General features: G+C 38.4%; 1 protein-coding gene and 1 non-coding gene across 2 annotated transcripts; both read left to right on the top strand.

Moving 5' to 3' along the window:
- Positions 1 to 19,073: 19,073 nt before the first annotated feature.
- Positions 19,074 to 41,891, top strand: LOC140240823 (U3 small nucleolar RNA-associated protein 6 homolog). The gene is made up of 20 exons (XM_072320593.1): positions 19,074 to 19,334; positions 21,426 to 21,510; positions 23,814 to 23,855; positions 24,583 to 24,654; positions 25,503 to 25,571; positions 26,451 to 26,514; positions 27,116 to 27,234; positions 28,000 to 28,032; positions 29,083 to 29,209; positions 29,559 to 29,643; positions 30,615 to 30,685; positions 31,661 to 31,815; positions 33,947 to 34,024; positions 35,010 to 35,142; positions 35,848 to 35,918; positions 37,225 to 37,302; positions 38,128 to 38,234; positions 38,580 to 38,646; positions 39,860 to 39,932; positions 41,330 to 41,891. The coding sequence occupies exons 1-20, from the start codon at positions 19,243 to 19,245 to the stop codon at positions 41,491 to 41,493; spliced, it is 1,785 nt and encodes a 594-aa protein (XP_072176694.1). The 5' UTR covers positions 19,074 to 19,242; the 3' UTR covers positions 41,494 to 41,891.
- LOC140241303 (small nucleolar SNORD12/SNORD106) lies at positions 34,653 to 34,750 on the top strand. Its single transcript, XR_011902078.1, has one exon. It is a non-coding gene; the product is annotated as a small nucleolar SNORD12/SNORD106 (small nucleolar RNA).
- Positions 41,892 to 72,089: the final 30,198 nt, after the last annotated feature.

Here is a 72,089-nt window from a genome sequence, read left to right as displayed (position 1 = left end):
TCACGTTTTGTTCTTATCTTCTTCTTTTCTTTTCTTTTTTTTTTCGATAAATTTTGGCGAGCGAGCGCAGCGAGCGAGCCGAACATTTTTGTATTTCAGCTTACAAAACATTGAATTCTTGTCATTTTTTTGCTTATTTAATCTTACAATCCTAATCAAGATAATAGTGACGGCCTTATAGATAACGATTTATACCAACAAACTGTGGACTTGAAAAAAATACTCTAAATTGTACGAGTGAGTGAGCCGAAACTTGCATATTTCCTCGTCATCATTACGTTTTGTTCTTATCTTGCTTGATTTTTTTTTGCGCCACTCCCCCCCCCCCGTATGTTCGAAACCGTTGGCGCATTCTTTTGATCCAATTGGCGATCGCTTCAGAATGAAAGAAATTGCAGCCGCTGCTCCGTGAAACATTTTGCTTGCTAAATATGAAATGACATATGTGAACACAATAGACATTGTCATTTTGTCCGCGTCATCATCACGTTTTGTTCTTACCTTCTTTAAATTTTGGCGAGCGAACGCAGCGAGCGAGCCGAAAATTTTTGTATTTCAGCTGACAGAACATGGAATTCTTGTGTGAACACAATAAACATTGTCATTTTGTCCGCGTCATCATCATGTTTTGTTTTTATCTTGTTTGATTTGGTTTTCTGTCCCCCCCCCCCTTTTCCGGGCGATTTTTTTTTTCTTCTTCTTCTTCTTCTTCTTCTTCTTCTTTTTTTCTTTTTTCTTCTTCTTCGTTTTTTTTTTCTTCTTTTTTTCGTTTTTTTCGTTTTTTGCGCCCCCAAGGAGTGGCGCCCGGGGCACGTGCCCCCCTTGCCCCCCTAGATACGCCGAGTTCAACCAGTCTTCAGGTTACTAGATTTTACAGAGGGAATGACGACCCGCCGATTAACATGTTGAAGAAAGCTTCAATGCCGAAATGAGCTTTTAACCCTCATGATAATATTATTCACATGGGATTGTGTAAAGTGCAAAAGGGCGTTTTTGCTTTGCGTGTAACAATTCTTTTGGCGGGGATAATGGACAGGAGAAAATTATCATTAATATCTGTTGTTGCCATGGTAACATGTTTGTATGCAACGGTAAGAGCGGTTAGAAGAATCTGTTCTCAACAGCTTCAGGCTGAGCGCGAGGCAGATGGCTGCGGGAAGGAGGGCACTGAAAATTAAATCTCTGAAGACCTAGAGCTCAGATAGACACTGACCAATGCCAGATAACAGATTATTATAACAATTAAGTTATAAGGCCCGGTGAATTCTGCAGAGAATACGTCGAATTGCGTCATTTATTCCTTGGGAAGGTTCGCGTTGTTATCGCTGTTGCCTTTAACAAGAAACGGTGGTATAATTTTGATTGATGATGTTGACTGTTTTATATTTATTTTCACATTTCTTGTCCAGCTGCTTTTTTTTTCTTAATTCTTACATAATATCAGGTGTCTTGGGAGAAAACAATAATTGTCGTATCTCGATTACTCACCATGCCGTGTGGTCATGAAAATAATGTCCATAATAGATGATTATGATAATGGTGCAAAATTATAATTCACCTTCAGGTTTCAGGGACCGATCCAGGAATTCCGTAAACAGGTGGTAAAGGGGAGGCGCCTTTATAAAATTAAGGGGGGCGCACGCCCTCCCCCTTTTCTTTTTATTTCTTTTGTTTTAACAAAAAATAAAGAGGGGGCGCGCGCCAGGTACGCCCCCCTCTGGATCCGCCAATGGGTTTGCGGCTGGTTTGTTGTACTTAAAGGGGAATTAACTCCAAATATACATGTGGATTGAGTGAATGCAGTAATATTAGTAGAACACATCAGTGAAAGTTTGAGGGAAATCGGACAATCCGTTCAAAGGTTATGAATTTTTGAAATTTGGTGACGAGACCGCTGGATCAGAAAACTACTACAGATCATGACATCACATAAAATGGACTACGATATCAAGAAATATAAAGACAATTCTACAAAATAACATTTCATATGAAAAAGTACACATTCCCTGGACTTGATACTGACATATTATGTCAAGGGTAATAATATTCCCCCTGCTTTCTGAAAGAGGTAAGTCTATAGTGCTCTTTCACTATGCTAGAAAAGTGAAAAAGCAATGTTGAATTTTCTTTATAGTTTCTTTATATCGTAGTTCATATCAGTTATGTGATGTCATGATCTGTAGCAGTCTCATCACCAAAACGTCAAAAATTCATAACTTTTGAACGGTTTGTCCGATTTCCCTCAAACTTTCACTGATGCATTCTAATTCACTCAATCAACCAACATGTATTTTTGGGTATCATTCTCCTTTAATTCTCATGAGTGTGGTCCTTGGATAGGAACTCAATCAGACATTCAGGCTAATTTAAGAATGAAATATTTATGAAATGACAGTGAAAGGATAGTGAAATTTTCATTAAAAATCCGATGATAAGTAGCGAAATCTCCGAAACTCTGCTTCGCTGTAATTAAGTATAAACAAAGACAATTCATGGCATTGTCACTTAATGCTAAACATTAAAATGGGTGTTCTTTATCGTTGTTTGTGAGTGTTTGTTTGGGGATACAAATGTATGTAATTTGTGTAGGGGTTATATGTGCATGTGTTTGCAGAATGCCTGTTTAAAGGACCATAACCATGATTAAGAAAAGGTTTACAGTTCTTGACGCAAACCATCCGAGCAAGTAAACCTTTCATGGCACGTACAATAGCAAATAGAACTACTAGTACTTTGTATTATAGTATCAAGCAATACATACAGCTTATTGACAAAGGGCGTTGTTTGTATTCTGTGTGAATTTTAATTCGTATAACTTTATGCTGTTAAACAATACTTTTCAAATTGACACCGTCTCTCTTTGGAGGTGTGCAATGATGCTGCGCTCAGTCTTTTCTGATATACATGATTTTCATGATTTAACTTAAATAAAATTGTACCAAAGATGAAATGGTAAGCCGCGATTCTCTTAGAAAAGAAAAGATAATCCCCTTGTATAATGCAACACTCGCGAAGCCATTGGCTGCTCGAAGAAACCGTATTTTGTATCATACCATGCACAGACAGCAAAATAAAGAGATTTCATAGTCGCGTGACAAGGACGATCATCAGGAGGCTTTTATCATGTGGGTGTCACGATAGCCTTCTCAGTGGGGGGTTTTACTCTTAGTGTTATGTGAATTCAGTGAATATAGATATACATAGGAGAACAAATCACTGAAGGCAATTAAATTCAGTTCAATTCAGTTCTGTTTACTGTTAAATAATATTTTCATCAATTCACGAAATTTAATACACACCAAAAAGTATACACATTATTTTGACAAATTATATCTATATCGCATAACAATTTGAAGTAGTAGTATTAATGCTGGTGATGATGATGATAATGTTGATACTAATGCTACTACTAATGCTTATGCTACTACTACTACTACTACTACTACTAAATAATAATAATAATAATAAGGTCTTATTTACCCAGGGTAGCCTCTTCAGTGTTACCACTGCTCTACCAGAGGGCCCTGCTATTATTATTACCCTAGCGTTGCCAGGTACCCATTTATACACCTGGGTCGAGAGGGACACAGTGGGTAAAAACATCTTGTCCAAGGACGTAAGCACTGGGCGGGATTCGAACTCGGGTCCTCCGATCGGGAGTCGGGAGTCTTATCCACTATGCCACAGCGCCCCCACTACAACTACTACTACTACTACTACTGCTACTGCTACTACTACTACTACTAATAATAATAATACTAGTAATGCTAGTATGGGACTTATATTGCTCCAAATCCACACAGTGGAGTGCTCAGGGCGTAAACATACTATCACCCCGGTCACCAAATAGGCCTTAACCAACCAACACTATTAGTGCTCACTCTCCGTAATTCACTCCCTTGGGAGCATTATAATGATATTTGTTGGATCCCTGTTTATATTTTCATAACATCGTTTCACTATCGAGACATCGCAGATTGTGGTAAGCTTTCTTATCGAGCAATGACGGCACTAAATTTTACCAAAAACCTAAAAAAATTCATTCATTCATTCATCCATCCATCCATCCATTCATCTTTATTGGTCTATGTCAGACATAGAAATTTTGTTTCCATTGACATTACATTGTACCAAAATAATCATGACGATACAAACACAATTCAGTCTATATAACAGATAAATGTATATTCATGTATATATATCAGCGGTGGACATCAGTTCCTTTTCATGTTCCGATGCTTATTAATAATGGAGAAATATATCCATTTTGTGAGCAGACGACCTGTTTGCTTTCAGCACTATATATGCCATTAATTCATTTTTATTTCATTTATTTCATTTCCAACAAACAAAAATACAAATACAGTAAGACATTTTGTAACACATGAATATACCAAATCAATACCACGTTGTAATAAGGGAAAATACAATGAAAAGGGAGGGATTGAATGTTGTTTACTTTGATACCAATACCATGAACACGAATTAAAATTATTGAAAATGGGGGAAACTGCTAAATAGGTAGAGCTCGTATTTTGCAGACTGCTCATGAAAATGACTATACTCTCTGAATCGACCAAATTTTCTTCTCATTTGAAAACACACGAAAGAATGCTTACACACATACACACGCATATATGACATTTGATATGTCTTAATTTAATATCTAAATGTCTTTAAATGACTCATACGGTATTTTTTTTTCGCGGTAACTACTTTGAATTATGAGATTAAGAAATATTCGGGTCAAGTATCCCAACTGTGAAAAATTGACATTTTGTCTAACTTTATTCTGACTTTTCTTCTATTGCTGTATGTACTCTTATCATACAGGAGGTCTCTCTTATATTTTCCTGCTCTTATATAGCATTTAATTAGTTCATGGCATGTACACTTTCTTCCATTTCTATACATTCTGCAAAAATAGTGATATTTAATTCTTCCCCTCTCAGTCATTCTCTACATGCCCGTCTTGCACGGGTGCACGTCACGAGATCGACACTCACGAGTCATACAGCCCACGAGTTATACAGCTCACGAGTTATACAGCTCACAAGTCATACAGAACATGAGTTACTAGTATGCAACTCACGAGTCGTACAGCCTATTAGTTTGACACTAAGCTAACGAGGCCCACGAAGCCGACACATTAAGCCCCGTGTTGTATCTGTCGAACTCGTGGGTTGTTTTTACCTTGTGTCGAACTCATGGGCTGTATGACTCATGGGTGTCGGTCTAGTGAGATGACCCCTCTTGCACTGCCAATGTAATTTCTCTCTGTCTCTCTCTTTCCTTAAAATGCATGTCGAATCTATACTTTTGTACATTCTGATGAAAGAAGTGAAAATAAAACCTTTGAATTTGTGTGTATATCATGTGAATTTATTATTATACTATTCCACCTATCTCTCTCTCTCTTCCTATATGATTTGTATATCTACTCCACCTCTCTACCTTCCTCTCCCTCTCTATCTCTCACTCTTCATCTCTTTCTCTTTCTTACTCCTGTACATAATATTTATCTGGAAGACTCTCGGGACATCATTAGCCAGTACGGAGAGAATATTATGCCGCCTTCTAAGAGTACAGATGCGAGTTCGGGGCATTAAGTCCCGTCTTACACGCTGAGTGACCATCGTTTGTGATGGCCAAATCCGCGCCGGGGTGACTTCCATGCAGGCTTAAAATTAGAAATCACTCCGCTTTAAAGCAGCCGTTTACACACCGAGAAAATGGGTGTTTCATCAAAAAGAAAAAAAAGATCTTAGACAGTGAACTTTCAAAAGAAACTTGAGTTGAAAAAAAAAAAGTTCTATTTCTTTTTCTAATCCTTGTAGAGTCACATGATCTATATCAACGATGACTTCGAGAAGTTTCAGCTGAAGCCCCATCTCAAACAAAGCTAAACACCATCCCTTTAATTCTCCTTGTAGATGAAAGGACATCCCTTTAATTCTCCTTGAAGATGAAAGGTAAAACGTAAAAAAAGGGGGGAAGGACGTCCCTCTATGAGCATTCAATAATTTACATCTTGAATGTCAGCTTTTGCGTCAGTTTTGCGCACAACGTACGAAAGCACATCCCGTGCTTCAGGTTAAACTCGTCGAGTCGCATGATCTACCAATAATGACTTGAGAACCTGAAGCCCCATCTCAACCATGTGAACCAAAACTATCATCCTCTTAGTTCTCTTGGTAGATGAAAGGTAAAATCCGTATGATTTAAAGGACTTCAGTCTAAGAGTCCTTGATTTACATCTTGAATGTCACCTTTTGCGTCAGTTTTGCGCACAACGAATGAAAACACACCCCGTGCTCGCACGCGATGAGGGAATTTTGAACTGATTTAGTAAATTGACTCTAGATCATTATCGTGTACCGAGTATATGATATCGGTGCACAACGTAGCAACGACAAAATTTTGAAGGTAATGTCAATCTTGAACGTGTTGAGGAAAGGTTGCCACCCATGAAAGAGTTGAGGAAAAACAATAACAAATAAATCAATAAAAATAACACTCGTTGATCATGTCGACCAGCATAAGGTAATGGTGAAAACTTTTATTATGGCTTTAGAGACTTATACTATTATGATTGTATGACTTCTAAAAAGTTTGAAGTGTTTTGCAACTTCGTTCAGTTCTTACGGAGGACTCATATATATTCCCTAAGAGAAAAATGGTTTTCTTTCTATACTTGCCATCAGAAAAAAAATACCATTAAGGGACATTGTATTACCAGAAGCTAACTAAGCGTCTGCTTTATTTGTAGAAAATTAACATTACTCTACGACGCTGTTTCATGTGGAAAGAAATACAAAAGATGTCAAGCTCCCACTAATATCAAAATCATTTGCATGTTTATGAAGCGCTCTGAAGTACAATTTAAAGTCATGTATTTTCCGATTGTGGAGTCGACGTTGCAGATGAGCTTTGATGCGCATATTCGCTGATTGGTGGTATTCATTGTTTTCAAATATACCAAGGTGGGCAGCAAATGAATCTGGTCAACTATAGTGCACCCCGCGAAACTGGATCTTTCCAAACTTTATCTTGGGAAACCTGTTATGAAATTAAAGAAAGCATATGCATCTAAGAGGAAATCAAAATTTATTAGATGAAAATCGGCTTTGAAATGACCGAGTTATCCATAATCAAAGAGGTCCTAATAAAAGGTTAGACCCATCTTTTATTATAGGACTACAGGGACTTTGTTTGATTACTATACTCAGCCATTTCAAAACCGACTTGAATACGTACCGTTCGTTTATCCAAAAATGAAAAAAAAAATCGTTAAATCAAAAAAAGAAAAGAAAAGAAAAAGAGTATAGACACCAACGAAAAGTCTCATAAGTTGTTATATCCTGTGGGCACGATACACTCCCATTTCGGCCTCCGTTCAATAACATAGAATCCATGACAACAACAACAACAACAACAGCAACAACAACAACAACGACTTGTTTGAATGAACCTACTGTTGTGGTGGGAACACTTTAAGGACTCAAGTATCATCCATGTGAGAGATTACCCCCCAAAAAACAAAAAACAAAAACCAAAAAAAAAAAACCCAACAACAACAACAACAAAAACAAATAAACAAACAAAAAACACAAAACCAAACACATAAAGTGATCAGATGAAACACCAAAAAAAAAAAAAAAAAAGGAAGGAGGAGCCTTTATATACAACCATGGGCTTCATGACTTTAAAGGGACTGTACAGTACTGGTTGAGGTGGGGATTCATGTTTTGAACATTCCTAAGTGAGGCAATGAGAAACCTCTTATGAAATATGAAACAGCATGTAATTTTAAGAAGGATTCAACGTTTATTTGATGAAAATCGGTTTTCAAATGGCTGAGATATCCAAAAAAGTGATAATAATAAAAGACTACAGGCCACGCCTTTTATTAGGATCTCTTTGTTTCACCTTGGTTTTGGATATCTCAGCCATTTCAAAACCGATTTTCATCAAATAAACTTTTGATACCCCTTAGAATTGCATGCTCTCTGACATCTCATAGAGTGGTTTCTGAATATCTCGCAAAACGTTAAAAGCTAATTCCTCACCTCGACCAGAACTGTACACACCCTTTAACACAATAGGATTAGTAAAGGATCGTGCTTTCCGGTACAGTAAACTCAAAACAAATACCACGACATCATTCTGCCCACCCCTCCATCACTGTAGTTATTAGCACAATGTCATATTTGTAATATCACATGTTTCTCTCACTAATTATCAGAATAATGCCACAATATATGCAAGGTCACACATCTCTACGTTGCAATAGAGTTGATTTTAAGAGCAACACCAATTCTGGAACATCAATCTTAAAACTACTATTTTACTGTGTACTGATCAAAGAAAAAAAAAACACAATAACATTTACCCATGCTACTTATACGGCATCTTATTCCTGTTTACGAAAAACAAAGTCAAAAAGCGTTTATATAGGAAACTAATGAATGGAAAATAACAATGAGCTAGCACGTGCTGCATGGCTCTCTGTATAGCATTCATTAATGACCATGCCATTGTTATGAACTTCACGTGAAGGGGAAAGAGACAGAACAAAAGTTTTTTCCGTTTATCTTAGGACCTCCTGAATCCTATTCCCATGACATTCAGGCAGGCTCTCGACTGACATGGATATAAAATTATAATCCCTTCATTAATCTGTCAGGCACCCAATAATACATCCTAATACAAGTGTTTAATAGTTGAAAATAGTGATTCGCGGATTACCACGGCGTTGTATTAATATACCGTGTCCATCATTTGATGGTCGGTGAGCCGAAAATCCCCACGGTGATGAGCGGCGGTTCTCTCCCCAGCACTCCGTGGACCGCAGCATGTCAACCATTCGATGTTGATTCGCGGCGTGGGGTTGGATGATGATACGGGACTATTAATTTACACGATGTTGTTGCCTGTTTGGAGTTTGGAGTTTGGAGCAAACGGGGGGGGGGGGGGGGGAGGGGGGCTGGACCTGAGAAGAAAGGGTGACATTTAAAGAAGGAAATTAAGATGATGATGATGATGGCGATGACAGAAGATTGTGACGCAGAAGACTGTTTATTTTTTTTTTAATTCTGTAATATCATCGTACATAATATAGACATACATACATACATCTTCTGAAGCAGAAGACTGTTTTTTTTTTAATTCTGTAATATCATCGTACATAATGTAGACATACATACATACATACATCTTCTGAAGCAGAAGACTGTTTTTTTTAATTCTATATTATCATCATATATAATACATACATACATTCATACATAAACTACTAAAGAATCATCAGGAATGCAGTTCAGTTATGAAAACAAAAAATGGTATGAAGTAATGATTAAAAAAAAAACACCCACATAATATACTCTCTATAGTGCATTTCAAAGTTACAGGGTATGTAACATAAATCAGATCATATGTCGTATTATGCGAAGATAAGTTTTTGACTGTAAAGATGAAGGAATTAATCGAAGTAAACAGAATGGGGTATGGCTCATTAAGATATTCATTTAAATCGTTCGAAACGATCATAAACATTATGAAACGGAAAAAAAGGACAAATTGAAGAAATGATGACAAAATTGGCACTGGTAACTATCATAATCGTTAGATATAGCAACATTTATAATGATGATAACAGTATAAAAAGTGTAATGTCATTTTTACGAAATTTATGGCGACTAGAGTATGATGACTGAGCAGATGAGTTGAAATTAAGCATTATGCAGTGGTTCCAAGATGGCGTATCGTTTGGAAACAAGCAAGTGGTTCAGCGAAAACCATTGAACATCTTCACGTATACCCGTAAACGTAAATCTTCTTTAAATTGTCAATATTTTCATTGGTCAGATAGCTCTCAACTATCTCTCTCTCTCTCGCTTTTCCCTAGAGTTATCTGCTGTTCCTCTTCCTCCTCCTCCTCCTCCTCGTCCTCTTCACCCCCTTCTTTATCCTCCTCCCCATCTTCCTCATCTCTTGTTGTTATCATGTGACCACATGGTCATTAGTGTCATGCTCCATTACTCACGAAAGTAAACATCTTGTAAGATCCCCGTTGATTCGTGTCTGTCTCATTGGACCCAGGGTTTGACTGGCAGAATGCACGCCCGTCGTCTTCGTCGGACTAAACATTGAAATGCCGTCGACTCGAAGTCGCCGCACGCATGAGGCGGGGCCAGCGCTCTCACGACGTAATTGGCGCTAAGCCCTGCAGGCAGACGGCTTGGACTCGCATGTGTGTGTTGTACTCACCTTCAGTAAGCGTTCGCCCGCTCGCCTTTCTCTCTGCTCCCTCCCCCCCCCCCTCTCTCTCAAGCAACATATCAGACACTTTAACATAAGAAGAAAACAACCAACAACAACCACAAAAACAGCAACAACAAATCAACTCACACACAACAGTGCAGGATGGAACAAGACAATGCAACTCATGTTTATTATACACAAAAAAAAGGAAAAACATAATAGAGATAAGAAGAACTCCAGTCACATCAGCAACAACTAGTCTACAGCGAAGAGAACGTCGAAGACGTTTATATCAACAACAACAACAACAACACAAATCCAACCCAACTTGATAACACGAAGGAGGTGTTAGATGTCGATTAAATACAAAGTCAACTTCTATATATGAACAGTTCCCTATCTACCTGAGATGTGAAATGACCAGATAAGGGACAAAAGCCTCGCCAATGAGTAGGACCTATTATTTTAAGCATTATTATAGACGAGGGTTTTTTAATCTGTATAATTACGTCATACTTTTACTGAGTCTTTTTAAAGCTGTATAATTAAATGATACTGTGAGTGAGTGTGGGGCCTACATTGGAGAATTTTGTCCAAGCATGACATTGAAATCCAACTACATGAATTTACCCACTGGTATAGACGATCATGATATAAATGAATAAATGAATAATCATTAATAAATTAATCAAATATATAAAGACTATTATACAAATATATATATATATATATATATATATATATATATATATATATATATATAGTATTTATTTCTCCTACTTCTCCACACCCTGGTGCGCTTTTAAGGTAACATTATGTTTCAATTTATATCAAAACTATGTTATCAATTGACAGTACTCAACACTATATCACTTATTTTTCAGATGAGTTATAGTCTATGGTGAGGTATACATCTACAATTACTATTCACACAAAAAAAAATATTGCTGGAATGTATTAATCATAATTATGATATGTATTGTTTTAAAACTAGAAACCAGAATTTTGATCGAGGCATAGTCGTAATGGTATAGTGGTTGTGTTTGACCAAAAAAAAAAAAAAAAATGCTCTGGTGGAAGGCTGAATATTGTCATAGGTGTAAAATCTTAAGCAATCTTATATAGTAGTATTGTGGTGAAAAATAGTTATGCTGAATTATGCGGGTTTGGTAGGCATGAGTAAACGAAGGGTCTATCATTGAGTAACTGCGTATATTACTGAAGCGAATCCGTATCGTGTTATTTCTCAGAATTGGGATGTATAAAACTAATACACTCCACATCCTTGGGCAAGATATCAAAGACAAAAAAAAAAGTACATCCGCCGAAGGAGCAATAGATTATGTTTGATATTCACTTTCGCCACATGCATTCGACGTATACGACACAGATTAAGATTAGGCGAGTTGTTGTGATTTGGGAGCGAGTCGGTCGGCCGGTGATGATGTCAACTCGGCTTCCGTACACCCGGCCCTATGGCTTCATTAGCGGTCTTTCTGCTCTCCAACGCACCTGGGATTTCCAGAAAGAGCAAAGCGAGGCGAAACCAAGCGTCTGAAACAATGGAGCCCAGCCGATAATTGGGTCCCTTGGTATATGTTTGTCCGCCTTACCATCCACGCGGGCCGCTACTACCATGACTACAGCTTGGTCCCGTCTGTATTTTCTGACTCCTTGAGATCAAGGAAATGGAAGACGCCGAAATAAGCAGAAACGCGCTGGTAAAAGAAGAGATTATGAGGATGGAGGAAGTATGTTTTGAAGAAAATATGGATTGTTATGTCTTATCATTAAGATGTACAGAAATGTGGCATGGCATATTCACACTGCCCAAGCAATACCTGTGGTGTTTTTTTGTCTTTGTTTTTGTTGTTTTCTTCAACATCTGTTCTTCCTGCTCTTTGTGTCATAAATCATTTTGATGTACATGCTATAGAATACAATGTACAGGAAGTTAGTGTACATTGAAACGTGACTCTCTCACTGAGAATGAATTAAGCCAGCTAGAAAGTAAAATGAATAAATGTCTATCGAGTGCGTTATGCCTGCAAGGCGCTTTACGACGAAGTGATTTTTTTTTTTAATCTCATTTAGATAGAATCTACAAAATACGAGAAAGAGTGTGAGAGAAACCATACGCAACTACGAGATATTGTTTTATTTGTTATGCAAGATGTAACATCGAATCTATGCTCTGTTACGCAAGATCCATTCGATGGAGGTACAGATGCGCTAATAGTATTTCATTCATTCATTTTTCCATTCCCAACAGAAACATACTTATTATTTCGCAAAAGTGTATGAATTATGTACAATAAGTTTGCAAAATATTTGCGTATATATCAATATTATGAACATAATTATCTATAAATCAGATACACATTCAGTTTGAAACTCTTCACGACATGTATTTTATTCAAAAAGCATATAGCAAGGAGGTTTCCGAAGCTTGCTATATACCCGTCAATGCCTGTAGTGACTATTAGAGAGAATAACTGCATCTTACAAAGTTGCATAGAAAGCAAAGCATCGTAGAAAATGACCATTTTCCCCTTTTTTCACCAAAATGATTATCAAAATCTTACCAAACTGTTGTTCCTGACAAACAGAACCTTGCCCGAGGCTTGCCTGACAAAGCAACAACCAATACGAACCAAATTCTAATCATCTTACTGAAGTGGATTCTCAATGGGGTAGCGTCCGAGAGGCGGGCTATACCATGACAGTTTCTTTCTTTTCTTTTTATTCTCCGTTGCTGCTCTCAAAATGTAAACTTTCTCAGAGCTTTTCATTAAAGGACAAATCTACCTTATGTGGATTGAGAGAATACAGCAAAATTAGTAGAACACTCAGTGAGAGTGTGAGGAAAATAGGACAATCCGTTCAAAAGTTATGATTTTTTTGTTTTTTGTTTAAGATTCTGCTTACTCACTGCCGGATGAGAAGACTGCTACAGCTTGAGATGTCACAAGGTTAGTGTACAATGATTATAAAGAAAATTATAAAGAAAATTCGCCATGTTTTCACTTTTCTCACATAATAAAAGAACAGTTAACTTGACTCTTCCAGAAGGTAGGGAAAATAATATTACCCTTAACATACGTCAGTGACAAGTCGAGGAAATGTGCATTTTTTTTTCAAAAAAAAAAAAAACCTGTGAGATTCTCTTTATATTTTCCTTATCATTCTACGCATGTGGCATCATACACTACAGTAGTCTTCTCATCCAGCAGTCACTGCGCAGATACTTTAAAAGTTCATAACTGTTGAACGGATTGTCTGATTTTCCTCAAATTCTCACTGATGTGTTCTACTAACATTTCTGCATTCATTCAATCCACATGTCTGTAAAGGTGGACTTGTCCTTTAATAACGAAGGAAGGCATCGGATGCGATGCAGCTTTGATGCTAATTTTCTATTCGTAAAGCATGACTGATAATATGTCTACCAACTGTCGAAACAGCGAACATAACTTCATTTTCGGTTCAGTGAACCTTTTGAAAAACGAACCATATTTCATTTTCGTATTGACAAACCTTCGGAAAAATGAACCTTATTTCATTTTCGGACTAACGGACCTTCGAAATAACGAACTTTCGGAATAACGCTACACTGCAAGAACATCGGTGTTAGATTTAACACTATAACACCGATCAAGTGTCAATAGAGGACCACACCCACAGGTGTAGAAAGTATGTTGTGATGGTGTTGAAAAGTGTTCACCTGGGACTTCGTGGTGTTATTTGACACTGCACCTGGTGATATTTTTGACACTGCGCTGGTGTTAATTCAACAATGACACCGCATGGTGTTGATTTGAGATTGCTGGTGTTAATTTCAATGGCATAACACCCGTCCAGCTTCAATAGGAGACCACACCAACTGGTGTTACTGTGGTGTTTACACCTTTTTTTTTTCAAAAATCAAGTACTTTATCGGAAAATTTTTGATCGTCTTGTTAAAGTTCAAAATGAACAAGAAAAACTGTAGCTAAGAAACTATTAAAAAAAATGATTAGAATCTGACCTACATCATTGCATGGAGAAGTTATTTTGAAGTGACACCCGGAGGTGTTGATCTAACACCACAATGAGCACCGAGAATTTAACACCAGCTCGGTGTTTCCTAATATCATTTAACACCGAACTTTTTGTAGTGTACAAATATTCGGATTAAGCAACATTATAGTTGTACGGATTGCGTGGGTGTGTTTTGTAACACTGAACATCACCCACGTACCAGCCCTTGCTGCTCATAAGGATATTTTAAGGTAAATGGGGGGGGGGGAGGAAGGGAGGGAGGTAATATGAAAATATGAAAGGAAATACAAGACTTTACAGAAGTTGACAAAACAGAAACAAGGGGTATCTTCATCGAATGGAAAATGCTTGGGGCCCGTCAGGAAGAGGCAATTTGTGTATGAGTGGGGCAAAGTCTATAGAATACACGAACTGCTTTTAACTGATGATGAGTCTCGGATGAGATTTGTTAATGGCTTTAAAGAGAATTCTTTAACTTCAGTTTGAACTTATGAAACTATAGCCTATTTTTATTTTAGTATCCAGAGAATTCCGGAATAAAGGGCCTCTGGAGACTGTGTGTGTGTGTGTGTGTGTGTGTGTGTGTGTATGTGTGTGTGTGTGTGTGTGTGTGTGTGTGTGTGTGTGTGTGTGTGTGTGTGTGTGTGTGTGTGTGTGTGTGTGTGTGTGTGTGTGTGTGTGTTTTGTAAAAATCATTTGTGTCAAAGGAAAATGATATTCTAACTATTGACGTGTTGGGTTTTTATGGATGGATTTGTTTTGTTGTTCATGTTTTTTTAATAAAGTATCAAAAAGATGTGGTAAAGCATTTGTGTTCATTTCATACATAATTTGACACTATCGAAATAAGTATAAATCATCAAAAGATGTAAACAATGAATAAAATGACTGCATTGTGCCAGATCATCTCTTAGTGAAAACAGCATAAAGTTATCAATTCGGTCCGACAATACCAAGGTCATTATGTATTTGGGCGTAATAATAATAATAATAATAATAATAATAACGTCTTATTTACCCAGGGTAACCTCTTCAGTGTTGCCACTGCTCTACCAGAGGGCCCTGCTATTATTATTACCCTAGCGTTGCCAGGTACCCATTTATACACCTGGGTCGAGAGGGACACAGTGGGTAAAATCATCTTGTCCAAGGACGTAAGCACTGGGCGGGATTCGAACTCGGGTCCTCCGATCGGGAGTTGGGAGTCTTATCCACTATGCCACAGCGCCCCCATAATGAGGGTGAATTCCTCTTGAACGTTCACCCCATAGGCCTATTCACACTTTTAAATGTTGTCACTGCTCTAACCTTTTTTCTTTTAATGATAAAGTTAACACTTATAGATGTTTGATTTACCATTTCCTTTATGGAAATTTAACATTTTGAGTGGTAAAATTCAACATTTTGAGTATCAATTTGAACATTTTACAAAAAAAGTTGGAGGGGTGGCATCAATTACAATGTTGATATACCACTTTATTTCTTTTTTTTTTTTTTTTGGTTTGTTGTTTTTTTTTTTTGGCTAGAGTGGATACCGTATTCTGCAATATTCTGGAGGTTCGAAGTATCGTCTTCCCAAAACTAGAAGTGGCATCTGTTGCGAAATATCCTTATGTAAAGCTGTGTGGGTGAAACATTTTAAAGTTTTCGGAAACCATTGCAGAGTGAAGCACATCGATCTACGTAAACCTATATAAATGGTGAATGCTGAGTCTTCCAAGTAGTTGCGGCAGACCTCTTCCAAATGTCAAAGTTTGTCCAAGGTTTACAACATCAGACAAAATGTAACTTACTCAGGTAAAGTGCATAGTGCTGGGTAGCAATCACTCCAATGGTATTTAAGGAGATGTTAATGGTTATTGATAACACCGAGGAAATTAGAATTTATCTTTTTTCCTGTCGCAGTTAGCCCGTACATAGCTTTGATGTTCAGTGCATATCGAATTGGAATTTGAATTAGATGTGTCAGTGAAAGTATTCGCGTTTTTTCCCCTTGAAAACCAATAGTGTGTGATAGATCCAGGGCCGGCGGAGCTTTTTCAAAAGTTGGGGGGGGGGGGCACTTCCGGGTTTCATGAGCTTCAGCGCAAAAACATAACCTTACCGAGCTCACATCTTCACACCTCCGCAAGCGACTCTTTTTAGTGCCACTTACTTCCGGGTAAAAAAAAAAAAAGTGGGGGCCAAAGTTCCGCCGGCCATGATATGAGATCAATGCGATCAGGAGACCAGCTGAGATGTCGCTGCGGAACAGTCCAAGAAATCACTCGCTACATCTCGCCGGGAGGTGGCGCAATTCTTACATTCATGCAGACCGACTTATCCAACGATATTTATGACGACCATTCCGTTTAATTTACTACAAAAATAATTGATAAATCTATACGTATTCCAGTGATATTTAGCATCGTTGCAATAACGGAACTAAAAAGGAACTAAAGACAATCATTTCTTCTTGTGATGACAATCCTTGTCGGATAAAACCAACTCAAAAATACGCAGGACAAGACTAATCACAGAGTGAGTTGCTGTACCAAGTGGTTCAGTCTCAGAGGCCGAGGAACGAGTGTGTGTGTGTGTGTGTGTGTGTGTGTGTGTGTAGGGGGGGGGGGGGGGGCTAAGGACCGGTTCCGTGTAGATGGTACCTCCCCCCCCCCCCCCCCCCCCGGTCTCGGATTTACACTTTTTGACATCCTAGACAGGGGTTACTTGCTTTTTTTGTATGCCTTTATACCATCAGCTGAAATTTAATATCTTTAAATGCAAAAACAAACAAAATTAATGTAGCCGATTTTATGTTAGCGTTTCAAATGATTCATCTCTTTGCTCGGAAAGACGGCTGCATCGAACCCGAACATCAAAGTCACAAATACACCTGTGGAATTCTTTTGTACGTCAAAAGAAAACTGACAGCTGTTTGAATGTTTACAGCCAGTTGGAACTCATTTCTCAAACCTCCTTGTATTAACCTGCTGAAAGAGGTCCAGTGTGGTCATCCCTATACCAGATGACAGCACAATCAACCAGAGGTGTCAATTTTAGCTGCATTATTTTCCCTTGTACTTAACAGATCATCAAACAATATCCGAAACGTCAAGCACGAGTTAGGAGACACTCGCACTGCTTTGGGTTTGACTAGTGTTCTCTCAATTGCCTATGCCACCCCATTGGTATTCTCTGGAACCCTCCTGGTCTGGAATATCTAAAGAATGTATAATATATAGATTATCGGTAAATAGAGATCCAGTAGATTTTCAATACCGTCATTCCTTCAGTTGGCACTACATGTATATATAAGGAGCTTTAAGCTGGTGCTTGAAATAAGCGAGTTATCCTATAGGGCCTACGGATTCAAAACTAGAAATTTTGGACCTATACACTCCTTACACTATCGGAGAAGAAGTGGTGAAGTCATCACAGTCTTTACTTATCCTAAAAGAAATAATGAAACTCAAACCCCTCCACCCCCTATCATAACTGGTCAACAATATAGTAACTGTTTCAGCGCTTGGTCGATGTACGAATATGAATACTTTACCAGTAGGTGAATGAATTCAGAGATCAATGCTTAGTACGCAAAACACAAATGCAAAAGTACATCAATGAGTAATCAAACGAACAAACCAATACCTAAAGAATAAAAAAGAGAATGAGTGGGTAACTTAATCAATGAACATGACAATAACATAATGATGAGAAAGGGTCGGTTCACTCGATGGAGTATTGGTTGAGATGGCGATTCACATTTTAACTTTTTGCGAATTAGAAACCACTTACATGAAATACTAAAGAGCATACACTTCTAAGAGGAATCAACCATTTATTTGATGAAAATACGTTTTGAAATGGCTGAGATAACCAAAAACGAAGTGATCTTAATAAAAGGCGGGACCCACCTTTTATTCACACCACTTTGTTTTACTTTGTTCTTGGATATCTCAGCCATTCCATAACCGATTTTCATCAACCAAACTGTTGCTTTCTCGAAGAATTGTATGCTCCTTTAATATTTCATATAAGTGGTTACTAATTATCTCGAAAAAATTCAAAACCTGAATCCCCATCTCAACCAAAACTATACATCCCTTTAAAAGAGAGAGGTTACTGTCCTGTCCACTTAGAGCTGCCGCGGCTAGCGTGACTCGTCTCAGAGCCTTGTAATAGAAGGCTCTGGCTCTGACAAGAGTTCTGTGGCTCTGACTCAAAGAGCTGTATTTACATATCGCAGAAAATAGAGCTCTTAGTCTATGCTCTGACCACCGAACTAAAACATAGTGGAATGCGTGTCCCTATTCCCAACATACACGAGACCGTGCAGCCAAATTACCGTGTTGCGTCGCCATCTTGTTCGGGCAATTTTTCCTTATATGGAGTGCACGCTTTGGCGCGGTCAGACTGGGCCACTGGTACGCGCGCAAGCAAGAGTACGCCGTCCAGTGGCTAGTGATTATGACGTAACAATGCACGTTTGTACATGACAATGGTCAATTGCGCTTCGGAGACACAGCCCGCACTCCATATAAGGAAAAATTGCCCGAACAAAATGGCGGTGGTAGCAAGTTTTGGTGGCTGCGTATTTCCTGGGTGAACACGCATTCCACTATGTTTTAGTTCGGTGGCTCTGACTCGTCTACAGATGAAGCGCCCTCTATTGACAAAATCAGCACACTGAAACAGATCGATGACATGCGCATGCACGTCTGGCTACTCACCTTACACGTGGTGTACACGTTGCCCATGTTCTTTCTTTTAGCACGCGTCGTGTCCACCCGGAGGTGCAGGGTGCGAGGTTTCTGTTGAATTTGGAACTGTATTTGCCGCATTTAGCAATTAAATTCCATTACCGCTCATGTAAAACCTTGTTCTATACTCTAGAACTTATTTTACCATGAATTTCCTCAGATAACTGTAGATTTGAACGTTAGAATCGCGTGAAATATGGCCGAGGTTGTCCACCAGAACATCGAGGAAACGCTACCCGAGCTCGAACAGTTGCAACGGGTGGGACTGTTCTCTTCGTCCGAAATAAAGTGAGTGTACGCATGGTGCGTGCACGTTGAATTGCACTAGGCCTACTTATAGTTATACTCTAGCTAGGTGGGGTAGGAATTTCCAGGCACTTGCATAAATAGGAATTCATTAGGATTTCAAGTGGGGAAGCTTAGACTTGAATTCAACGTCCTGGATTTTTTTTTCTCTGTAGAAATCTATAGCATGTAGGTATTCTAGGCCCTAACGTTAGAAGTCTACCTCATCATGCTCATGTGAGTCTAACTATACACAGCCCTGTCGCTGTACACAAGTGTTAAGTCGCGACAGGGCTGTACGGTGTGGACACTCCGTAATCTCTGTATTCCGGGGCGCCGACGCGATTTTGAATTTACTGCACCATATTTGTTACTAAGACTGCACAAGGTCAAAACTTATCTATTTAGCTACCGTTTTCAGCTATTGATATTGATATTGATATACTCATTTTATAACTTACCTAAAATTGCACCTTTTTTAATCCTGTATGCCGCAGAAATCGTAGAAATTGCAGAAATGATTCGAAATGTCGGCGCAGCACTGGGCAAAGAGGGCGCTGTCGACTTCGCGGGCGTACAAACTCTAGCACTACTAGCAGCGCAATTTGCATCGTTCAAAGCTGGGAAAGGTTTATTTTGAATGACCCGCGATGATCACAGCATTCCGGGTTGAGATTGGACTTTTTGCTCAGTGTATGTTACGTGAGGGCTCACTATGAGTATGGACTGAAATACCATGCTCATAATCCAAGTATCTCAATTCACGTGAGTGATTCGTAAAATTTGTGAAAAGAATGTAGAAATTTTCAATAGTTGTTGTGTGGCCGTGTTTGAGGGGTTTAGTAGATAGGTGTATGGGGTTCCGTAGATACACGTATGTGTATCACACACTGTCAGACCCCGTGCTAACTTAGCGCACGGGGTCTGGTCGGGCTAATGTGAGTCATGAGCCTAACAGTACTACACATAAGGGTCAAGACTAAAGTTTAACTTCAAGTTTCAAATTGTGTAACGTTAAAGGTAGGGGATACCTTTTACAGAACTCCCAAAATGCAGCAAAACATTAAACATGAACCTCAGGGGACATGTTTAGGCCACTGCTTAGAAATTTGGAAGTCAACAGTTATCTACAATTTGAATAATGCACAAAACTCAACTACTCAGTAGTTCTGTGTGTCAGCCACAGTAATTTAAAGCCTTTTTGTTGCAATCTTCTGTATTTTTTATCTATAAACACAAATCTAAAAGTATGAGCTAATGTAATAACATACAGAGTGTGTGGCAAGAATGTATATAGAAATGTTTGTAAGTTTTGATGAACTTTATTCACAAAATATACATGATGGACACACATGCAGTGCATGGGTGTGCAAAGGTAGCCTAGTAATGTACTGGAATTTACGGTGAGCCCCGAAAAAAATTCAATTCAAAATCTAACGGTCAATAAAAATGTACTAAATGTTACCTTCCACTTTCAATACTTTATGGGAGTTTCTAAAATGATACTCTCTTTAACACACCACTGTGTTTACACAACTCTTCATTTAAGGCATGCAAATGGGATTCCCTACCTTTAAGGTTTGACCATGTGCTAATAAAGCATATAGGTTTCTACATGTAGCAGGCGGTCAAATTATGGGTGACTTGCATTATAATCTACTTATGTCATCATGTGAGTTAATGGAAAGAGGTTAAGTATATACGAATTTGTAAATAATTCCTTTGTTTTATGTGTAATTTGGTAAATGGATTGAGGCATCTACTACATTGATAAAAAAAGACAACGAAAGTGCATTAAGCCTACATTGTACAGACAGTGTACATGTAGTGCCATAAAGCAGGGCTCCACACTAACTTTTATTTTTGGTGGCCCAAAGGCAAACATCTGACCTTTTTTGTTGGCCCGATCAGGCCACCAAATTCTTCATTTCTGAAATTTTGGTGGCCCGACATGCGTTTTTGGTGGCCCCGGGCCACCGGGCCACTGTTAGTGTCGAGCCCTGCATAAAGCATTGTCATGTGTTCTTCCCATGGTCCCAAGCTTGTCTTCTGACCATGTGGTTTTGTTTCTTTTTGTTTTTTTTTTTTTAACAGAGCCATAGTGAAGAAAAGAACAGGACATGAGTACAGACTGGTCAGAATAAAGAAGAAAAAGGAGGATTTTCTTAGATATATCCAGGTGTGTATATTAACTGATTCAAGTACAATATTTGAAGGAACATGGTACCAGAACATTTGTACAATGTACTTTGCATTTCCTGCATCTAACAGTGAAGAATTTGTTCGTACAACTGATGTAATGAAATAGGCACATCAGCAAGGTGATTACAGTACTCAATATATTGTACAATGCTCATAACCAACATGTCATATCTTTATTTGTCTTCATGAATACCCAAGTTGCTATTAATCTCATTGCGTTATGTGTCTACAGGTGTCTCTGTAGAGGTCTAGTAAATCTTTGCTATGATTATTATATCGGCGTTGCAGGGAGGTACAATAGAAGGTCCCATCCAATTCCCTGATTTGATACAAATTGGCCCGATTCACGAAGGTGGTACAAATGAAACCATGGTTTAAACCATGGACAAAAGCCATGTAGCGCCAAGTGTCGCACGGAATATTTCGTTACGAAATTGGTCATTTCGTCGGCAAAATGACCGTTTTGTTAACGAAATTATCATTTCGTGGACGAAATGTTCATTTAGGTACAAAATGTTGTCATTTCGTTGCAAAATAATCATTTCATCGACAAAATGACTGATTTTGTAACAAAATATTCCATGCCACACTTGGTGCTCCATGGTTTTTGTCCATGGTTTAAAGATAATAAAAAGTTTTGGTACCTCAAAAGTTTCCCAGAATTTCCGTGTTTCAGGTTAAAGTACCTTTCATATAACTAACACTGTGAGACTTACTCGCCCCAAAATGCTCTCATTTCTTAGTAATCATGCAATTAACTGCGACCAGCAGCCCCATACGCATAGCGTAATGGGGCTTCGCATTGTAGCATTCAGGATCATGACAGATTTAGTATCGCGGGTAAATATCAACTTAAAATCCAAAAAATTCTTCAATTTGAAGACTTACCAATTAAGTTGAAGTCTTGAAAACAGGCTTCGGGCAACGTTTGGTTCTGCCAATAGTCCCTTTCTGTTCGAATTGATGACTGAATGTGACTCTCTTGAGAGGACCTTGGGAGAGCTACATACACTGATTACTCCGGCCAGCGCATACGCACACATCACATGCGAACAAATTTCAAATCCACGAACGGATAAGATGTTTGTGTGCGCATGCGCTGGCCGTCAATTCAGTGTAGCTCTCCCAAGGTCCTCTCGACCGAGTCACATTCAGTCATCAATTCGAACAGAAAGGGACTATTGCCAAAACCAAACGTTGCCCGAAGCCTGTTTTCAATACTTCAACTTAACTGGTAAGTCTTCAAATTGAAGAAATTTTCGGATTTTAAGTTGATATTTACCCGCGATACTAAATCTGTCATGATCCTGTAAGCTACAATGCGAAGCCCCATTTAGCTATGCGTATGGGGCTGCTGGTCGCAGTTAGCTACTCAGTATGCGTATGGGGCTGCACACTGCTGGTCGCAGTTATCATGCAATAATGGTTTCGTACAATACGTGTACTACCTCGCCGCCGTATGGCTCTGGTACGAAACCATTATTGCATGATTACTAAGTCATGAGAGCACTTTGGGGCGAGTAAGTCTCATAGTGTTAGTTACCAGGTATATGAAAGGTACTTTAACCTGAAACACAAACTAAGACAAGGAAATTCAGGGGAACTTTTGAGGTAATACCAAAACTTTATATTATCTTTAAATCATGGTTTCATTTGTACCACCTTCATGAATTTGGGCCATTGTGTAGAGAGCACATGACAGCCAACATTTGTTTGCGACTACATTTCATGTTTCACTGAACCTACATGTGTATGTAGGAAGAATCTACCAAAGGGAAAAAGGTTGACTTTGTGTCTTATAGAATTACAATTTACAGTTTGTACAGAGAAGCAGAGCAGTGCAATGCCATTGTCCAAATGAATAATTATGCATTTAGAGCTACAATGTACAATGTTTGAAGAAAGCTTTTAATACAGCATGTATATTTGTAATCTTACAGTGTAGATACCATCCTTTTTGAGATTGTAGTTGATAGTTTAACATGTGTTATCATGATATTTATGTTTCAATTTTATTTTTTCTCAATGAGCAAAAATAAATGATTTTTTTTTTTTAGTAGTAGTAAGATCAAACTGATAATCACACTACAAAGCTAGCTTGAGTGAAACCTACATTTGAGAAGACATGAGCACAGCTAAAAGATATACATTGTATCATGAGCACTTTGACTCCTTCAGTTTGCTTTACAGTATCAAGTGCAGCACATTAACATTCTTGTTACGAATCTATTTTCAAAGAGATTCAACCATTTTTATTCTGATGCTCTTTGCCTTTGCTAGTATGAGATCAACCTCCTGGCATTGATCAAGAAGAGGAGAGAGGTAAGAAACATACAACTCAAATCTCAGCAACAGTTGAACCAGGCCCTTTATACGGAATGAGAATATCTCAAGGAAAGAATATTCAGTCTCAGGAGATGAGAGTGGAGAGTGGAGAATTTTTGAAAGTGACAGATGTCACTCTACCATGGGACCTTGTCAGATAGCACTAGCTGCAAATAATGTTAGAAAACCTACAAGATTGCAGTTTGCTTTGTAACTACTAACAACTGAAAGCGAAGCATTTAGTCAGGCCACCACCATCCAAAAATGAATAACAAGAAATGCATGATTTTGTTGCTTACTTCAGTTGTGTTTGTGGGACCATAATTTGACACATTGGAATAGGAAGAAAGAACATACTTCTGGGCCAAACTACCAGTTTGTGTATGTGTATGATAGTGTTGATTTCTGGTCATAGAGCGCTGTTGTGATGATTTGACCTTTTTTCCCCAGCTTATCGACAGATGCTGAGAAATTGTGACTTTTCTAAGCCAGTACAAATCTGAACAGATGCTCTGAAAAGCAGATTAGATTTGATATTAAATTCCCCAGGTATTCAGAAACAAGTGCAATATGCATAGACAGACATTGTACATTGTGTATGGTCATGAAGGGTATACAATGTAGTTTGACCTTGTCATGTGGCGAGATTTCCTTGTGACTTCCAATATACAATATATATATATATATATATTTATTTATTTTTTATTTTTTATTTTTTTTACAGCGGAACAACTATTTCCACAAAAGAGACGAGATTGAAAATGCCATCATCATGCGCATACACCGCTTGTTCAAAGTAAGTTAGAATTTACTTTGAATTACTTAAATTCTTTTACCATACCTGTTTAGAAGGAGCAAGATATGGATATTACAAGTTGTAGTGAAAGTGATTTCCTGTGTCCTTATTCCAGTTGTTTGATTAGGATTACAGTGCAACTCGGTTTGGCATAAACATTCTGTTGCCTATGTTTCATGTAATGGATGGTCATGGTTGGTAAATTTGTTTACATCTAGTGGGACCCCCACCCCCTACTATTTTGTAGGGGAGTTTTCGTAAAATATACTGGACCACAAGTTTTCTTGTAGAGCTGATATGGTAGTCTGAATGAAGATGTACATCCATGCAATGTTAGTAGGAATTGTGAAGTGGTGAATCATTAGGGAGATTGATGTACTGAAAGTAATTTTAACATATTGCAGGAAATAATTCTGTAACTGATGCTCGCTGTAGAGCGTTTGTTTCTTTTTCTCATTCTTCCAGCTGTTTTGTTAGGTGAAAAGAGGGATTTTGTGTTCATTTAAATGGCCTGTGGATCGTGACGGCAATTACAATCATGTAGCTGTGCATTTTACTCAACATAAACTACATTGCAGCCACTCGGTAACTTGAAATGGGTTCATCTACAATAGAGGACAGGATGTTCTATGTAAGGAAAAAATTGGAAATTGGAAAACATAATTTACATATTGCATTGCCCCCCCCCCCCCATATGTATTTGCTGTAAGACTGTTATTAGATAAGATGTCTTTGACATGTGCCAGAGAGAAAATATGGTTTATATGTAAGTGTGCTAGAGTGTGTGTGTGTGTTTGCCAGTTGACATTTGAATAAAACTGCTTTCATTCTCTCTGTTTTTCCAAAAGCGGGCACGTTTAAAGTTTCAGATGGACGTGAAGGTGTGGCTCACTCACCTACAGTTCTGCAAGAAATGGGTGAGTGTCTCAAGCTGAGTGTCCAGAAGATAATTGCCTGGCTTGTATTCAATCCATTTACCATTTGTAGCCCTGATGGTAGTCTACATGAGCATCACACAATAAGATTTTCAACTTATCTGACATGGAAAGTGTCAGTGTTTGTAGAATCTTCCAGTGGCCTGTAAGATCAAGCATGAAATTTAGGTATGAATGTATTGCCAATTTATGACAGTAGATTCAGTGTGTTGTTGTTGGTGTTGGTTTGTGCGTGTGTGTGTGTGTGTGTGTGTGTGTGTGTGCTGTATGCAATTATGAGGCTGCACATCATTAATGCATGAGACATCAATTCGTTAGCTTGAAACAGTGCAGAGTCCTTTTTGCCATAACATGTTTTTCAATATCAACATTTCCCAAGAACACCAAAACAATATTGTATGGTACTTTTAAGTCCTCTTTAGAGAGCAGCTATTGAAACTTGCGGTGATGATTTCTAACTTTTTTCCCCAGCTTATCGACAGATGCTGAGATTCTGTGCGAAAATCTAAGCCAAAACAAATCTGAGCAAGTTTCTTTGTAACACCATCATATCAGAGATGAATTTAATAACCCTATGGAACATGAACTACATACTGTGAAATAGATTTAAAAGGTTTGAAATGAATTGATAGAGGTATAACAGATTGTAATTTTAGTATCCAAATGAATTGAAACATCAATTTACATTTCAACTCTTACCAACTTTAGATTGACAAATAGATAATGGCAGACAAATGCACACAAATAGCCTGCCAACTTGGAGGGTTGTGAGGTCAAAAGTAACTTCTGCCATCTTTTGTGTTCTCCATGTTCTATCATCCCATATACCGGCTCCGACTGGGCTTGCGTGTTAAACTGTAGGGACAGCGAATGGAGACGAGTCGACTTTACACCAGGCTGCTGAAGATACATGGGAACAATCCAGGTGAGAAGCATGTGATGTCATGGGGATAATGATGTGTGTATTCACACTGATGAGTGAAGAGTATTTTTACCAATGCAAACATGCCCGTCAGTTTCAAATATTATTTCATAAATTTATTTATGTTTTTTTCTTCTTTTTTTTTGGGGGGGGGGTATTTTTCACTTTGACAACTGTGAGGATAATGATGCATGAATTCTGCTATAAGAAAATGTTACAGATAAAATTAGAGATCAAGAGAATATTATAATCTTATATGATATTCTCTTGCTTTCATTAATGCCATGTCTGCCTTGGACTTCTTAACATAACAATGTCGGAATTTCGGAGCAAGGGTATTTGTTTCAAGTTCATTGTGTTACTGCCGGCAACCAGGGATAGCCTTGTGGTAGTATCGCTGCCAGGAAAGCAGTAGATGACAGTCCTGTGGTTTCTTCATTCCTACATGTCTATTAAATTATAAATCAGCAGTTGCGATCTTGCAAATTTCATTTGTAGAGGGAGACAAATTGAAGAAAATTCACACCTCAAAAGTAGAGATCTTGTATTATTGAGCCACTCTGCCACTTACCACACTCTATCAATAATCTATATCTGTCCTCAGCCCTGTGGATCATGGCTGCCAAGTTTCAGCTGGAGGACAATAAGTCAGCTGAAAATGCCCGTGCCCTCTTCCTTCGAGCCTTACGTCATCATCCAACTGACCAGAAACTCTGGGTGGAGGTCAGTACAACTGGACATGTGAAACTTTTTTTTTTTTTTCTTGTTTGTTTATTTTTTTGCAAGGCTGTCGGTTCTTCATCTCATTATTTTCTGTCTTGATTTTAATTTCTAATGGATCATTTTCTGAATTATCACAATTTATGGATGTTTATTCTCCCAACGGCCTAGTAACGAAGCATTTCATTCACCTGATCCCTCCCATTAAGTTCCATAGGCAGGAATTTGCTTGGTTGTTGTTAGGTCTGGCACGTCGCCGGCTAGCTTTGTGGTTGTTAAGAGCAACATTTGTGATCAAAGCATGCATAAAATCTGAATACATTACAGAACTGGTCTATTGTCTCTGGATCTGATTCTTCACAGAAAAAAACAAAATAGAAAAAAAACAAAAAAAAACCAACTCACTTTCATGTGTAATTCTAGTGAAACTTCTATCATGCTCTTAATGTGATTTCCAACGTATTGTGGAATTGCACCTCACTTCTGGAATAAGGAACTAGGTAAGGCTATTATCTAAACATGATGCTGAAGGAATACCAAATGCTCAGGCTGTCGTAACATTACATGATACAAACCTTGAAAGTCATATTGAAAATTATTTCATGTTAGACCTCAAGTGACGTAGTACTTATCCCAGCATCCTGCAAACTCCTCTGACAGGATATAATGTACCATAAATTTGTTCATGATGCACCGGTAGACACAATGATGATATGTAAATACATGTATGTTTTCGTGTTTTTCTCATGTTTTCTTCCAAATTTGCAGTATTTTCGAATGGAGTTACTTCATGCTGACAAGGTATGTATGTTTTCTGACTGATACCATTAAAAAAAATAGATCAAGTATCATGTCCAGCTCCACTTTAGTGATGGGGAAATGAGTGGATTTAAGATTGTTTCTATAAATTCAACATTAAAAAGATGTAACCATACAAAAGGTTAAAACGATTTTTAATCCACTTTGATAAGGTCACTTCTGAGCTTGCAGTGATGATTTCTGACTTTTTTCCCCAGCTTATCGAAAGATGCTGAGAACTCTGAAAATCTTAAGCCAGTACAAATCTGAGCAAGTTCATGCTTCCAAGACTTCTTATTCATGGTCCAGTGGTCACTGTGAAATTGAGTGAAACGTCCAATAGAAAGCAATATATTTGGGAATATTAACAATTGCAGCTCAAAATGAAAGTTTTTATGCACACAAAGCAACGACGAGCATGTGTGACATGCGTGCCAAGACTTCGTTACATTTCTGGAGTCCTGCCATTAATGTGGGACTTGTGGTTATTGTTATGTTTTGTCTAATGTCTCGCTTTTTTGGGGTTTTATTTCAAAGTGTCTGTGGGTCATGTGTTACCTTTAATCCATGCACATGCATGAATGGTTCTTTTGTGGCATTTAGCCTTCCTTTACTAGTTTATATACACCAGATGCACTGTGGCAAAGTAAACACTGCTTTCTGTTGCCCTTTCTCTTTATACACCTTTGCTTGGCCACTTCTCTGAATTCAAATTAATTTTGTTAGACAGAGTTGTGTATTATAGTTCTTTAAGTCTTTTAAATCTGTCCAGCCAGTATATTAAAGTACTTCCTAAGTGACACCATTTAGATGCAGTTAAGCTATTCACAGCAATATCAGTTATTCAGGGAGTAATGTTATGGCATGAATGCCCTTCCTTTTTTTTTTAAGTGATGTTATTTTATGCCAAATAGCTTTTCTGAGAAGTGAGAGGCCTTATGGCAGCAGATTATACCGATACCTAGTGGTTGTCATTGAGTCATCGCCAGGCATTAAATAGTGTTAAGCCTTTCTGCACTTACTCTATGCACCTCTGTTTCTAAATGCCTCCAGCTGCGCAAGAGGCTGGCCCTCCTGAAGCAGACCATGATAGAGCCGGAGGAGTCAGAAGTGGAGGACGCCCTCATGAGGGGAGACTTGGCCAAGCTGGTGTACGGCAACGCCGTCAAAGAGCTTCCAGGTATTGCAGTGGATGCGACATCCATACCATACCTTCTGACTCTGTTGTTTGTGTCTGTAAGTAATTTTCTACCTGCAGACTCCCAATGGAGGAAAATCCATGCTTGGTTGTTGAGATTTGGGTTTAACAAAGCATAAAAATGGTTTTCAACTTTCCATTTTTGACTCTGGTATCTGTGTGATTACACATTTTTTATATGTTGATGTGTTCTACATTTATTTTTATAGTAGGGACACAATTTTGATTCATGCTTTATAGTATAAATGATTTTATGGACTTTTATTTTGTGACAAATAAAAAAAGAAATAGTAGATGCCTAATTATGAATTCTTATCTTTCTTTTCCACAGATGACATTCCCTTCAGATTAAAGTTTGTGCCTGTGTGTCGTTTCTTTGACTTCGCTTCCCACATAGAGGATGCTATATACGAAGGGTAAGTTTCAAAGCTGTGGATGCTTATTGCACCTCTGACATGATTTCACCATAAAACAATACTGTATAAGTGGAAATTTTCGCGCATTTCACGCAACCCGAAACTAGCGCGAAAATAAAAGCACGCAAATATTTTTGCTTGCCATATGTTTCAGTAGTTAATGTCTTGAGTCCGCGGAATTGAAAACACGCGAAACTCTTCTTACCCCGCCGAGCGCAAAAGTATCCACTTTTACAGTATTGTGTTAAATGCCAGATAGGTACATATGTATACATAAGGTAGTGCTTGCATTGCTGTGAGTACAGTGTTGAGGCCAATGTCCGATTGTAATGTAATGAAGTAACTTAAACCTTTATCTGCCCTGGCACTATACTTGGCAGGTGCCAAAAAATTTCAAATATGAGGGAGCCGTTGCAGGATCACCTGACTTGATCTAGGCAGGATGTTAGCACGCAGATAAGTCATGTGGTTTTTAAGTAGGTCAAACAGCGTCAAATAGAGTCGCGGAGACGTCGCGGAGATGTCTCCGCAACCTCTCACCAGTTTTTCTGGTCTCCAGCAGGTCTCGGCGACGTCTCGGAGACGTCTATGAGACATCGCAGACACGTCGCGGATGTGATTAGTCTCCGCGATGTCTCCGCGACTGATGGAAACGTCTTGGAGACGTCGCGAAAAATCAAACATGTTCAAATTTCTTGCGACTAACTGGCGACTAATCGGAGACTGTAATTTTCAGGAGACGTCTCTGTAAGTAGCAAAATCTAGAGTCGCGAACTAGTCGCGAACTAGTTTCAAGCCTGGTGAGATACCCCCTTAAGCAAGGCGCGGTGCTCACGTGGCTTTGGTATGCAATTTCCAATTTCCAGTATGATTTGTGGTATTTTTACAAAACGAAGTTGTTATCCAGGCCTTCTTATTCAAATCCTGTACACATTTTCACCAATTTCCTGTTCTTTCTTTTATTTTTGTAGGCTGGAAAATGACCACCCAGACAAGGATGAAACTTGGAATGCTCTGGCCAGGAGACATCTTGTAAATTCAGGTGAGTGTAATAATGATCGTATCCCACTTTGTCAGAGGCACTACTGAAAGAAGCAACTTTGTTTTCCTATGAAAGTTTATTTTTCAATTCCTCCATCGGTCTAATGTTGAACATGATGACACTCTCTTAGACCACTAGCCTAAAATCATGTTGACTGTGTATTATGTTGTTGGCAGGCATAAAGAATGGTTGGTATAGTCATCCTATGGATTTATGTAATCTTCCTGTCATATGTGCTGGTGTAGGCATCCTGTTGATTGGTGTAATCATCCTATGGCATAGTGTAGGCATCTTTTTGGTTGGTGTAATCATCCTGTGGCCTAGTGTAGGCATCTTGTGGGTTGGTGTAATCATCCTATGATTTGGTGTAGGCATCTTATGGGTTGTTGTAATTATCCTATGATTTGGTGTAGGCATCTTGTGGGTTGGTGTAGGCATCCTATATGTTAGTGAAGCATCTTGTGGGTTGGTGTAGATATCTTATGTTTTGTGAAAGCATCCCATGTGTAAGTGGGCGGCCATGTCTCATTGGTGTGTCCAACAAGGGAGGGATGCTAGAGGAAACACCAGGGCTGCTTCACGAGTGCATCGGTCACATGGTCCGATGTAGGTACAAGTTTGCCCACAGACTCTAGAGCAGGAACACATCCAATACTACCAAATTCATCGCCCCCCCCCCCTCTTTTTTTTTTGGGGGGGGGGGGGGGTGCAAAGCATCAACATGGGGTAATCCTAGCTCTCATAACAACCATTCTATTCTGTTCAATATTACGCTTGCTGTTGTTGCTCTTTTGATGTGATAAGAATGATTTAACCATCGCTACCTGTACCATTTTGGTTGACAGCATTTCGATAGCATTGTTGCAGCCATTCAACTCATCTCAATACTGTACCTTGCAACAGAACACGTTCATCACATTATCATTTGCTGGCCTTTTCACTTAAAAAAAAAAAATCAAACTAATCATCCCACAGGTTCAGATGAAGAGATCTGGATGTCAGAACAGAGATGTTTCACCACCCTAGATGAGGCGGTGGAGAAACTGGCGAGCATAGAGATGTGGGGTCACTACATCGATGTGTGTGTGGAGAGACTCGAGCTTGGTGGGGCGCCCTCGTTGACCAAACAGGTATGGATGCTTGACGTGTCTGTATTCTGCCATGCTTCCATCATCCCAAAGACTTTAATTGTGAGGCTAACAGATATATCTTCACCAGGAAGGGATTCCTATTACAACATGGAATTGTTTCATTCGAGTACCAGATGATTAACCAACTTTAAATATGATTATAAACTAATAGAGAACTTGCTTGGGCATACAAGATGCTCTGCTGCTGATTGTCCTAAATTCACACATGATTTCTGGGCCTTCTGATCCCCCAGTAGGAATGATATCACTCACCCTATTACTCCCCCTGTGCAATGATGTTTTGTTCCTACTGAGATAAGAGGAGTGCCTGTAGATCTGAATGCTCTGTGCGACCCATGTGATTGACCTTGTTTCTTTGGACAACAGTGTGAATTTTAATTAAACCTGCAAAATTTAGAGGAAACTTGCTAATTGGAATTGAAGTAGTGTGACATTTTGTCTTTCTGCAATCTTGATCAGTTTTTGTGATTTCCCAAAGTTGCTCATATTGTTTGGGAGTAGCCTTTGTTGAATGAAAATTGAATGGAGTGTGTGCTGTATGTGTATGTGTATCACATGTTTATTTTTGCATCCTATGTGTAATTGGACAACCATTGTCAGTTGGTATATCCAATAAGGGTGGATGCAACAGTGAATCTCAGGGCAGCGTTTGGATTGCTTGTCTGTTCCGGGAAAATGACATTCCCGGACCAGCGACCAAAACTTGCTCACAAGCAACATAACATATAAAACCTTCAGACCAAGAAGATATCCGCAGAGGTTATTTATTGCTCCTTTTTGTTTTCATTGTGAGTGCTTTGCTATCATCATGCCGAGGAAAATTAACCCGTTTAGGACGAGTCCTGAGTATACTGTGTAGTAAGTGTCTATGGGAAATGTGTGTTGTAGCAAAATCAGCCCATCCTCAAAGGGTTAAAGGGAAGGTAAACCCAAAAAGCAATGTGGATTGAGTGAAAGCAGCAATATTAGTAGAATACATCAGTGAAAGTTTGAGAAAAATCGGACAATCGATGCAAAAGTTATGAATTTTTAAAGTTTTGGTGTTGGAACCGCTGGATGAGGAGACTACTAGAGGATATGACGTATGAATGGACAACAATACAAAGAAAATATAAAGGATATTCAACAAAAATTCACTTTTCTAGAATTATGAAAGAGCAGTGGACCAACCGCTTTCAGAAAGCAGGGGGAATAATTGCTACCCTTAACATATGTCAATATCAAGTTGATGGAATTTGTAATTTTCATGAAGAATGGATTTTTGTAGTATTTTCTTTATATTTTCTTGATATTGTAGTCCTCTCATACGTCATAACCTCTAGTAGTCTCCTCATCCAGCAGTTCCAACATCAAAACTTTAAAAATTCATAACTTTTGCATCGATTGTCCGATTTTCTTCAGACTTTCACTGATGTGTTCCTCTAATGTTGCTGCTTTCACTCAATCCACATTGTTCTTGGGGTTTATCTTCCCTTTAATGCTCGCCCATCCCTATCAAAAAATAAAGTTTGCTGATTCCATATAAGAATAAGAGAGGCATGGTGTGTGGGTCATCCTACTCGAATGAAATTTATGATGAGCGATCAGGAGCTACATGACACAGTGAATGACACCACGGACTGTTGGTCAAGAAGTCCAGGCTTCAAGTCCCCTGGCTGTATCAGTTGCACCGAAGGCAAGGCACTTTATCCTCTTGGTCTTAGTCCTTCTGAGGAAACTTCAGCTGTCAGTCCCATAGCTTACAAACCTTCATTGCTTCCATGTCGGCCACACTAAACAAATCAAAGGAAAAGAAATGATGCCCAGTTGTCCCGCCCATACCTGTTATGAGATTAAATACCAGCTAATTTTACCAAGCATGCCAAGATTTTGACCATCATCATTGTTTTCTCTTGAGATGTCACCTTTTGACTGTATTTGCTATGCAATTCAAGTGCCAGTGTGTGTGGACATTTCACATTAAATTTAAACTCTTGAAAAGGCATTGCTTCAAAATTTTCAAGTGGAAAAAAACAACAACAAAAAAATTGATATATAACTACATTTGAGTAAATATATTTCGTACCATGACTTGCAGCTTGATTTTGTTCTTTGCATGTGTCTTTGACAGCGAGCTGAGAAAACTCTTGATGTGTTTGAAGCAGCTGAGAAGAGGAGCAGTGTGAAGGAGGAATCATACCACAAATGGGTGAGAATATTATCTCGTGAGCTGTTGGTTGTCTCTTGTGCTGTAGCATTTTTTGTCTTCAGCACCAACTGATCGAGAAATTAATCCACTTTGCATATTAGCTGTGATATGACTGTCCTAGACTATAAATGAAGAGTGTCTATTGGACACATTAATCTGGTAAAGACCAGTCCCGAGTATACTCAGGCAGGTGTCTCTAGTGAACTTGTTGTAGCAAATCACTCTGTCTTCACAGAGGGTTAAAACTAATCTGTATGAACACACAAAGAAGAGTGTATTGCGTCTGAGCTGACAAAAGGCTATGAACCAATTTTTAACATCCAAGATGATTTGTTAACTATCATTTCCAATTGTGATGTTAGAGTTTTTGCAATAGATTTTGGAAGTTAAATGTGCTTTGTTGCCATTTTCATGCAAACATTCTTCAAAAGTTAATGAGGATGTCCAGAAAGTAATGTAGCTGTTTAGTGAGATCGTAAATATTCACATATACCTTCTTCTTTTCATAGAAGTAGATTGTGTGTGACATTCGGCAACTGGGAAAATGGGTGAAAATGGTAAATATTTCATAGCAGTGCAGAATCCATTAACTTTGGAATATGATATGGTAGAAATATTCATGTGTGGAAGATTTCTTTGTGATGATTTCATGCTTTTTTCCCCAGCTTATCGACATATGCTGATACCTCTTTGAAAAATAAGCCAGTACAAATCTGAAAGAGATCTTCCTTTTCAAGCAAGACTGTCATTATAACCAGTCTCTACTCCTTTGGAAACTTGATGGAGTAACTGAGACTGGTATCTTATCAGCATGGATGCTCAAAGCAAAAATGGACTGTCAGGAACATTTGGAACATTTGGTGAAAGTGGTGAATTTAATTCAAATACTGAGCAATGCTTGAGGATGTTATCTTTTAGGAAGACTGAAAGGCCAGCGTGTGAGATATGTTTTTGTTGTGCATCTTATTTTGACATTCCCTACCAGGTGGATGTCCTTCGGAAGTTGGGTCATGTCGACCAAGCTCTGGAGGTCAGTCAGAGGTCAACAGAGGTTCACAGCAGGTCAGTGACCCTGTGGGTCCAAAGGTTACTGCTGGTCATGCAAGTTGGAGATGACGGTGAGTTATAAAGAACAACAAGTAACAGATCAGGGAATCAATTTATATAGCAGGAATGGGAGGATTAAGTCTTTAAAGTTCCGAGTATCAAAACTGTATTTCATGTTCGCATTTTCAACTCATTCTGACTACATGGGAAATGGAAAGGAATTTCACAAGATTGGAATTTGTAATGGACTTTGATATGCTGATTTCTTTTGTCCTTTGATAATTAAGCTTCATGTTTGTCATTATGCTAGGCCAGCATATTATTGGCAATCAGTATCATAAGTTATATTTTTGTTTTCTAGCAAAGTGTCTTTTCTAGTCCCTGCAAACACTTGGAGAGCTTACTATTTTGCAATGTCTGCAGTGATAGAAAAACAAGTAAATTGCAGTGTGCTATGAGAACTAAGCAATACCGTAGCTGTTTGAAAAGTGCCTTTCTTGATCACATGATCAGTTGCTCCATGACATCGTTATTTGTTCATTTAATGATGGATATTTTGCGACTGGTTGAGACTTGCAGTGATGATTTCTTACTTTTTTCCCCAGCTTATCGACAGATGCTGAGAACTTGTGTGAAAAACTAAGCCAAAACAAATCTGAGCAAATTCTCATCCAGTCAACAGTTGCGGATTGCCCCAACTTTTCAGTTTCATGCAGTTAAACTGCCTTTCTTCATTGACAATTTCATTGATATTTGTTTTTATTTGTCGATTGAAGGTAATTCCGAAGAGCACAGATTGCAGGTTCGTGAGCTCTTCGACACTGCTGTGTCACAAGTGAAGTCAAAGGTAATTCAGTTATGTCATATCTGCAAAGCAACAAGAGGGTTGCCAGCCTACGAGTTCTTTGTATCAATGTGGAGCTTGTAAAGACATAATGAGTTCTTTGTCCTGTTTCAAAGGCATAACAAGTGTAGGGCCTACATGTATATTTGCAATCATTGTATGTTATAATAATTACAATTTATTACCACAGCGTGAGCTGTGATACTGGTTGTGCAGAAATGCCGAGTGTAATTTTGTGGGTTTTTTTTCAGTATTGTGTGCCTTTTTTTCGCCATAAATACTGCAGGTTTCATAGAAAATACTGTTTTCTCAAATTGCAAATGTCTATTCCAGGAAAGGTAAAAATATAACTTTTCCACCAAAAGTGTGCCTTTACAGCCCCTCAAATATTGTAATGCTGTTTACAAGGTCGGCATCCGTGGTTGTGACATATTTCCTGACTTCTGCCACAGTCAGACATGGATAGTCAAATAAAATGAGAAATAGTTTGATATATCGATATTGCAACTTATTGTCATTGCAGTCCTTTGAGGCCCAAGCATTTGCACTCCTTCAGCTTGCATTAAAAGATTTGATCAAGATTTGGTTGCTAACTGTTTCCCCCCAAAAAACAAACAAAAAATCATTAAATATGGAACCAATCAGAAAATAAGATAGATGAATATAACAGGAAGAAGGAAAGAAGGGAAGGAAAAATTGCCGTTGTTTGGGGGTGATTTGACCCCCAGGTGTCTGAAATGACAGTGATGTGAGATTTGTGAATGATGATAGTACTTTTCCCTCATCTTAGCATGTCATGCTGAAATGGGTTAACACGGTACTTTAAAACTATCTGACACTTTTCTCAGTCTATGTCATATTGGAAGCATTTTCTCCTGGGGCATGTTCACATTAAACAATTTGTTATGAGTTTTTAAGAAGTTAAATGAAGAGAGAACAGTGATCCTATTCACATATGAGAATTACTGTACATAGCATGTCTTCAAATTTAATTTCAGAATAGGACAGCAGCTGTGGAAAGCAAAATTAATTGGAAAATGGAAGATTTCACAGAAACCTTTTCTTGTTGTGCTTGATCTCCTTTGGAAAAGTTGCTGTCAAATTTCATGTTTGTTTATAATTTCTGTCTTCCTTTGTGGTGTTAAAAAAAGGTGAATTTGAAACATGCAGTTCAATGTGAAAATATCATAAAATACATTACTTTCGCTTTTTATGATCCCATGGACATGCATTTTTATTCCAGAAACATACATTTATTTTCCTGTACTAGTTCAATAATTTCTCACCATTTTTTCACAATATTTTGCAGAATTCTCTGGACATCTGGAACATTGGCCTTGAGTGGTGTCTGACGAATGACCCTGAAACCATTGAGAATATCTTTGAAGTAAGTCCAGGTTTAGTTTGTTCATTTGTTCGTTTGTTATTGGCAGCCATTGACCTCTTCTGCAAATGCATTACATTATCACCAAGTCTTTTGACATGTAATGTAAGGGCTAAGATTTTTATGCCTCAATTTGAAGATATCCTGTAAAGAGTCTCTGACAAAAATGCTCCATTCATAACATTTTGCTGCTCCTACATATATTCTCACTGTCAACCACCCAGAAAGCGTACACTTGCCCTGAGTGTGAGATCAGAATATCTCCACCAGAGGCCTCCAAATTCAAACTTTCACTCGTGGTCAACAGTTTTTGAATTGGGTTGATGCTTGTCGTGATGATCTGTCACTTTTTTCCCCAGCTTATCGACATGTGCTGAGAAGACATCTTACTCTAAGCCAGTACAAATCTGAACAAGCATTACAACTGGAAGGTGATATTTGAACCCTCGCAACCAACTATTATATTGGAATTCAATCGACCCTACCCCCATCCCCTTCCAATTAAGGAAAAGAAAAAAAGAAATGACCATAATGTATGTTGGACAAAAGCCCACTTGGGTTAGAAATGCAGCAATCCTACACCAAGGTCATTTTAAAACAATGTAATTCAGTAGCAATGAGAAAACAATAAACATGCACAAGTTGTATTCATAGGCATTTGGATTCGAGGCATCTTTTGTGATCAGCAGGTACAGCTTACTGTTGAGTGTTTTACAGTCAGCGAGCAAAGCTCTGTAGTGATTAGTACAAGCAGAAGTGAAAGTTATCCAATGATCTTTCTCTTTCTATATCCATTCATTGATTCTCTCTGTTCAATCTTCCCCCCAGTGTGGTGTGAAGGAGCACCGACACGTCGCCCTGCCCCTCAAGGTCAGGTACCTGGAGTGGGCAGCCCTCAGCAAGGGAATGGGCAAGGCCAGAAAGCTTTACCAAAGGTGAGCATGGACACAAGGCTAGCATTATACCTCAGTCTCACTTAGATCTTGCTTTCGTTGTGCATTTTGTGCATTTTGGAGCAGTTGCTTTATTCAGCCAATTTTCACTTGTTTATACACATTGGCAGAATTACAAGACTAAGTTGTTCTTGATATTTTGTGTTCTTCAGATTTAAGACGAAGCTGTTCTTGATATTCTGTCTCCTTCCGATTAACAGTCTAGTAAATTGCAGGAATATCAATATAAACATTAGTGGTTGAAATGTGTATTTATAATTGCTTTATTGGATTTTTCCATTTATACAGTCTGTTACTTCCTTACTTCCTTCCTTCCATCTTTTGCAGAATAAAATCTGAGAAACCAATCACTGAGGACTTCTTCAACAAATACATTGCCTTAGAACAAGCTCAGGTGACTTGCTCACAGTTTTCCTTTGTTTGATTTGTCCTTCTTGACAGTGGTTGCATTTCATGTTGTCAATTATTAAAACAAACAAACAAACCAAAAAACATTCTATTTTGTAAGCCTCAAAACAAATCTATCTGTGATAGAAAGCAGAAGTACCAAAGCTTCTGCTATTTATGGTAGTCTGGTCTAGTAGCACCCAGTTTGTTGAAATGGACTGTGATGAAATGCTACCAGTCTCCTGTGCATTTGTATAGTTCATAACTTTTGCCTCTTGTGCACAGTCATGAAATAACCAATTTGACTTACATGAACAGATAAAGATATAGTATATGATATGATATGAAACAATATGAGATATTCTTCTGGCAAAAGAAAATATAGCAATGAAAAATATATAAATAGAAGTTGTCGGGTAGGCAATATGTTGTTGATTACTGTGGTAATGATGACAAATTATAAAAGTAGGGATGGTGATGGCAGTGAGACCTAGATGGTTTATTGAGGTCAGTCTGTCATTCTGAAATGAGATTCGCTGCAATTTAGTAAAAACATGAATTTTATCTTTCTCAAGGAGAAAACCTACACCTGCATAGTTCAAATTTTGTATGAGAGCACAATCCAAAACTTATTCAAGTAGCCAAGTATTTTGTGCACATACCATGACTATTGCAAGGATGCATGTCTTTCTATTTCAATATTGAACCGGGAACTGCTGTCTTATTTGCTGACAGTATGTGGATTGTCAATGCTTGCTGTGATGATTGTAAACTTTTTTCCCCAGCTTATCGATAGATGCTGAGAATGTTGTGAAAATTAAGCCAGTACAAATCTGAGCAAGCTCTTGAAAGAGATTTTCTGGTGAACAAGAATCTGAATATTACCAGTATAAAAAAGAAGAGAAATAAAGCTCTGGTAGACTTTTCATTCTTTAGACTTTTGGGTTTACTCTGGGGTCAAATGCAGCTAGACCTGTGGGCTTAGTAATGAGCTCATTTAAAAGGTGTGTACATAGAGTGGAACTGTTTCCCCGCAGTGCATGTGTGTACGGTATTATGTCACAGGTTTGACTTAGGAGAGGTCGAACTTAAGTATAGCTGTTTAGACACAGACGGAAGTGCTTGAAGAGTAGCTAATTTAAATATGCCAAAAAAGTTTCTTGACTCATTCCATAGTGCTCTATTTTCCTTTTTGTGTGTCCATATGTGTGTATGAGCAGCCAAACCCAAAGTACAAGAGAGTCTCGGATGCCTTCGAAGATGCCGTCTCAGAGTTTGGTGATGTTTCTCCCGGTAAGAAGTTTAACAGTGTTGCATGCCTTGTAGTAATAGTGAAGGAAAAATAATTGTGCTATTGGTCATAGATTCAGGCACACTGGGAGCCAACAGTGTAATTTGAAGTACAGTCAACCTCCTATTAGTTGAATTCATGTGACTAGAGAAGATTGATCCTTCAACTTCTGTGAATTTTGACTAGCACATGTTAATAGCCATCTGCAGTAGAATTTTTCTTTCACTTAGGCAATTTTTTTGACTCGAGCAAAGTCAACTTCATTGTGGTTGACTGTTTGTATTCCCTTCATTAGATAATGTGAATTTGTACAGAAAAGAAATTCATATATTATTGTATTATAATGTTGCATAAGTAGTGTAATATCTGAAATTAATTTGGGTACTACTAGAGGTTTTGAAAGAAATGAGGCTACTTAGTAGAGCCTAAGGTTCATAAAGCCATGGCATTTGCCACAGGAGAGTGATATAGCCATATACTGTACGAGCTGAAATTTTCGCGTACAGATATTTTCGCGAATTGCTACTCGGAGGACATTTTCGCGTGCTGTTAATTTCGCGGTTGCGAGGGTCTAACTGAACTTATTTGCACGTTGTTATTTTCGCGTGTTGTTATTTTCGCGGTTCAAAGGCGATTCGCGAAATTCGCGAAAATAAAACCACCGCGAAAATTTCAGCTCGTACAGTAATTCATGGAGGCCATCTTTTGACCCTTCATGGAATATGGGCATGTAAGTTTGACTTGGAGCACCTGTGTGCTTCTTTTAGGGCATCACATATGATTCTGTTTTGATTTGGGAAGGCCAGAGCTTCTTGTGATGATTTCTGACTTTTTTCCCCAGCTTATCGAGAGATGCTGAGAAAACGTAATACTCTAAGCCAGTACAAATCTGAACAAGCTCTTGGCCTATAGATTGTGAAACTGGTCCAGAATTTAGCTATAGTGAAGTTTTCTTCTGCCTTTTGAAGCAAGGTTATGTTTCAAGCATAATATGATGCAGAAAACTTCACAAACTGTTATCATGGCCTGTACAATTTATATGTTTCAGTGTTAATGGAGGTGATATTAATTGTTGTCCTTCATGCTTTCATGTAATGAGAGTAATGATCTGTGTGGCAGACATAGAAAAATTGAATGTAGGCACAATGCATAGTGAAATAATGGTAAGAGGTTCTTCAAATACAAAACTCGTCAACTTAGGCTGTCAAAGTTAAAATCTCTTCAGATTTTAACTATTTCTATAGATTTCTATCCACATCATTTGAATACTAGGTTGTATATCTGTTAATGTGACATTTGTGAATTCATTCATGGTAATGCCCACTTATATCCGACAGTACACCTAATAAATTGATTAATCGATTGACATGTGCCAAAATGACACTTTCCACATGTGCAGGTCTGTGGTTGGCTTACATCCGCCACGAGACGACGCATCCCGGCGGGAGCGTTGCCAAGGCGACGCAGCTTCACTGGAAGGCGATGAAGCAGCTGGAAGGGTCACACGTGGAGGAGTTCATCAATGGCTACACCCTCATGCAGACACGTGAGAGCGGAGACTGAAGCAGGAGGGGTTCAAGGATCACCCTTCTCTCTGGACTGGCCCCCCTGGTTGGAGGGGTAGGAGGTGGAGGATAGGATGGGTGGTAGGAACAGCCTTGCTTCCATCATCACCATGGCGATGGGAAGCAGCGAGATGCTAATTCATGCTGCTGGTGTCGGAGGCTCCTCATTATCTCCAGTCGTTTGTCGCCCGCACTCATTGGGCTTCGCCTTGCCTCATGACAGGTACAGAAGCCGAGACATTTCATCTACAGTGTCACCTTGAGATTGATAGAGATTGCTTCGATGATCCTTCATCACCTGACAAAGTGGTACCATTGGGAGTTTATCTTCAACCTGGATTCAGGCTCAGCTGCACATGATGCCTCTATGGAATGGAGAAAATTTCAGAGCGTGGACAAATACTGCACTCATATCATGGCCTGATTAGCCAAATACTGGTACTTGCTTACCTCAGCACATATTCATCACATATGTTGATGAAATTTATTTCTTAGAGGGAAATATTTATAAAGAAAAAGAAAAAAAAAATGTGAGCTTTGACCTTTCTGTTGAATAAATGTCATTATGCAACAGTATGGGAGATGTTTAGACATCTACTGCAGTATGTCTGTTGCAAGCCCTTCAAATTTCCACTATATTTTATCTTAACCGGTGAGGACAAACTGATTTTGCTACAACACACATTTCCCATAGACACCTGCCCTAGTATACTTGGGACTTGTCCTCAATGGGTTAAACACAGCACCCAAACTGTGAATAGCATTTTGTCAAACACCAGCTAAAGTAACCAATGAATTCAGCAGCATGAAGTGCAGAGATGATTTAGACACTCCTTGTGCGTAATTGCCAGAATCAGGTGTTGGCCAACTGCACTGACACAAATTGAGTTATTTTTTATTTCATGTATTTGTGATTGTGAATCTTGCCCCAAATTTGTTTGTGTCATACACTGTAAAAGTGGATATTTTCGCGCGACTCTTTTTTTTTTGCACTTGGCCGGGTAAGAAGAGTTTTGTGTGTTTTTAATTTTGCGGAATCAAGACATCAGCTACTGGAACATATGGCACGCAAAAATATTTGCATGCTTTTATTGTCTCGCCCACCGGAGGTGAAGGCGAGACTAAGGGATCCAAATGGTGTCCGTCCGTCGTCCGTCCGTCGTTTGTCACAAATGTTTACCCGCAAGACTCTCTTATGATGCATAACTTGGCAACTGTTACAGCAATGGCAGCCACACTTGGGTGATAGAAGCACTAGGGGTATCTTCATGTTATGGTGTTGTCGGAGGTCATGTGATGATGTCAAAGGTCATTTGAGGTCATATATTAAAGAGTATGTGCAAGACTCCCTTTTCTATGTTAAAGTTTACCTGCAAGACTCTCTTTTGACAAATAACTGCACATAAGTTGCTTGGATTACAACCTAACCTGGGTCATAGATGCACTTGGGGTACCTTCATGTTATGGTGCCGTTGGAGGTCACAGGATAAGGTCAAAGGTCATTTGAGGTCATACGTTTAAGTTTACTTGCAAGACTCTCTTATCACACGTAACTCGGCACATGTTGCTACAATGGCAATCAAACTTGGGTGATGGATGCACTAGGGGTACCTTCATGTTATGGTGCCGTAAGAGGTCACATGATAAGGTCAAAGGTCATTGAGGTCATACGTTAAAGTTTACTTGCAAGACTCTTATCACACGTAACTCAGCACGTTGCTACAATGGCAATCAAACTTGGATGATGGTAGATGTCTCTTGGGAAGTTGAAGGTTACCACAAGGTCAAAGGTCACAGACGGGGTCAACAAACTTTTAGGGCCCAATGTTAAGTTTTTAGGGCGCATTTCGTTTATGGCTCATAACTTTTGATCCCTTTGTCCGTTTGTAACTAAACTTGGATGGAAGATGTCCCTTGGAGAGATGAAGGTCGTCACAAGGTCAAAGGTCACAGACAGGGGTCAACAAACTTTTAGGGCCCAATGTTATGTTTTTAGGGCACGTTTTGATTGTGGCTCATAACTTTTCATCCCTATGTTGGTTTGTGACCAAACTTGGACGGTAGATGTCCCTTGGGGAGTTAAAGGTCATCACAAGGTCAAAGGTCACAGAAAGGGGTCAACAAATTTTTAGGGCCCAATGTTAAGTTTTTATGGCGCGTTTCGATTATGGCTCATTACTTTTGATCCCTTTTTCCGTTTGTGACCAAACGTGGATGGTAAATGTCCCTTGGGGTGTCGAAGGTCACCACAAGGTCAAAGGTCATAAGCAGGTCAATTAACTTCTGGGAGTTATAGAAAATATTAATTCCTTGTACGCGAATGGGCGAGACACAATTTGGCACTTGTCTTGTTTTCTGGTTGCGTGAAATGCGTGAAAATTTGAACACCGCAAAAATTTCCACTTTTACAGTAGTGTGTATTTCAAGCTACATTTTAGTCAGTTGGCTTATTTTGAGATCCCATGCAAAGCTTTACAGTCATGAATTACAACCTGGAACCATCCCAGGGCCCTGTTTCATAAAGTTGTTCATAATGTTACGAACAACTTAAAAATGACTGGTGATCAGTTCTGATGTGCTATACTTATCAGAATTTCCATAATTCAGTACAAGAAGTGATCACCAGTCGTTCTTAAGTCGTTCGTAACTTTATGGACAGCTTTATGAAACACCCCAAGGACCTGCAGCTGTAACTTCCGTGGACATTTCATACAAACAGAATATCAGTAGAAAGGACAGAGTTAACATGTTCCACAAGCAATTCTCTGAGAACCTTCAATGGCCCCAAACAAGACTCTTTTTGCCTGTCGACAGAGAATGGACAGGTTACTAATCCACCTGGGTAAAAGCAGTCAAGCAGTAAATGTACTTCCTTTCCATGGTCAAGTAAAACGTAAATATGCCACTGAACAATGCGAAGTATCGATTCATCAGATGTGAGATATGAATGCATGTGGTTATGGTTAAGGTTTGTGGGTTTATTTGCAAACGGAAAGTCGTTGACAGTTGTTATTTGCAGAGTATTACACTACAGCTGTATGTGACTTTCAGTCATAGATAACCACCTTGCTAGAGAAATTTTGACCTTTTTGGCAGGGTTGTTACAATGAAAGGTAACTTAGTCTCAACCCTGATGTGTACATGCCGTCCTGGCAGCATGCTCAGCAGTATCATCATCATTTGGCCAACATCGGTTGCAAAAACAAACGAGTTAGTGGATGTGATGCAGTATTGCTAACAGTCGGGGCACAAAGACCATTACGATACAAAACCGTTGAATGATGTGATCTCTGCTCGCTTGTGCTTGGTTTTTGAGACGTGTGAGGGTTGATTTAAGAGCCCCAGAGGCAGATAACTGATTGGCCCATAAATCACAGGAAGGATTGGTCCTTTTTCTCAGACCCTTGTTCGTCGATTGAGGCATGGGATATTATTTGAATTCTCAAAACCACTGTCTACCTCAGAGTATGCGGACATATTCTAGTCTGTCAAAAGTTTTGGTCCCTTGTGATATTTCAAAGCTTTTCTTTTGTTTTGCTAAAATTTATAAATGTTATGATTACTGAATGCATACACACATTATTAATGATTGTTGAAAGACCAAGTGTCCATAGAATTGAGTTAAATGAGGTAGATATTTAGAAAACAAACAACTCATTGTATGTTTTCCCATATGCTACCATCTGTGCTGGTAGCTCTTTGAGCTAGTAGATCTTCAGATTTTTATGGATGGTTTTTTTATGCAGTGAGTCAATTAATATTTTGTTTACACAGTAACTCAAAATATATGTGTGTTTTTTTTTAATACAATTTTGGTAGACATTTCTGTGTCATGAAGCTTTACAAGAGACTGTTTATGTTTGCTCAGCCTGCAAATAAATCTGCAGAATGTTAAAACATGTTTCTGTCTGTGTTCTTATTAATCCATTCATATTTCTGTTTGTACACACACACACAGTATTAAAGCAAAGTCAGATTTTCTTTGAAACTTTTCTAATGTGTTCTACTATTATTGCTGCATTCCCTCAATCTACATAAATTATTGGGTTTCATTCTTCTTGAACACTTGTGTGCCATTTTCATATGCCCCAACTTGGCTGATGGCTTGTTAACTTCACATATTTTGCTCAAACGCAAACCCTTGAACAACCATGCATAAATCGTGATATAGGCCTCAGTATATGCATTGAAAGCATCATAAGCATGTAGCCATTGCTTTGTTACAATATTGACATCACAACAAAGTGTGCAATCTTCTCTACATCTGTTGCTGTACAGTACCTGAACTGCACTTCTAGCACAATAACTTATATGAAGTTACATGTACAAGGCTCTGAAAAACAATATTTTACAAAAGCTCTCATGTGTTGCAGTCTCAGTTTAACTGACATTGTGGCGTACAAAAAGTTGTTCTGGCTTGCGTGATTGTGATGAACAGGTATTTTGCATTTGCCAGTTTAACTGTTGTGTGTGTCGACTGCTGCAGCTTCAGCTTGAAAATGACAATTCAAAAAATGTGTAAACAGTACAGTTATCTGTAACAAATTCCTTGAAACCAGTAAATTGATTTTGACATTTCAAAATTGAGTGTATGTGGGGTTGAAAACGAAGTACATTATACAAAGAAATTAAAAGTAGCAGGAAAAATTTCTGTGTTATGAGAATTTGATTGTTGTTTGTTATGAGAGTCCACTGTCCCAAACTGTCAATGCCGCCATCTATGAGTTGTCTTAGTTGTTGAATAGCAGCAGTAGATTGTGAGTCATATCAAATGCACCTGCACCTTCAACACTGCTTAGAGTACTTATACATGGTAAACGTGGTCCATGGTATCTACATTCGTTTGGATAAAATAGCACTGGGTTTGAGGTGCCAGTATTGGGCTTAAAGCTGTGGTATAGGTTTGGTAATTAGAAATAATTAGAATCAACATGTGAAATAAAGAGCATACAATGTAAGAGGAATTCAAATTTGATTTTATGAAAATCGGTTTTGAAGGGACTGATGTATTAAAACCAAAGTACATGTAATACAAAGTGGTCGTAATAAAAGGTGGGACCCATCTTCATTAGAAACTCTGTATTTCTTGGATATCTCAGCCATTTTGAAACGGATTTTTGTCAGGTAAACTTATAATTCCTCTTCAAATTGTATGCTCTTTTATATTTCATGTAAGAAGTTTCTCATCTCACGCAGAATGAAAACCTGGATTCCCATTTCGACAAAAACTATACAATCCCTTTAATGTTTGACCAAGGGGCCAAAGCAAGAAGGGCATGAAAGCAAAGTAGAGAGGTCAACATTTGAAGGCCTGTGCAGTGTGTGTGTGTGTGTGTTTTTTGTGTCCAATTGAGAGAGAGAGAGAGAGGGGGGGGGGGGGGAGAGAGTATATTATGAGTTTTGTGTTCGGGTGTTTCTGTATTTGTGTATGTCATCGTGTGTCTGTACTTAAGCAGTCAGTTGGTGTCTCTGTATTTCGGGGTAGGGGAGAGGGTAACCCCGGGGTGTTCCTTGTACACAGCTATACTATGTTGGGGGGGGGGGGGGGGGGGGACAGCAAAGATGTTGAACGGATAAAATCACTTCATTGAAAAGTTGACTTCACAATGGTTCATAAGATGCGCACTTAAAGCACATAATGATGGAAGCATGTGGTGTCCCCTGAAGCTATGTACGTGCCCCAGGGATCTTTGGTTGCCGAGTTCTTAAAGGGGCATTCTGGACGATTTTCATAATTTCACATCACATAGTACATAAATCGACAGCTCCATGTATAGATTTGTGGAATTTATTGTGGTCCTTGAGCAGAGAAATTAATACTCTGAAAAATCTTGAACAAATTACACTGAACAGTGTTGATGACATAAGAGCCTCACGTATTTCAGAAATGTAGCAGTGCAATTCCATTACAATACTGCAAGTACAATACTAACAATACACAAGTTCACCTGTGTAAAATCTATGCATGCCTTCTTCTTTTGTTCTGCTTCCTCGAGCCCCAACTCATACATTCTTATGGTAAGGCTGCTATGTCATCATCCTTGTTCATTGCAATTCGTTATGAATTTTGAAAACATTCTTATTCCTCATCCCAATCCCTATAGATTCTGAAACTCTGTACTGATGTATAAGTAATTTGTAGTTGTTCAAATGTAAAAGTCTGAAAATCATCCGCAGGTCTCCTTTAAATGGCCAGTACATATTAGTTCGATGCTGTGTGGCGCCATCATCGTTCAACGGGCGTAAAACGTCCATCCTCATTTAATGGCGTGCGTGACAATCGTGATAATCCTTGAAGTCATTCTCTGTTGATTAAACACATCGTGTGTTGCTGTACGTGACCATGTTACCTCAAGCTCTGTGTCGAATTCGATGTTGACTTACCGAACAACCACTACCCCACCTACACACATCTACACACCCTCACATAAAGAGATTATACAAAGCCTGAAGAAAGATCTTTTATAATTTGATTTGAAAATCTCCTATTACAAGAAGCATTTTCTTGTGGGCCAAACATTGGAATCGTCTCTATGAAAATAAATGTATTCCACAAATAGGAATATCTCTCTTGAATGGTAAGCGAAGGCTTTGTTACATATTGTTGTTGCTGCTGCTGTTTTTGTTGTCGTTTGGGGTTTTGTTTTGTTTTGTTTTGTTTTGTTTTGTTTTGTTTTGGGATCAGCACCCATGCAGAGCTAATCATCTGTGCCTTTCACCACAATGGACATTTTATAATAATAATAATAATAATAATAATAATAATAATAATAATAATAATAATAATAATAATAATAATAATAATAATAATAATAATAATAATAATGATAATAATAACAATAATGATAATAATAATAATGATGATGATGATGATGATGATGATGATGATGATAATAATAATAATAATAATAATAGATAAATCGAATCCGTTCACAAAAAAAAGAAACATAACATTATTGACGAATGTAACAAAATGGACAAGTTACAGTCAATTATATCAGTTACAATATATAATTCATAATACATTGTATATGATTCATAATAATATAGTTGATAAAAGTATTAATGGAGATAGGATATGACACTGTCTTTTATGTACATATAATTTTTTATACATTGAATGAAGAATCAAACCCACGACTGCATGCTCCATGCATCCTCTCTCGGCTGAGTGTCCTTTAAAATATCACTTATGTCGCAACGAATTACGCTGCGAAACTTCGCTTTTCCCTCTACCCATATTTTGACAGTATTCTTTCATTCCTAAATCTCTCATTTGCCTGTTATCATCGCCACTCCCAAACAATGTAACTCTCAAAATGCCCGGCGTCCAAAATGATGCCCTCCCATCTTACCGGGTACTCCTGCTTCAATGCGGATTCAGCCAATGAATAATATTCCTAGAACGAATAATTATTCGTTCCAGGAATACTCTTACATGAACATTAATTCAGGTGGTATATAGGAGTTGGAGGAAAGTGTCGATTAGTTTGTTACATAACATCGGTCGCCACGAACTCCGGGTGTGAATCACTTCAGGGGTGGCGGGGGGGGGGGGGGGGGTGGCGCTCGAGAGTTGTCGTAATGACTCTCCGATTCACTGCGTGGTAAGATTACAGACTCCAGTCTGACAGCAATCGACTCGGGTGTCTGTTCGAAAGGTGCTGCCCTCTCTTCTATCAAATAGCAAAACAAAGCAAAAGAAAGCAAAGCAAAACGAGGCGGGAATGGATGTAGCCAAGCAATCACCTTTCCATCCCAAATCGTGTTGTTAATTGCAAGCTCACAGGGCAATGCTCTCCGCAGAATAATAATGATGTTCTCATTCACAGAACAGAATGTTATTCGCATTCATAGAAGGAACTACGCTTGCATCAGAGAAACGTGCCTGAAACGGCTGTCCTCTCTGGAAAACTAAATCATATCGATGGAAGAATAAACAGAATCTCCCTTTCTCTCGTCAACACCATACTTCTCATCAAATTTGTGATTCGGTGAAATGAATACTGAATACGATAGGAAATGGGGAAAAAATAAGAGTCGTTTTGCCAACGTTCATCCTGGTGAGTTTCCAATTACTGTACATCTCCAGAGACTAAGACGAGTCGGTTCGAGATTGTAAAATCAAGGAAGGAGATTAAAGGGGGGGGGGGGGAGGGTGATGGAGTGGACTGTTGATGACTTTAGATGGAACCTGGTAGGAAGCGATACATGACTCTAATGCGTTTAGATTTCTCGTCCTGGCGTGGATCTTGTCTTGTATTACTCTCATGTACCCATACTCATGCAAATGAAATCACGCGCTCTCGTCTGCAGATTCATGTCCCTTATAGTGGGATAGATGTCATCGCTGCCTATACCTCGACAAATGTATTTTCCTCAATCCATTGGTGTCTCCTTAAAATGTTCTCGCGATGTAAACGTGTATGCGAGTGTTTTGTGTTGTCATTTTTCACTCGACAGAAAGGAATCACAGATATACAGTAAATCTTCTTACAGGATAGAAGTGTCAGCTACATTGTTAGTTATACCATGTTTTGTTGTTGCTGTTGTTGTTTTAAAGGGAGGAGGGATTATACAATTCATTTTCATGCATGTGACAGATCTGATTCTAGTTGTGATTTTATTAATATTTCAACGCAAAAATGAAATCCGCAAAACGGGTCATACGATGGGGCACTGTGGCATAGTGGGTAAGTCTCCTGACTCCCAATTGGAGGACCCGAGTTCGATTCCTGCCCAGTGATTACGTCCTTGGACAAAATGTTTTTACGCGACATGTCCCTCTCGACCCAGGTGTATAAATGGCTACCTGGCAACGCTAGAGCAACAATAATAGCAGGGCCCTCTGGTACAGCAGTGGCAACACTGAAAAGGCCACCCTGCAGATAAATAAGACATTATCAGTATGATTATCATAGATATATAAAGAATACTGAGTCGAGGTTATAAGGTATATCGGTGGTCTTCCTGTGGTATTAACTAGACATTAGATGCAAAGAAAATTATGTAGTCTTTCCAATAGCTCAAATAACTTCGTAGAGTAAGATAGTTCATAATACATTAGCAAAGGTTGAAATCTTATAAAAAAAAATAACACAAGGAAGATATAGGAAGATCATGTTAAGCGAAGACTAAACAACTCTCTTTGATCTATACAGTAATACAATTTATATTCATATCTGTGTGTGTATGTATGCATGCATGTGTGTGTGTGTGTGTGTGTGTGTGTGTGTAGTTGTGTGTAGATGTCTGTCTCTCCCTCTCTCTCTTTCTCTGTTGCATTTTGTCTTTTACGTATTCATTTTAATATTTTTTTTTTCTATCTCCATATATCCATCCTTTTCTGTCTATCTATAGACGTGGCTATCTTTTTGTTTTTTTCTTTTCCATCCATTTTCCTCTAAATTATGCAGTACGGCATGCGGAAGCACTCAGAAATCAAAGTAATAGCCTATCGTAAATACTTTACTGCCGCGTGTATAGAGTACTGAGAATTCGTATATATAGCGCGATTGAATTAACCGACAATTGATATCACAAATTGGAACACATACCCCAGTTAACAAGCCGAATAAATAAGGTGATATATATATATATATATATATATATATATATATTTATATATACATCAGGATAAGATTAACTCTTCTAACACGAAGAATGATATTCGTTCTGGCCTTTATGGAAATTATTATTTATTCCTCACAATTACCCCATATCCACTTTTTTTTTTGTCCTTGGATAATGCTGGAAATCTGACGACTTACAGGACACGTGCTAATCCTGGAAGACCACCTATAATTTATGATGCAGTGGGACACTGGTTTATGTTTCGGGAAAAATTATTAACATATCATTATTAATGATATATCTAGCACATACTTTATCGAAGCAAAACACTCACAATGATTACGCTAGTGATGATGAAAATAGTTATATTGAAAAGGATTTCTCTGTAGTTTAAATCATGGAGTTATGTCTCATTAACCTATATTTTCCTCTCTTGTATGTAAATACGCAAACTTAGGCTGTTATTTGAGTCTCTGTAGCCAGTATCAATGGCTTCCTTGTCGTCTCCATACATAAGTACTGCCTTTTCCCGTCTTTCCGCCCCTCCCTAATGTCATATGTCAATATATTTACAATCCTTGAGTATATTATATATTCACGTTTCTCGGTCTGTGTTTTGAAATTTTATCAGTGGGCACATTGTGTGCTAGACAAGCGGACAAGTGTTCGTTTTGCTGCGTCCCTATATTCACTTACTAACTCACTCTCCCTCTCTCTCCCTCTCTCTCTCTCCCTGTCTCTCTATCTATATATCTATATATCTCTCTCTCCCTCTATTTTCCCGCGTATCTGCCGAACGGCGGACAAAGTAGCATTAGTGCTTTTCCCGTGGGTGAAAAAGCCATTTTATCTGAGAAATGAGCCTTTTCCAATGACTCCGATAAGACGGAGAAGGAAAGAAATGCAATAAAGCTCGCTTTCTCGTCGTCTGCGATTCATTTGGCCGCGAAGCAGTCCCGTGCTTGACCCAGATGACTATTCTCATTCGTCAGAATTAGTGTCGAATGGGAGAACCACAGAGAGACAGAGAGATATAGGAAATACAGGGGCGGATCCAGGAATTCCGTAAAGGGAGGGGGCGCAAAAATATTTCTGGTGTCACTTCTATAGGTTTAATCAGCTGACAAGCAAAATAATAAAAAAAAAATTAAAGGAGTGCACGCCACTTTAATTTTTCTTTTTATTTCCTTTATTTTCAGAAAATTTAAAGGGGCGCCCGGTGCGCCCCCCGGGTCCGCCACTGAAATAGGTGGAGAAAGAAAACACGTGTAAAAACAGAAGAGCAGAGAGAAGAAAGATTTGCGAAAAGAGAGAGAGAGAGAGATTAATATTGTGTATGAGAGATTATTGATATGTAACACGTGTTCTTTAGTAAGATGAAGGGCAATAGGGCACCAGTCACTGGTCAAGAGGTTAAGGCAAATCCAAAACAGCTGAGTTCCTTTATATTCCAATAATCCCGGGAAATCAGAGCGAGCATCACGAATGATGTTTTCATTCCAAACTCGTCCGAAGTGGCGCGAAATCGATAACACTAACACTGGCACTTTTGTGCGTCGTCCGCATATCTGACTGCGCATAACTTTATGTCCACCTCCCCCACCCTTCAGTGTGGTGCACTAGCCTATCTAAGGTTAATACTGCGTGGAAGGTCAATACTTAGAAGTGCCGGTGGAGAGAGAAAAATGCACCTGACCCCTACGTCACAATGAAGGACGCTCCCTTAATGTGACATTCCGAGGAAATTAATTTCCGACGAGTCACTGATACCGACGAACTGGCGACGTCTCAAAAAATGAAATTGACGGTTTGTCCGCATGCATACGCTGTAACTGAAGTGAAAAAAAAGCATGTCCTGACAGCGAAGCAATATTCACTGCATAAGCTCATGTACAAGTACACAAAAACATACACGCACACACACAAGCTCACACACACACACACACACACACACGTGCATAGGCCTACATATTCTAGAAGTATTGTCCTCATGCAAACATTATGTTCCGCATTTGTGAAAGTAGTTAACGGAAATCCTATCTGCTGTTGAAGAGAGAGAGAGTAACAAATATATTCAATAACCATAATATCATGACAAAAACAAAAAACAAAACACACACACTCAGTGTTTATGCTATCTGTGTCTGAAGATGACTTTTTCTCCACTTTTCGGAGATCCCTGTGGAAGAACAGACATATTTTGAAAATGTGACTGAACAGGCAATCCCCCGTTTCTTCTGTTTTATTATGCAATGTATATGCAACTTGTAATTGTGTGTATTTTTATATGAAGACGGAAATAAAAACAAACAACAACAAACAACTTTCATAGAGTACCTTGTAAATTAAAATAAAGTATGCAATATTCTGTATCGAGGAATCTCTATACCTTCTTCTGTGTCCATGAAGGAAATTAATTGATTACCTGCGCGCGCGCGAACAGAAACACACTCATGATGCTTGAATGCTATACTATGCCCACATTCACATAGCATTCATGTAATGTCCATGATGACCTACGCGTCCCGCTAGATTTTAATGATTGACCAAAAAGTGCAATCTTAATCATTCATCACAAATTTAAGTCAACCCTATCATGTAGTAATTATGCCCACTGTTCCATAACCTTCTCCCACACGATGACCTTTAGATAAGAAATCACTGCTTCACCTATTTTTATCCTAACTGAACTCATAACATATTGAGGACTTCTAGTTAACTTCATCGGACCCTATCAATGAGAATGTGCGTGCTTTGACTGTTAGCAGACTACACAACACTAGGCGCCATCCCTCGCATCGGATCACAGTTAAACGCCACATCTCCGCATGCACGCACCGCCTGACAGGTGCATACAGGACAGGTACTTTCACCGGCCGTTGTTTTTCGTGTGGCCCAGGCAGCAGACAGACTATCGTTACGTTCACGTCGTGCCACGATAAATTCTACAGAGCTATGAGAGATGTGTGCTCACGGAGTCATGCGATTCCTCTAGTGTCATGAATTTACTTTCTTGTCTCACGTGAAATTTATGGATTTTGAGCTGCGAAAAATGAACAACATGTCCGGACGACCGTCGAACAAGGATTTTCAGCGAGTGGACCAGGAGGACGGACAAAATGTGCCCCCATATATCGGTGAGTCGGCAAATAAAACCTTGTTTTGACGGGTTTCGTTATTATCAGTGCATCGGCGGTCGCTTGCAAGGCTCGCATCTAAGCCTAATACTGTTCTCCCCAAAGCCGCCGCGCTGTAGAGGCAACACAAGCTGCCGAGCACGTGTGGTAGGAGGGCTCGATATCGAACGATTGATTATCATGTGTGTGGTACGTGGAGTGACATATCTTAGATGGTCTAGATATAAGCCCTTTTTGTCGTTGTAAATGATAAAATGCAGTGATACCCCAGATACAACTTTTGTATGTTAGGTCTGTGTTTGATACCTAGTTTTTTTTCCCATTCCTTTTATGTCCTAGAAATATCTATCTCAAGATGGCTATTGAGATAGAAAGACCAAAGAGTGTTTAGAAGCATTGCAGAAATGATGAAAGTGCTTACACGAAAAAAAAAACCCAACATAAATGTAAACAGGAAGTGAATACGCTTCGTAATCCTTTGTGAAATTAGTGAATAATGCAATAACCATGGGGCCTTTTATGGCTATCCTTGATGAGACTATACAAGGGGCAGATCCAGGAATTCTGTTAAGGGGAGGCACCTTTGCAAAATTAAAGAGGGGGGGGGGGGGCGTGCACCCCCTAGATTTTTTTTCTTTTTATTTCTTTTGTCTTAACCAAAAATAAAGAGGGGGCGCACCTGGTAAGCCCCCCTCTGGATCCGCCGCTGTGTACTGTACAATCAAAACATGGGGAGGTTAACATCTCACGTAGATAGCATTTGCTTTGCTGCATGTGACTAATCTCTTACGTTCATCAAATAGTATGTTTACTACTGACAGGATACTTGAAACAGGAAGCTGTCAATATTTAACATACATATCAAGTATTGATATCTCCAGTGGAGATTGCTGCTGATATTTTTGTCAAAAAAAAAACTTCTTGAGTTTGAGTGAAAAATAGGAGAGAGAGATAGAAGATCAAAATGGAGAGAGGGAGAGAGAGAGAAGGACAAACAGGTGGAGAGTTAGACAGGTAGAATTTACTGTGTCAAGTGCATCATTTAGATAAGTTTGATTAGAAATGCACTTTAGAAAGAACATATTCTTCTTCTTCTTCTTCTTATCATTATTATTATCATTATTATTATTAGTAGTAGTAGTATTATTAGTAGTATCATCTTTAAAGTATAGAAATTTTAGGTGAAGGAAATAATTACTCTTAAATGAGAGAATCCAGAGGTTAGGTATGGACAGATGGTGACAGAGATAAGGAATTAAAAACAAAAATATGCAATAGAATAAAAGGATGGAAAATGAGGGACAAGTGCAAAAGAGTTTATCAACCTCTTATGAAAATTCCTTCTGTGTGTAATTATGTGAAATTGAAATAATGAAATGCATTTTTCCTCAATCTTTTTAAGTGTTAACCCTATTGCTTATGCATACTGTCTATACATCTGCATGTTATGTTGCACGGAAGATTTCCAGTTATGATGTATAACCATAACAAACAGTTTGTAAAGGGTATTACTTTTAATCAGTATGATTTATATTCATCATATATTGATTATAATATTTTGAAATATATTTGTGTTCATAATATCCTAGAAACAAAAAGTCACATAAATAGCTTGAACCACAAATAGCAATTTGCAAAAGGTCATTCATGTCATTGCGAAGTATAAAAAAAGAATCAAGGTGACTATATGTTTATAGACACAGTAGCATCTGCTCCAAGCAGATGCTTTTTTCTCTATAATAGGCCTTCTTGCATGGCTTGCTCATCAGAACTTTATTGACAATGCATGGCACCACTTCTAATTGGGTAATGCTATTTTGATAACAGCATTAGATTTAGCTAATTGACATTCAGCAGGCATTATTGTTGTCTGCCACATATTATTATTATAATATTTGCACGCTGGCTCTTTGCCCAAATTGAGCATCCTAACCGATTTTGTCTACGGCAATTTGACACATTACTTGAGATTGGAATAGTAATGCAATTGATTTTCATTTTCATTGCTGCATTTGTTGTAGTAAAGATAAACAAAATCTGCAGTATAAATTGTAAATAGATTGATAAATTTGTAAGGCACATAGATAGCTTTATGATGTTGTAAAATGTTTGGATAGAACAACTTGCAATGAAAAAAAAAAATGCATGAAACCCCATTTTGTACTATTGTATAATCTTGATGGAGGCCTAAAATCAAATGGTACATGCATGGGCATAGGGTTAGAGAATATAGGGTTAGGCTAATATTGTTAACACTGCTGAAAATTCTTGTACATCTATATTTGTGCGCTTAGAAACATTGCATTAAGTGCATTACAAAAATGATTTATTATTATTATTATTATCTAGGAATTCTTTAAAGAGGGGGCACCTTTAAAAAATTAAGGGGGGAGGGGCACACATACCCCTCCCCCATTTTATCTTTTTATTTCTTTTGTTTCTACAAAAAATAAAGAAGAGGCGTGCACCCGGTGCAGTCTTCCCTGGATCCGCCACTGCTGATGATTCTCACATGTATTACAGCTCAAAGCACAATCGTCACACAAATGAATGACTTTTAGTTTTAAAACTTGACTTTTCCTCAAAGAGGCAGCTAACACAATTTTTAGCAGCACATTGATGGACCATTATCCCCTTTCCTGTGGAAATGACTGGTTAAGTGACAATGTTAAGTACAAGGTATACTTCACAAGACTTTGGCAAATCAATTTCCATGAATACTAAAAAGAACATAAGAAAGATGAAGAAAGAGGCATGAGAGCCAGGCAAGGCTGAGATGGGGAGATTCCATTCATCCATCACTCACTCACTCACTCACTCCAGTGACAGGTAGATTAAAACTGATGGCTCCAAGAGCAAATGTATTCTGTGCATCCACACTTTTCTACATCTCATAAGAAGACACCATCCAGGACAGAGTTGAGCAGGATGGGAGGATGGGGGGGGGGGGGGGGGGAGGGGGGGGGGGAGGGCTGGGGTCATTCACATATGACTGATTTACAGGTCACATACCGTGGGGCAGGCAGTCTCCATTTGAACAAATCAGCAAGCAAATTGTATCCCACCTCCCCCATATTGCATGCATGTGCATGAGGGGCATTCATTAGATGTGACATCATTCTTCCCATAGATCTGTCCCTCAACATAGCATGTTTTATAGGGACAAGGAAAGGGATCTTTGTTTATTCACACATGGAAACTAAAGGAGAGAGCTCCTCAGTACAGAGTTTTCTCCCAAACTTGGAAACCAGTGTGAACGCAGGGCTTGGAGGCTTGGAAATCCCCCATTATAAGCCCCCCTCTTGGCAGAAATCTCATGATTAGGGATTCATCAGTGCCGGTGGAGACAGTCACTTTCGGGTATATTTGGTTTTCTTAGGATCAGTTTCTGTCATTTAAGTTGTCCAGCTGGCTTTTGATGGACAACAGGGAGAAAGAAGCTGAACTTGGAGAGATACTGAATGACAAAAAGAATAGTAGAAGTGATACTGACACCAAACTGGCTGTCTTGGATTACTGACACAAACATGAACAGATGTTTCCACGGAGCAAATATCCTGGAAACAATAATGTGATTTGTTACAGTAATGGATAGTGGACAAGACTATCATAAGTCTTAGCTGACAACATTACTCATGTTTTGCTCAATATTGATTGGCACGATGTAAATTGAAGGTTGGAAATAAATTGTGTTCCCCTCCCCATACAAACAAGCAAACAAACAAACAAACCAATAGCTATCACCCTGCTGGGTTTTTAGATCTTAACCATGGCAACACTTGAAAATGCAATCTGTTTTTTACTGAGATGAATGAAAATGTTAATTACAGGCTTATTGGTATTTCATGATGGCTGTGGAAAACATAATACTTCAAAGAGTGCTGTTTTGACAGCCTGAATGTTACTGTTTCTTGCAGTCACCGACATGCATTTAATAATTTGCTTTATGTGAAGCAGGCAATTCCAAGTGGATGAACAAGTTTCAGATAGCGTTGCTCTATCATTTGCAGCAGTTATCTCTGCCTTGTATAATCACGACAAAAATACAACAACAATAAACAGCTGATCTGTACAGTCACATGTAAGCTACATTATGGATAGTTTGTGCATTTGATAGCCAGATGAACTTAGTTTGATCTGCATGACCAACAACATGACTTGTGCCTGGGCACTTCTTAGGTTTAACTTGCCAGGCTTTTTTTATCAACATTCAGTGATCTTACCGAACTTCTTCTGGTTGTAAAGTTAGCAAGTTTCACTTGGGTATTCAGGTGTAGCAATGTACCTCGCCCCAGCAAGAAGACCAAAGTGACACAGTAGGGATCATTCAGATGAGTTGATCTCTATGAATCTAACAATTTTTCAGATAACTGTGCCTATGAGCAAAAAAAAGAAAACAAAACCAAAAGACAAAAAACAAAAACAAAACAAAACAATATAAAACAACAGAAAAAGTACTTCAGTGTGCATGCTAGTTAGCAACTGAAGTACTGAAAGGGTTAAAACGTGTGAGAGCTCTGGTGTGGAAATGGGTCAGGAATACACTGTGGGCTACTTCTCTCAATTGGCAATCTGCTAAGCACACACGAGATTCCTTTCTTGTCCGAACAGGGAAACAAGGTAAATTCAATCAGTTTAAAGTTGAGAACCGCAAGCATGGACAGACTCATGCAGACAGGTTGGATAGTCACAATGTTTTTCTCAGCCCTCTGCAAGAGACAGGTGTGATTAGTACCCAGTGTGACAGTGTCCACTCATAAATGCAACATGTATGTGACTATGCTCATTAGATAGGACACATTATATTGTTTGCCTGTTCACTAATTGTCAAATCAGTCAATATATGATAATATTTGCATTTATTGATTTGGAAGCCAATATCTCATCTATTTGAGGTGTGGCATACATACATAAAATGTATACATGTGTATGTATGGCAATTAGTATCATGAAATATATTTAGAGTATATTTACTTTTTTACAGACTAATGAATGAAGAACTCTTGTCTATCATATTACAGAAAGAGGATCTGAGGTCAGATTTGGTGAGTTAAAGTTTGAACTCCTGTCAATCCTATCCTTATTTACCCACCACTCTTACCCGCACTCCTTATACAATGAATGTTGCGCAATCTGATGCATATCATATTCCATGATTCAGCCTTCTGCACCATGTGTATATATTATGTCTTGGGTTTGTGCCATATATCTGAACACATAGTGTGTGTACATTTCTTTTTTCTTCCTGAGGTTTGCATCTATCCTATGAGCATTTCCTGCAATTTCTTATCATGATATTTTATGACGCGACATACCTCACAGTGTTCACATAACAATGAGAAAATGAATGATTTGTACTGAGTATTTTGTAACTGTGAATCAGTCATTATCATAATTTTCATCTTTGGTGCTCTGATCATTACCATGAATGCTATTCTCATATTTTTTTGATGATTGATATTACAACGTTAATAGTTATTAGATTAGCTATCATTGTTATCACTTTTGTTATCATCATTATCATTATCATCATCATAAGTGTATTCATAATTTTGGTAGGTAAAATGAATCAAAACTGGAAAATGAACAGAATCATTATAATGCGGATTGCTAGGTTTTATTTTGGAGCAGCTATCAAGGGGAGTCATAGCTTACAACAAGGTCCATTTGCTTCAAATTGCAAGGAATGACTCTTGAAATCAAACTTGAATAGCTAGGCTACACATGGAACTCTTCCTAAATCACAGTAGCTTACGTTTGTGTCTGTACGGTGTGTGAATCGCAGTATAGGACATTTCATAACCATTCCCTTAACGCATCTCGTAGACGAAACAACTCACAGCCTCATATGTCCACAGGATAGTGCGACTGTGGCAAGGTAATAGGTTTTGACACGACGTGCCAAGCACCTGTATTTGAGTGTCCTTCAATTGAATGGTTTCAGATCAAGCTCTTCTGCCCCCCGGGAAGTGACATTTTGGCAATAGCGAGAGACAGAATTTGGCATATCTTATTTTATAGCTCGTAATTCCTGATGATGCGTGATCACCTTGTCAGTTCTGATATCTACTGTACAGAGTCATATCATATCTTCCCTGTTTTTTAACATACTATAATAAGGATGTGTGTATATTATCAGATATATATTATTTGAATTCTGCTAGCCTGACAAAATGTTTTTTGATTCCCTTTACTTCATGTACTGTTGTATTTCTGCTAGGCCATCCCAAGATCTGAATGTCTAATTCATCACATCAAATGCCCTATTTACAACTATAAAGAGATAGTATTTTCATGCATGTGTAATGTCATTTGTTCACACTATGATTGGTATATTTATATTTCTTTCTTCTCCAAATGATGTGTTTCTGCAGTCTCGAAACGGAGGCACAGGAAACTAATAGTGCACTGCAATTAATCTTGAATTGGGTTGTCGCAGCCTATTGAAATTGCAAATGCATGTCATTGTCTATTAGAAGGGAGTCATTATTCAACCTTTATGACAATATGTACCTCCTCAGGTACGACCAAATAGCGTCCACCTGACTGTGAGTCCAACTGCAACTAATGAGATGTGAGATAGCTGAAAGAGGAATGAGTGTAATACTTCTGTGCGAATGGCGATATTATTGCTGTTTGTTCGGTCTTGTACTCATGTTATTTGTCTTACACTGCCATTATTAGAAGGGGACAACCAATTTATTTTATTGCAACTGTCCTTCATGTCTTTGTACTGACAGGATGTCAGATTGACTTGAGTATCTAATTTCTGTATAATAAAATGATAGATGATGATATTGAGTGTTCTTTTTGCATTGGATCCACTCCCAGTATTATGCAGTTTAAATTCATTTTTCAGTGAGGATGTGAAGATTGAACACTCTCAGTTCTTTTAAATACCTGGTGCATATTTTCAGTGCTGGCATATTTTGAAGACAAATAATGTGTATTGCATACTATTGTATTCAGCAAGAAATATTGCAAACGAGCAAATAGTCATGATGAGTACAAACAAGAACATTATGTAGACTTGAAACTTTTACTTTTCGAACAGCCTTCAGTAATTACCAAAGCATACTATTTCAGCAGGAACTTAATTGACCAGATACAATGTATGCATACAATACTGACTCCCCATACAATGCTGAAATACATATCTTTGTGTTTCTGTGTATTTTTATGCATTTTTCCTTTTATAGAGAATAGCTCATAAGAAATATGTTCTGTTTACAATTCAAAGTCCATTTCATCTAATCTGTATACTGCATTGAAAAATCCAAATTTGATTAAATTTGAGCTCCAACAAGCCACTCACGTTAAGGAATCAGACCTTTTACTGGCTTTCTCTAAACCTACCTCAAATGCTGAAGACATCATTTGCTTTGGTATAGATGGCTCTTAGGTAAATCCCCATGGTATTACAATAATATTGTGAACAAATATTTGGGCATGCTGATGCATTACTATTCCATTCAGTCTTCAATTTCAGTTATCCTCAAAGTCATCCTTTGGAATCTGATGATGCCTAGAAATAGAACAGCCTACTAATGGACATGAATTTCATACATTTAATGCATTTTTTAATGCTTTGGTGACTGCTGGCCTTATCCTCACAATTCATTCATCACAGGCTATATATAATGCTGGAAAAAAAATGAATATGAACCTGTTAATGTCTGTTTGTCAATGACTTGACATTCAGATTAGAGATTTTCAAAATTTGATGCATACTTTTAGACCAATCCATGAAAATTTATGTTTCTTTTTAAAGTGTATGCTACCCACACTTAGGTTGACAACACTTGACTGGTGCCTCCCCCCCCCCCCCCCCCGTAGAATGGGGGGGGGGGGGGGAGTAGTATTGACCTCAACCCCTATCACCACGGTCCCACAGCCCCCCCCCCCCTCCAAAAAAAAAAAAAAAATCTGTGGCCCTTAACATGAAGTATGACACAATGTCAATTAAAAAACAAAGTTAGGGAGAAACACTTTCTCAGTTTGTAAATTTTACAACAAAGCTGTTGTTGCTGATATTCAAGTAATTGTTTTGTTCCTCTATGAAACCAGGCTCTTGCTTTAAATGATTCATAATGATCACATACTAATGTTCTGCCAACCCTCTGCTGAATGGGGAGGCACTTTGGGAATAAAAGTTGTGTACTTCAATAGAAATTATTTTATACTTCTGATCTCAAAATATTCCAAAACAACTCATTATCCTGGCAAATCACATGAGCCAGACACTTTCTTTGTAAACATTTTTGATACATTGTAAAAGCAAATTCCACCGGCCGGAAAATTAATTTTGAGCCCTTCTGAGAACTTTGTTATAGCAATAATATTCAGTATGTACATACATTCCAACCAGCTCTTAGATATGCTCATAGTTATCTAGGTCTCCTAACAGATTATACTCATTCCATGTTATGATTTACCTCCCTCTTAAAAATAATTATCTATGACAAAAAAATATTCTCTCTCTATCCTGGTATATCAGATTATGTGTGTCCATGTAGGTCATCAATTTGTAAAGAGTACATTATCATTACTCATGTGCGTTTGCAGTATGCCGATGCAAGAGTCAAATTATGTAATTATTTTGGACCAAATGCCAACAATTTCTCTACTTTCCTGTGCTTAATGATCTTTTCATTTATCAAATTTAAGGATGAACGTATCAGTTAATTACTGGATTAGGCAAGACTATAAAAGCAAAATGAGGTTATATATTGAACTGCCTATTTAAGGGAAATAGTCACATGATCAAGAAAATCTAACAGGTTAATTAAACACCTAAGAACAAATTCCATTTCCTCCAATTTGTTTCCAATTTGTGGCTTGAAATATAGAAGAGACCGTGCTAGTACTGACTGTGTTCACTACATAGTCACAGCTGTAGTCACTTGAGGTACCTTTGTGTTCCATAAAGAGATTTTGATAATAATAATTAACAGTACTTATATAGTGCATAACACACAGTGCATATGTCCCTATGCGCTCAAAAAAATGGAAAAATTATACAAAAACATACAACTCCGATTGCAATGATGGTATCAAGCTTCACATTTGCCTACACTATAAAAAATGTGTTTTTGAAGCAGACTTGAATCTATTAATATCAGTGATTTATCTATGTAATGACATTGATTAGGAGATATTGAGTTGAGTTGATCATCATCATCTAGATATATTTCTAAGGCACAGTCATACATATATATATATATATATATATATATATATATATATATATGCATACATGTATTATATTAAAGAATGCATTTGTTTGATTAGATTAGTTCTTACACCCAAAGATATACATGATCCTTTGTTATTGATTGTGAAACCATGATGGTCTCTTCAAGCGAAAGTTGTTAAAGATTTAATTGGCTAACTTCTGGGAAAGTTTTGATAGATAGACTCATGTGCGGTAGCAGCATGTTTGTGTAACGTCGACTGGCTGTGACCTCTTGTGTTGAAACCACCGTGTCTGAGTGCACGTGTATTCCACTTGAATTGGCCTTCAACAACATGGAGTCATCTTCCATTGGAGGCACCTGTCTCTCTCAAGCTACTCAAGCAGGCGATGCGTGGTGTTTACGCTTCATTATGGTTCTTCATGGATGATGTTATAGATGGCTGTAAAGCTAGGTTCCCCCACCCATCACTTCATAATGTTTTAAGATATTATCTCCAAAATACTCCACCTCCCCCCCCCCAAAAAAAAAAAAATGACACACCATATAAACAAAACAGTCAGTCTGCATTTGTGTATCTGTGAAATATGCTTGTAACCATGATATCTTTGTGTTAAAGGGATGATAAAGTTTCAGTTGAAATGGGCCTTCAGGTTTCCAACATTTTTAATGAAAAATTTTGAGATAATGAATTACATCTTATGAAATATGAAAGAGCATATAATTCTAAGAGGAATTCAAAATTTATTTGGTCAAAATTGGTTTTAAAAAGGCTGAGATAACCAAATTTACTTTGTTTTTTGGATATCTCAGCCATTTCAAACCGATTTTCATCAAATAGATTTTGAATGTCTCTGGAATTGTATGCTCTGTAACATTTCATAGAGTGGTTTCTAAGTATCTCACAAAAAGTTAAAAGCTGAATCCTCACTTCAACCAATACTATACCCTCCCTTTACCCCGTTGAGGACGGTTTGATTTTGCTACAACATGCATTTCCAATAGACACCTGCCGGAGTATATTTGGGACTCGTCCTCAACGGGTTAATAAATTCTTCCCCTTCACATGTCTAATAAGTGTCTTTACCTCTTATGATCTCGGTCTTGAAGAATCATAATGTGTTATTTTTTGGTTATTTTGTTTTGTTTGTTTGTTTGTTTTTTGCAACATGGATGGATTTTGGTATTATTTGTATTTCTTATAACCCTCCTTGAACCTTAGAACAAATCTTCAAGAACATGTTGCATCTACGCAGCCCCCCCCCCCCCCAAAAAAAAAGTCTTTATCTTGACACATGTTTGCCATTTTAACAAGCTTAAACAGCAAGGAACCATATATGTATTTAAAGACACAGCAGGTGTATAATTCAATGGACTTCTCTCAAGAGGTGTGCTGATGGTGTAAATTACAAACAGACATGAACAAATCAGACTATTCTAGTGAATTCAGTGAGACAATAAAACAACACACACACACACACACACACACACACAAACAATAATTATTGTCAAAGGTCAAACGTCCCTTTTGCAAATGTCACAAAAGTTTGCTTGGTTGAAAAATGATGTCTCCAACATTGTGTATGAAATCTTTTGGAAACACACCTCAAAGTTTTTAAAAAAAGAAGTGAAAACTAACCCTATGTCATTTTAGAATATACTCCCCTTTTGTACAGAAAACATTGGTTGGATTTGTTTTTTCAGGATCCGAATAAAATCACTCGAAATCTAAGGTATTTATTCCCTCTCCATCAAAAAGAGGTTTGAAATTTTATTCTTTAAGGGGGGAGGGAGGGTGCTTTATTACCTACCTCTACCATATACCAGCTTATGAAAGAAATGTAAATGTCAGGTTTGCAAAAGAGAAACACGAGCTTTATATTATCTTGAATGCCACGGCTCTTTTCAAACAACTGTGTACATGTAGAGATATATAGTAAAAAAAGGCTCTACAACTATAGGCCATTTTGCCCTTTTCTTGATGTCTTTGTACACTCTCCTGAACATAGACATTTCAAAATGATTCCATGATTTTTATAAGTGGATTGAGTAAGGACAAAAAGAAACTTATTCCTGAGATCTATGTGTACACCTGCAAGCCCCATCCTGTCCCTCTGCCTGCTTCAAGTCATCCTGGCGTGCTTCGGGTCAAGAGGCCAATTTTTATTGAATGTACTCGTTAAACGTGAAGGCCATCATATGCTGGTAATGCTGCTGTTGTCTCATCGGATTGTATGGATGAATAATAAATTCTGTCCTTGGGAAAGCCAAGTGGTACAGTAAGTAACTGGTTGCATCAGTTTCTCTGAAGATGAATCTGCCTGAATTATGATGTGTCACACCCGGAGGGTGTTTCACAAAGAATTTAAGTCTGATCTTAAAAGTTGAGATCAACGTAAAATTATTGTGTGCTATTGGCTTCCCTGTTCAGTTTTATTCATTGTTTTCAAAATCCACTTCTGATTGGTATCAAAATTTACAGAAAAATGTCTTTGTCCCTTATCTTATTTTGTACATTAGTGGCTGCATGTGAAAGTCTCTGCAGTTGTGATTTTCATTAGGAAGTTAGAATATTAACTGAAGATACACATGGCGTACCATAATTCTAAGTCAATTTTAATACAGTTGAACCTCTCGTATCCGGACAAGTCGGGACCGGGGCTCATCCGGATAAGGGATTTGGCCGGATACGGGAGACTCAATGCTTTATACATGTACATACCGTATAATAGAGCTCTATGGTACATACACATACACATGTACTGATGTAGCCCATTGTAGTACCACATGTAGTAATGTGTATACTGCGACCTTTTCATTGTTACACTCAGTAACAGACCCCAAAATAGAGGTTCGTGTTCGCAAGCGGAAATCATTTTCTTTTATAAATTCTTGGGATGATTTACCTAAATAATTATTAAGAAATGTATCAAGTATATGTAATTCATGTGTGTTTCCTCCCGTAATTATTAAAAAAAGATAAAAAATCACGGCAAGATTGCGTCCGGATAATAGAGAGATCCGGATAAAGGGAGGCCGGATAATAGAGGTTCAACTGTATTTAAGATCAACTTAAATTCTATGTGAAAAACCCTCCAGGAGGAGTAAGAAAACCTTACCTCTGCTACATAACCACTTGCCCAATTGCCTGGGGCAAATGAAAATCAAAGTCTGGCAAGTGTCATAGAACGAGGGAGAAATATGTGCAGCCTGTTGCTGTGTAAGCATGTGAATGGTAAAGCAACGTATTGGATGTTAGATACATTGTTTTGCCAAGTACATGACCGGTGAGTGCAATGTTGAGAAGGGGCAAGCATATTGCCACTTACATTGTTTAACCAAACAACTCTTACATTTCCCACTTGGAGAGGGTGTTATATCTCAATAACGGGAAGCGTTCGGATTTCAAGATTTGTTTCAGAGTTAGATTACACTAACACAAATTAAAGTATGTGACCAAGTCCATTTTCCTAAACTTTCAGCACACATTGCTTTGCCATCTCACGACCGAACTTTTCCCCTTCAAAAATATTTCATCAAGATATATCATTGGATGTTGATGGAAACATATGATCTGGGAGTATCTTTTGATTGATAGCAGTATTAAATTGCAGCCATGGTAGAGATCTATACCTGCGATAATGGCTGACATTTTGCACATTAACAGATAAGATTGATATCTAAATCCGGTGTAATTGCAATCATCGATCATGAAGTGTGAGTTGATGAAAGAGTTCATTACCTGGTGCCAAAAGAAGAATAAAGGTAAGGATTTAACTAAAGTTTGAAGAGGTAAACATGATAAGCATATAATGTATCGCTTCTATTAACACAAAGTGGATTTTTCCCCCCTAGATATGCAGCGAAGCAGTTTAACTCGTTGAGGACAGGCTGAGTTTGCTACAACATGCATTTCCCATAGAGTCTGGCCCGAGTATATTCAGGATTCATCCTCAACGGGTTAATAGTTTAATTACTTACCTCCTATCAAAATGTGAAACAAATGCTGAATGCAGTGTTTGCAAACATTTGGAGAATTTAGCTGTACAGGGCTCGACCTTAACTTTTTTTCTAGGAAGCCAGCCGGGCTCCTCAGGGACCTTTTTAGGGAGCCAAACTGAGTTTTAGGGAGCCACGGTTCCCTCAGTCACAATCGGCAGTAGAGGTCTATTGCGTGTATTAACCTGGTGGAGAAGATTTAATTTAGATATAACATGCATTTCTCCACAGACACAAGCCTGAGATACCTTGTTCTTAGTCTCTAACACACAGTGTGTGTGTGTGTGTGTGTGTGTGTGTGTGCGTGCGTCGCACGTGCGTGCGTGTGTGTGTGTGTGTGTGTGACTGTGCCTGCCACGTGCACCTGCGTGTTTGTGTGTAGGTGTTTTGTGTGGTCCCTCTCCCATTCCCTTGTGTAATTTCTTACCCTGGTCTGATCATATCGTCTTTCTTTCTCGGTTCCTTCATTTTTTTTTTTTAGCTGCAAGGTGTGGGTTAGAAACAATTATGTAACGCCACATGTTGATTGATCAGCAGAGCTGCCAAGCTTTGGAAGCACAAATCCGTACTCAGCAGCTCCAAAATCCCTATTTTCCACCAGAATCTGTATTTTTTCCATCTCCCTCTTTTTGCCATTTTGAATTAAACTCGTCGACTTATAAGGCCTAGTATAACATTACAACACATGCTGAAGTATCGAGCTGGTCACCAGCACGATAAAGAATCCAAACTACGCAATGTTCAGAGTTGATTGATTGCTTTCTCTCAATGCATGCGTACAAGACTACAAGTACATGTATGTACCTCCAGAAACTTGCTGGGCTGGTTATGGAAGCTTCCACTATCTAGCAGGGGAGGGGGAATGCTTTCATCTTCTCAAGAAAGCTTCTGTGTCAGTGAATGCAAAACTCTGTTCGCTGTTTCCAACTATTGTTTACTATAAAACATAATCATGCGTTGTTTTCAGGCTTTTTAATTTTACTGGATTTTAAACATCAGTATTTTCCGAAAGTACCGGTATTCCAATTTCTTTTACCCTAACTGGAATCGGAAAGTCTGCTATAACGATGATCGCAACATGCCGCGCTGTGCATGTGTGGTTGCGCCAATGTGCAAACAAGTTTAAAGGAATGCGCCATGTGCTTCTGCCTAAGAGGTTACTGCAAGTTGGATGGATCGAATGCGCCATAGCTGAGCTGATGGCTTGTTTACGGTAAACATGCAGTTTACATTCGATACGAAGAAGTCATTACGTTTTTCACGAGGAAAAACATACAAAACAAACAAAAACACCTACGAACGAATGTTGATAGCCAAAACTTTGAAAAGTAATAAGCAGTTATGATGAACATGAACTGAAATTAATTGTCATGATTTTGCTGTCTAAGCAGGTGATGACTGCATCTCATTTGGACCTACTCGTAGTGAATTTGTCTTGGCATATACGATACCTTTTAAGTATTTCTGTGATTACCTTTTTAATTGACTGATTAATCGATCCTTTTTTATTGTTCAGGGAACATAAGATATTCGATTAAGTACACTATATTCGACTGTTTGATGTTTCCTACTATATGGGCCAAAAGAAAGGCTATAGAATCACGATATCTTTGCAATGATTCCTTTAATTCAACTAATGAGCTGGTTCTTCGATCGATATTTCCAGGATATTTACACGCTGTTTATTCCAGTGCGCGCATTCTTTCGTCTGGCACGCACCTGGGTGTGGCACCTGCTTTTGTGGAAATTTCCACAAGGGGAGAGGGGTGGGGTGTCAAGTTTCTTCGAGCCGAAGAGACTGCGCGCATGTATTCAGTATTTCACAATCTCTTCGCTCTAATTTATTGTAATTCATGCTTTCCCCTTATTCTTTGCTGATGCTGAACATTTAGATTTAACTTTACGAAGGTTGGTAGATCATGGATCTTTTTGTTGTGAGGTGTATGTAATTTCTTTTTTTTTAATCATTCTTTGGAGGGGAAAGAACCTAGAAGAGTAAGGGGAAAGAAGAATAAGAGGGAAAGTGAAATAAAACGAACGGCACGTACGCTCAGCATGCAGTAAGCCGTCTTTTTATACCAGCATAGTTTTCATCATCACCATCAGACATCACTCAGATCATTTTAGCCTTTTCCTATCAACATTAAGAAACATGCACAGTCCCTCGAGATAAAAACCGAGGAAAATAAATAACAAATACAAAGTATCAACACCTACCAACACAAATATTTAGAAAAGACAACACACGTCGCTTCGATTCGAAAAAGTATTGCAGCAAAGTGGAGAAATCGCCGTTACGGAAATAACAGTGCGAGACACTTGAAAGAATTACGTTTAAATATTTCAAAGTATAAAGGGAACGGATAAAGTGATATAAAATGGAAGAAATCGTACCAAACGAGGTGTGAGAAACGACAGAAATAGAACGATAAGTTTAGTAGTAAGTAGGATTTAATAGGCCCTAGCAAGTTTGCAGCACCGAAAGCTACGCGAAAATTAATACACATTGGAAACTCTGTATTGCGACGAGATCCTTGGACCTTGGGATCGTCAATAAACGATACAAAACAAAGGAAATTAATTCATTTTGACCGGAAAATAGTTTGTTATAAGTATTCTGTTATATGAGATCTCCTTTAATAGGCCTAGAAATACATAGAGTTTCCACGATACTCGCGGGAAAGAAAGCTTGAACGCTTTTCACCTGCACATGCTGCAGTGCACATCAATACACGAACAGAAACTCACCTCTTCCTTGCAGAAAAATGATGCAATAACGTTACAAAAACACACACACAACACTCTAAAAATCATTTCGCACTTGGGAGGCAAGGGAAAAGCGGAAGAAGTAGAGAAAATGAAGCAGACATTGCACCATTGCGCTTCTACCCCGACTAAAAACGAAATAGTGTACTGTTTATAGTGGCAGCTGCTACAGTGTGTAGCTTAGCTATCACTCACGCTCCCCAGCCGGCCACACATGGGGATACCACGGCGATCGATGTAAACATCCAGGGTCCGTAGGCGACAGGGATTCAGGCGCGCGGAGTTCCGTTCGGTGTCCACAGTACGCAAGCAGCGAATTGCATGTGCGCACACTATTCTATAATAGAAGATACGAACACACACACGTCGGGTACACACACACACACACACATGCGGGCAACGTGGGCCGGCTGGAGAATGAAACATGTTCAGCGTGTAGTCTATATCGCAATTTCAAGGATAATAACTTCGAGCGTCAGGGCTCGCTGCGCACGCCGGGGCCGCTCGCGCTCGTCGATAGTGTGAGTGTGTACATAAACTATGATTCTGTCTTGAAACGTGAGGCTCTACGGCAAAAAAACTTAAGGAGCCAGCCGGGCTTTTTTCATACATTTCTGGGGAGCCCGTAGCGATTCTGGGGAGCCAATGGTCCCCGGGCTCCCGCTAAGGTCGAGCCCTGCTGTAATAATTATAAGTGCATTTCTTTTTAAATGATCTAGAGATAGCTTCCATCAAAAAAGAAAGTTTTTTTGTACTTGTAAAGATATTTGAAATTGATGGGTTTTTCTTCCAGTGGTTACAAATTGAAAGCCAGTTATACGAATATTGGCAGAGGAATAACAGAACCTGCATTTTTTTTTGTTTTTTTGTTGTTGTTGTAAATCTAGTTTTTGTCTCAGTTGTTACTATAGATTCTAATAAACATAAGGAACTATGGTAAAATTTCCAAGAGAAAGATTGCATTTCATAAATTCTTCAAATAATGCCAATATATAAGATACACGTTTTGTACTCTGTTTTGTTTGTTAAGTATAGGATTCATGTCAGTTTGTTTGTCAAAATTTCCATGATGAGAAAGTTTATTTAGATTTGAATTTTGATGAATGTTCAACACTATGCTGCTTTTGTGTATTGACTCTGTTATCATATACTATTTAAGTACTGTATCTACTGTGCTTGTCTGATGTGTTGAAATAGGTTGAAAAAAAGCACATTTATAACATGCAAAATACCATAGATATGATTTCAATGTATACTGTCAGCATAATGGTGTACTGTGGGCCCATTTTTTTTCGAATTTGAGACTCCTGTAATACCTTGCAAATGATGCTACCACCTGTTAATGTAGAGGGCAGTACAAAGAGTAAATATAGCATTGTGATACCAATAAAGTTAAGCACAGACTACCATATAGTCAGATTAGGCATTAGTGCCTCATTGTGTTCAATGCTCCTATTGAAGAAATCAAAGGTTATTCAGCAGGCACTACATTTTGAATTTGAAATGTTCAGAGATTTAAAAAAAAAAAAAACCCCTGACAAGCCATCTTTTTCACAAAACAAAATTTTGATGTTCATTCAGAAAGAAAATAAAAAGAAATATATGTGTGTTTCTTTCTAACAAAATCCAATACTGGAAAGTAAAAGATACTTTTGAATGTATTTTATTTGAATGGCATGCTCAAGACCACCATTTTAATTACGTGAAACTGTACTCCATCTATTCGTGACTGGAGAAAAAGCAGAGACGGGGATGACGTAGATGAAGTGGATTCATGCATGAACATGCGGCCATGATTGATGAGGTTTTTGTGTCATAGCTATCAGTGTCGTCCTAGAGACATGCCGCTGGGAAATAGATTGTTGTCATGATGAATGTACTGGAGATTCTAAATAGCTCCCCCATCCACCCACCCCTGCCCTCCT

Source organism: Diadema setosum, chromosome 17 (assembly GCF_964275005.1).
Source record: "Diadema setosum chromosome 17, eeDiaSeto1, whole genome shotgun sequence".
NCBI classification, from domain to species: domain Eukaryota; kingdom Metazoa; phylum Echinodermata; class Echinoidea; order Diadematoida; family Diadematidae; genus Diadema; species Diadema setosum.
The sequence above is the reverse complement of the archived record's forward strand: the minus strand, read 5'-3'. Positions and strand labels throughout refer to the sequence as shown.

Excerpts from the sequence above, each read along its gene's own strand:
- LOC140240823 (XM_072320593.1), top strand. The coding sequence starts at position 19,243 with ATGGCCGAGGTTGTCCACCAGAACATCGAGGAAACGCTACCCGAGCTC. Across the intron at positions 19,335-21,425 it reads TTCTCTTCGTCCGAAATAAA|AGCCATAGTGAAGAAAAGAA; the intron begins GTGAGTGTACGC and ends TTTTTTTAACAG. Across the intron at positions 26,515-27,115 it reads GATACATGGGAACAATCCAG|CCCTGTGGATCATGGCTGCC; the intron begins GTGAGAAGCATG and ends ATCTGTCCTCAG.